This window comes from Microchirus variegatus (assembly GCF_963457635.1).
Source record: "Microchirus variegatus genome assembly, chromosome: 19".
NCBI classification, from domain to species: domain Eukaryota; kingdom Metazoa; phylum Chordata; class Actinopteri; order Pleuronectiformes; family Soleidae; genus Microchirus; species Microchirus variegatus.
The window spans coordinates 8,475,528-8,547,213 of NC_139820.1; the positions used below are offsets into that span (position 1 = coordinate 8,475,528).

Sequence of the window (71,686 nt, forward strand, 5' to 3'; positions counted from 1 at the left end):
GGCAAGAAATTGGCCATTTAGAGTCTAAACGTGCTGTGTGTGTTAAGATATGACGTATTTATAGTTTGGCAGCGACGTTGTCGGCGGTGATCAGCTCCGCCTCTGTGGACGCTCGGTGCGCACTGTGAGCCGGCACAGAGCAGCTTCGCTCGGCCTGTCCTGAGGACCAATCGCAGCCCTTGCCGTCTCCGTTGTCCCTTGACAGAGTGACGGACACTATATATATATTAATATATATAGTGTACAATATTTTGTGCAGTCGGAGACGACGCAGAGGCTCTCCGACAGCCTCTGCGTCGTCTCCCTGCAGCTATACGACGCAGAGGACTCTGCGTAACCTACGCAGAGCACTTAACGCAGGAGTATAAATTGGGCTTTAGGGTTAACCTATAGTCCAGGGGTTCTCAAAGTTTTGATACCTGAGGGCCAATTTAGGAACCCAACATTTGACTGAGGGCCACCAAAGGAAAAAAAAACAGAAAAAACCCCAGAAAAAAAACCCATTTGTAATCATATTAATGACCAGATTGCAGTTCTGTTTACACTAATTGGTCTGTATCCAGTAGGGGTGGGGGAAAAATCGATTCACATAGGCATCGCGATTCTAATCATCCACGATTCTGAATGGATTCATAAACTTAGTTAAGGCCCATATTATGAATTGCTTACGTCATTGTTGCTTAACATTTATTTTTATTTTACGATCTTTTGTCAATAGCCAATAGTTTACTTTTCAATAAGCCGTGGTGTGTGGTAACTGTCAGCTGAATATGTCCATGGTTGTGGTATTTGTATAAGTATCATCTTATAACTAACTGACAACCTAATAACTTGACTGACAAACGGATCGTAATAAATAATCCTGACGTAAATGTGTTCTTCTTCTTCTTCTTCTTTTTTGGAGTTGACAGACTGGACGCAGCTTTCGCGTTATTCTTCCCCCTACAGTCTGAAGCCGTATCTGCATTTAAGGGGTGTCCCATTTCTAAGTGACAAAACAACCTTCAACACTTGGTTTTGAGGGCCAGTTAAGATTGAGGAACTGGCCCTTACTGTAATTAGTTACAGTACTTGAATCTCACCACCGTGTCAGATGAAAAGTATTGTGGGCGTTAACCTGAACAGCTCTGCATCACGCCGCAAAACATCTCAGTCGAGTAGATGATGGAACCTTTGTCGTAAAATAGCCAATAACACGTGTTTCAAATTGGCCATTGGTTATAGATTGGTTTACAAGGCCCGGCTGGTTATTGGCTCAACGGCATTTCCTCGCGTTGATAAAGCACCAGGGAGTTGTGGGTCAATTACTTTGCCACAGCAGAAATTCCTGCACGGGGCCAATTGCGAGCTCTTGGCCTGTAGTCGTGGAGCAGCCTCTTCCTGTTGATGGCTCATGCAGTTATTCTGAGCCCTGGGCAGCTCCGCACTCTGCTGGTGTAAAACCTTACTCTGTGTCATGTGCTATTACGAGAGCGCTTTAGGATGTTTCCATAGTTGGCTGAAATTTTTAAAAAAAAGTATTTTTTGGGTGGCTTGCCGGGGCATTTTGCTGCGATGCAGTGATCAAACTCCTAATTAGGAGCTTTTAAGTCGCTGTAAAGCATAAGCAGAAAGATAAACATAGCGTAATAAAGAAAATAAACACAATCAAAAAGGGTTAAAATGAGTTCAAAAGAGCTGGATGATTGGAGTGCGCCAAGGTGGTGCCGAGTGTAGACAAAAGACGACAGGAGATGATTGCAGGGAGTTGGTTTTCCATTCTGCTCGGGCTGCCTCGTCACAATGGCCTCCTCTGCGATGAGGAGGATCAACTTTTATCTTTTTCCTTCTCCTTTTTGCTTCTGAATCAAAAAGCTAAAAAAAAAAAATGCCTGCTGTCACAAGCCTTTATTATGAAGTCTTTTGTTCTGACGCGACACAAACGGAGCATAACAGTAAACACTGGCTCGTTATTGGATGTCGAGATCATCTCTTTCAGTGCAGGGCGGTAGGATCGGCAGCCGGGTCGTGCGCTAACGTGTGTTTGTGTTTATTTGCGATGGGCCGAGCTGCACGAGACGGCACCACCAAACCCTTAAATCCGCCGTGGCTTTTGCTTTAATCATTGTATCGTGATTGGAACTGTGATGCACAACTTCTAAATACGCCCCAAATGTCTGTTACAACAACGCAATGCCGATGACGCCCGTCAGCTCCGTACGAACCTCTCTGTCGATTTCTCAGTGTCGCCAAAGTTTAAGATTTCATTTTTGCGCCGCACACAGGAAGTGATTCGTTTTGCGTTAAAGCAGGTGGAGGCTGGAGATGCACAGAATTATAGGAACAATATTGTTATCAGCCAATATTAGCTTTTGAAATGAAATTATATGAGATTCTCAATATGACTAATGACTAAACCATAGGCTGCCGCCTTCTTGACTTCTATGCTTTTGCCCTCTCCAACTATTATTTATTTATGTTTATTTATTTTGCACAATGATGAACGTTAATTTGCAGTTGGGCGCAGGGAAAAATGGATATAAAATGTCAATATAAGACTGCTAACGACACTAGCAACACAAAAATGGACCACAAAATCTAAATACACAAATAAAATTCAACAAATATTACATTTTATTTGTATAAAAAAACACTTTTTGTTTGCAATGATGGGCCTTTTGTTTGCTCCGACTCTTTCGCGTTTTTTGTTTTTTGTCAGTCGTCATGGAAACGTGTCATGCGTTAACCTTTTGCACAGCACCAGTTTGGAAATAGCTTAACAAGATCTTAAGAAAGACCAAAAAAAAACACGAAAACAATCTTGTCCCCGCCCACCCCTGCACTGCTGTTTTTATGCACACAACCGCTCCCTCAGTCAGAGCTGATAGTTTTGCTTGGAAGAGCCTGTTTTCAGATGAGAGACACTTTAAAATATTTCAAAAATAATTCTCACTGCAGCTTTAACGTTCACAAAAACTCTCGCGCTAAATAATGCAATAAAAAATACACACACCACCACTTCAGACATCCACGCCACAGAGTTAAGAGCAGATGAACCTGCACTTAGTCACAACCATATAATTTGATCAGCTTCAGTCGCACACCTACGAGGGGCCCGTCCGCGTCCGTCTGTGCGCCAGAGGTCTCGAATAAAAGAGAGCTGGTTCCTGGGGATCGCTATCATCCCTGCAGCTATACGACTACATGCACAACCACTTATGATCACTTATAACAAATCTATAGACACTAACGGCGTCAGCTGATCCACACACACCGACGGGCACGAGAATCCCCCCCCCTTTAAAAAACACAATTATCTATGGAGCCGGTGTCGTTTCAAAGGCCAACAGTAGAAGATGCTCTTCCCCCCCCCCCCACCCTCCACCCCGCCTCCAAGCGTCCACAATAGGCGACACATGTGTTCCATCACACTTAATTGAAGCAGGGTTTCTTGAAAAAGAAAACAGCCCCTGCAGCAATATGACAAAACAAACAGATTTAAGGACATAACAACTGTATTTGTAATAGGAATGTTTTTTTTTCATGGCGCATGGAAATTGCTTTGTGTGGCATCTTTTTTTCTAAACATATTCATCCAAGCACAGAGTATAGCATATGAAACAATGTCTTTTCTTTTTTACTGGACATCATTGTGTCTTGGAGAGCACAGCGCGACGGTACTGTCGGTTTCCAAACCTTACCGAATTTGATTGCAGGTCTGCAAAAACCTCAGACAATGCCGTGGCAAGCATGTCACTTATAGTCACACGCCAAAGTCCATCTCTCTCTCTCTCTCTCGTCTCTGTGATTCTTCTTTTTCCCTTCTCTTCTCTTCAGTTTCTTTTCATCCTTATCCTCCTTAACTGTTAAGTGTTTTAAGAGACAGGACAGACATACATATAGAACCTGATACGTGCTCACATTTTCACTTTCAAACCGTTTGACAGATAAAAACATGATGGAAGACAGACTGAAGAATTAAGGAGACATGCTGTTGTTACACTTATTCTTTTAGTTGGTTTATACTGTATATAAAAAAAAAACACAGAAGCCCTCTGGATCTGGATTCATGCCCCTCGCCTGTTCCCATGATCTGTTGGATGTATTTAGCATTTACATTTTCTCATTTATGGGGATAATATTACCTCTCTGGCACCAGGCCCTGTTTTTTTTCCCGAAATCCCTTTCTTTTAATGTTAAATCATGTGGACATTAAAGTCTTTCCTTGACTTACGAGACATGACATCTCTGGAAACATACAACGCAGGTCAAAGATGGAGCTTGTTAAAGGATTGCACAAAACCACAAATTCACAGAGAGAAAAGGGGATAAAGAGAGCGAGGGAGAAAAAAAATGTTTAGTTAACTCAGACTTCAGCCGTCGGGGGGGAAGCTTGGCTTTGTAACTGGCTGCTGATGAGAGACAAAGACAGTTCTGTGCAGACTGCTCTCCATCTTATTTAGTTTATCAAAGGGGAATTATGTTTGTTATCGACAACGTCTTTTAATGAGCGCCACAAGCGATGAGGGTATATGACTGTAAGGAGATAAAAAAAAAAAAACAACCTCAAAATAAGGCCTTTCTCCCTGTGATGCTAAATTAAGACCATGTTTATTTTAAAAAAAGGTCAGATATGATTAAAAGCTGGTGGAGCTATTTGATCGCAAATGGGTTCCCCCTGTTTTTAGCTTCGCTGGCGCAACATTGGCTCGTCTCTGCATCGAGCAAATCGTCTCGTTCGCCCTCATCGCTTCGGTATTTACAATCCACCTTGAGCTTTTCGGTAAATAGAGCGATATTAAAGGGCCATCACTCAGCCGCTGTTTCTCACCATCAGAGTACAAAGAAATCCCAAATTGATTTTGAGTAGTCTTCACAGCGTCGACTTGCCAACAGCCAGCCGGGGCTTAACTGCGGCTAACTATTTGTCTCATTAACTGCAGTTTGTATCCCATTAAAGCAGGCTAAGGAGACACTTAATGACCCCATAGACGAGCAAATTACAGAGTTAATATCGAGATCTTTAATTAGATTTTACTAGCTGCCTTTTTTTCCGAAAGAAACAGGCTGTAGCCCGTGTTTACACATTCCATAATGGTCAATAATCCAAACTTCATTTCAAACTCCCTCTCTCTCTCCCCCGCCTCTCTCTCTGCTAAATTGCCCAACATCATGATGCAATTTTGGGGTTTTTTTAATCACCGTTTTAGCAGTTACAGTGTGGCTCTTCGATTTCCTGCAACAAAAAGTGTGTAGCACCATTAGCGCGAGTAATTCCCCCCACAGCAGGCCTCCAGTTGTGCATGCGATCGGACGAGAGGAAAACAACAGCCTTCACAATGGAAAACCTGAGCTAATGTAACTTGATTGTCCCACCTTGTTGTGGTTGTTTTCTGTGGCAGTTGCATTCTTGAGTCATTATGGGAGACAAATGCCCACAGATGGGACGGAATCCCTGGACTCTGTTGCTCTGCGAAGCGCGTTTGTGGTGAATTTCAGGTGTGTTTAACCGTTATAACCGCTCGTATGGAATACTGGAGACGTTTCACGGTCCCTTAAGATTTCCTTAAATGAGACTGTGTGAGTGCTGGAAACTAATTTCAAGGTTAAGCGTTGAGTCATGGAGCTGATGGCAAACCCGCGGGGGGAGTGCGGTGCAGGGCTGGGATAGCTTGCTACTGTGTCACTGTTACATTAAAGGATGTCAAGGTTGGGGTTTTTTAAGTGCTTCTACGAAGAATCCCGTATTCTCTCTGTGCTGGTCTGCACAAGTCATTTTGTGGACAACCACGCACCTATAGTAAAGTGTATTTTTACATGTGCCTCACAGAACGGGGGGGGGGGGGGGGGGCTAACCTCACAGTTTTGGCCCCGTCGAAGTCAAACAAGCACAGCCACGCAGCAGGTCAGATATTGAAAGAGGTGCGCTCTGAAAAGCAAAACAGAGAGAGAATTCTTGTCCTGTTTTAAACTTTGTCTTATATAAGCGCACCATGGCCCGGCCTGATATCTGATAAAATAGATCAAAATTACATTATTGGCTTTTATAGCCCACTGAAAACATAGCCCAAAGGTATTGCTATTTGGCAGCGAGCAGCCTCGTAATATGTCGAAGAATTGTTACCATCTGGCTCGACTGCAGGGAATGCTGCTCTCTTAAAAAAAACCTCAAAGTCCAAATGATACAAGTGAAACGCGGCGTTCATGCGCAGGTTGTGCTTTTTATGGACGCCTGTCCACGTCGATTTGGCTCCGCGGTGTCTTGAAGACAACTCGGGCTATTTTTCGAAGTGATCCTTTCACCATCTCCAGCTCTGAAACACAGTGGATTTTAGCCACAAATATACACAACGATAAGCGCTATTATCGGTTTGAAATTTGTTCCAAAAACACAATATGTAATATCCTCCTGTCTGACAAGAAAATGTCCTCCACTGGCATTTCAACCCCCCACCCCCCCAGCTACATCCGCCTAATCGCACCACTGTACACAGTTTCAGCCTCCATTACCTCATTATGAGATTACAATGTCAGTGTGCTCAGAATTGTGACAATTACCGTAAAGTGGTGGAGTGATTTTCGCCCGTTAAATGGGGCCTCTTTGTGGACCATGTTGTCGTAAAGGTGAGAGAGGGCACCGTGGCAGCGAGTCAAAGGCGGTCTGGTATAAGTAGGGGATACACAGCCACATGTATATCTCTTATTAAAGGTCACATAGAGTGGTCCTGTTGCACATAATGTTAGTTATGGAGGATTACTTACATACATTAACTTGTTTTTATGGTCAAAAACCTCCTAGTTGCTGTAAACGAGCCGATAAAAATCCTCTTTTCTGACGCTGTTCCCCAGCCGCGAGATTTGAGACTCAATTCTCTCAACCCGGAAGGGACATAATCAGCACACCCGCTCTCAGAAGCGCAGCGCCCCCCTCTGGAACGGTGGATGCACTGCTACTCATTAACAAAACATTGTTTTAACAATGTTTAAAAATAGCTTCTTCACGACTCCCCGCCGCAGTCCCTTTTATGACTTTGACCCGGAGTCAGACCCAGTGTCGGAAGACACTGTCGCTTGTGAAACACCTCCACAATGGACGTTATTCTTCTTCTGCGGTTCAATGTACGCAACCGGATGTGCCCGGACTAGTGCCCGGAGCAGGACGATCGGCTGTTCCGGAGAACCGCTGTTTTACGTAACTATAACGGGATTTTCGGAGATCTCGCTGAGCGCCGAGATTACAATAAAACACAGCGTTCTCAGCAGTGGCTGAACTGTTTGTTTCGAAACTTCGGGGCTTCATAAACAAGGTAATGACGCAGATACACGCTAAAAAACGGCGTTAATTGGAACTTCCGGTCTAGGTCCGCTTTAATATTTTAGCTGATAAACAAAGTCCATAGAGGAGGAGGAGGGTGTGTGTGTGTGTGTGATGGGGGGGGGGGGGGGGGGGGGGCTCATCTCTGTGGGTGCCCGGTGGCATATGAAACATGAGCGCCTGTTTAGCAGTGTGAACTGTGGGGGAGAGGCGAGGGGGAGGCTGTTTTCTCAAAGCCTCCTTGACCTGTCACTATTGATGATGTGTGTATGTGCAAGAGTGTGTGTGTGTGTGTGTGTGTGTGTGTGTGTGTGTGTGTGTGTGTGTGTGTGTGTGTGTGTGTGTGTGTGTGTGTGTGTGTGTGTGTGTGTGTGTGTGTGTGTGTGTGTGTGTGTGCGTGTGTGTGTGTGTAAGAATCCAGGAGACATACAGGGGGACAACCACACCCCCCCCACCACCACCACCCTCCTCTCCTCCCCTGCTGCCGATATCCTCTCATGCCACCATCACCCCCAAAACTCCCTCCCTCCACACCCCTCTGCCTCCTCTCCTCTCCTCCCCTCTCCTGGCGCCCCGGTATGAGAGAGAAAGCTGTTGTTAATAAAAAGTTTTCAAAGAATGGGATGAAAAGGGAGGTGAAATTGAGCGGCCCTGGCCATATTATTTCTTCTCCGTATGGGAGCTGGCCTCTCGCGGTCTCTCCGACGCTCTCGGACCGGGAGGGGGTCGCTGGCTCGGTGACCATTACTGCCCCAGGGCCAAAGCAAATGATTTGCCTCTCTGAGGCTTCAAAGGGGAGCAATTACACTTAAGTAACCAAATGAATAGATAGCCCAGCTTGGCAGCAGTTTGGGGGGAAACAGTGGATGCCTTTGAGGGAAGAGGCACCACACCTCAGGAGTAATATGTAACAGCTCACATCACAGGGATAAAAAAGAGAAGAAGGAAAATAAACAAGAGAGTATTCCGCCACTGATTTCAGAGGGGAAAAGGTGCTGAAACATGCCCAAACCAAAACAACAACATCATTTCGAGCGGTTGACCAATCCAGCCCCATAGTTTTTAAAGTAATTGTGGCCTTATAGAAATACACACGCAACCACTGCCCACTTTGGCTGGAGCATCATATAAACACATACAATATTCCAATGTGGAAAAATGTTGAATTTAGACATTAACATTGTGCATTTAATTCTCACAACAGCTTATTTCGCTGTTTGTTTATCAAAAAATAAAGGCTCGCCGAAGATTTATCTCTTTGCCACAGTTGTTTGTGATGCTTTTGCATTTGTCTGTCTGACGCTGCGATTACTGTATCCACACAAAAAGAGCAGTTTCACGTAACAGCTTGCAAGTGAGCTTGAGAAAAAAAACGCGATATAAATCATGCCGCCGCTGAATTGATCTGCATGCGCGACACAATGACGAACATTATTTGCAATCTTGAGCGCCATGAATCGCCCGTCCTGTGAGTGGCACACACATAAAGTCGGCCTCTCCGCGCTGATAAAAGACTTGAAAAAGGCCCTATTGAGTGAAGTGGAGACTGGGAGTTTGGTAGGGGAGCTCACCTGTGGAGAGGAGTCTATAGCGGCATAGAAGGCCCAACAGCTGCCAGGGTTGTAAGTCTAGGCACCTAGCGGAGCTGCAGAATGGGAAATGCAAGGCGCTCTTTCAGTGCACTGCCACTTAGTAACAGAAGGCATGTGCCAAACTTGCAGAATGAGAATGAAAACTCCCCCATCGGAGTTCACTAAATATCAGCAGTGACTCTTTTTTTTTTATCCCCTCCCCTCTTGTGCCCCCTCCCCTCTGTCTCTATTCTCCCTCTCCTTTAGTCTATTATAATTCCTCCATAAAAGAACAATGGTTGACTGAAAGACCCCAGAACCACAGAGATATACCAACAATCGGCAGGGAGAAGGGGAAAAAGGGGGGACTCGGCTGAAGTGTGGAAGCCATCAATTACTGAAGGCCTAAAGTTAACATCCCAGCAGGGTACGTGCATTAGAATGCAGATATGGGCAGGCTATGGGCAGCAGATGCCTAGCGGAGCGGTCAAAAGAGCACCTCCAAGCTCATGAGAGGACATATGCAATGTGGGAGACTCTCGCCTTCTCGCTGCCTTGCCTTGGAAAGCTACCGAAGAATAGAAAATTAACTTGAGTGATGATTGCAGTAGCGGCTCAAAAAAGGGGCCATTGTGTGGAACTCACTGGAATTATGGCTTGGAAATGTGACAAACAACTGACAACGTCACATAATGGATGCCAACACTCGTGGCTGCGGTGTGCGAGGCTCGATAAATCTCGCAAGATCCGCGGCGCGAGATCGCCTCCGATGTGGGGTTTTGCCACTGCAACAAGTGGCTCGGTCGACTCCGTTTCGGTGTGAAAAATGCGCCGCGATTCCTCCACATTGCGCTGCCCCTAACAGGATTTTCCCCTCTCACCGCATCTCCCTATTCTGGCCGCTCAGCAAGACTCAGCCCTCTGGGCCTTCCTTGCGCTGCTAATTTACACTATAGCCTGCAGGCTACCTTCACAGTCAGAACACTGCAATTGTATTTTCAGGCTCATTAAGCAATGGCACACACACACAAAAAAAAGGGGGGAGCTCTTACCCCCCCCCCCCCCCCCCCATCTACTTTCCCGTCCAGAGAAAGGCGAGCAACACAAGAGATAAAAGGTAGGATAATGAAACGGAGCAAAGTGCTAAATTACAGTTGTGAGGCTCTATCAGGTTTGTCTGTGTTTACTACATCAGTTTGTTTGGGAGCCGGTGTAGGAGGAGGTGGAGAAGCCAGCGCCGTCCATGCACTCAATCTTCTGAGAACCAATCCGGCTGCTCAGTAGCAGCCCTATTCAGAATCAACCCATGCTTGTTTATCTGAAAGAGACCCCGCTTTTTTAACTTCCCACCCTCTCCATTGTTCCGCCTCACATGGGGAGGACTTTGAAATTGTAATCTCGGGGACATTCAAACACTCACATTTGTTCTGACCTTTGGTGCATGCAATAACATTATTACTATGAGACAAGCATCGCCAGCTTGGATCTACGGTGCTTTTTTTCTCCACTCGAAGCAGATGCATATACGATGAGTTGGAAACGTTTAGTACTTGTTGTCGTAAAAATAATTACAGGAAGTCGTGCATCTGGCGAACTTAAACGACACATGTAAAAGAAATCCAAGAGTCCTGTGACAAATAATAATAACTTTATTGAATCTTTTTAGTGTGAAATTTTATGAAAGGCTTTGGAAGAAGAAGCGGTTTGTAGCTGGAACTGATTCTTGAACCAAAACAAAACTTAATACGAAACATAATAAGATGCAGATTTTGCCTTTTTTGTAATTAATGTGCATCATGTGGATATTTTTTCGCATTATTATGATGACGGTTATTGTTTTCCACAACAGAATGTTGAATTTCCAAATTATTAAAGAAACTACGAGTCACTTATAGTTTCAGATCTGACGAGTTTGATGACTCTAAAGGTGCATTATGTAATAAATCTAAAGCAACTGTCCATAAAATCCTCCTAATATGTCACAGAGACTCAGGAATAATGTTCATATAACAAACTGAACTCACCAACAACAACAGTACAGACAAAATATTTGCATTAAAAAATATATATTTTGCAGACTGCAAATCATGTTTATGTTTTGAAATCATGTTTTGGCACGTGGCGCCACCTACCACCGTCTAACCACGGGTTGCCAGTTAAGTAAAGACCTCGGTTTTTTTAATTTGAATGTAGTAACCGTTTTTTGGCCACGTTCTTACATATGGCACCTTTAAATTTGACGAATAAGAGGGACATTGATTACAACCAATTTTGTCATTTTTTTCGCTCTTGTACTTTAAAAACCAGCAGCTGATATATTTTTATGATGTGAAAAAGAAAAGATTTCATATAATGTGTACCAAATTGCTGTAATTTATCCGGTGGGGATTTGAAGCCAGCAGTAAAATGGAAAATTTATACTGCTGCTTTTTTTTCATTTTTTTTTTCTCAAATACACTGTATCACTACTTTGGCTGCTAAGAGTGCATGAGATTGTGGTGACATTCTTTGGCTTGTGATTGAGACCACAGAGCAGCCACACAAAGTTCCTCATCTCCAGCCCTCAACCTAACTCGCCCACTCGCATTGTCCCGAGACTTTCCTCAAGAATGTGGATTTCTATGGCTGACGGTGAGCCAGACAGAATTGCCGATTGCATTGTCACCTCTTGCGGTTCCTCCTCCGAACAATTGCTATTGGCAGCTGAGATGAGTCAAGGAACCCTCTCAACGAAAACATCTGTGTTTTTGAAGATGCTGGAGAGGGTAACGGTGTCAAAGAAAGTGAGCGAAAAACCGTGTAGAGCTTATTGATTTCAGCTTGGGTTTGAAATGCAAATTTCCCCGCACCACAGACAAATGAAATAAAACCCTCGTTGTGTTTGGGTTTTCAGTCAAAAACAGCAGCTATAATGCCGCGGGACACTTCATCCTGTGATTGCCTTTTTACAGCTCCAAAAAGAAGCCATGATGAAGGCAAATTGCCTCATTCGCTTCAGCGTGGCAGAAATATTTCCCTCATTACCCAGTATTCAAACACGGAGCACTCTGATGCCACAAGAGGAAGTGGTTTTGGCAGAAAATGTCAAACCAGTATTTAAGTCAGTCTGATGTGGACTGGATCAACTTGTTAAGTCAAATGAAAGGTCAAAAGCATTTTTCCACAGTGCTTAGTAACCCAAACTACTGCTATTTAAACTGCTGTTAATTGAAGAGGGCAGCGCTGGATACCTCATGTGATGAGGGAGAACAAATCAAGGTTTTCATTTAAAAAAAAAAAAAGGAAATTATAGTTAGTTAGTTAAAATATGAACAAATGTCAAGTTATTTTACACAGCTCCTTAAAGGGGCCATATTATCCCCTATTTCTAAGGGTTATTTCTAAGTTAACCTAGTTCCCTGGTGTCCTAATGAACATGTCTGTGACATGCTTTGGTCAAAATACCAATAGAATGAAGCACCACATCAGTTCAATCACCCTGCAAAAACAGCCCTGTTCAGAACGTTCTGTTTAGTAGTATCTCGTAGTCCACCTTAAAGGTCCACCTTAAAAAAAAGTACAATGAAACTTAAGGAACAGGAAATGGCATCAGCCACAGAGGCTACTGGGAGCTAACAGCAGTTAGCATTCAGAAAAGTGATAATATGCAGGCTCTAGCAGGCACGTTGCCGTCATATATATAATGTATCCACCGGACAGATAAATCCTCTGAGGCTGGACGTTTGTGTAGAACTCTGTGCTGCACTGTGGAGCCAAGAATAGAAGTTTTCACGGACTTCGCAGACTTCCGGTTTTCGGATACCGTTGCCCTCGCCAAGCTCTTTTACGGACAAAGCGGAGCTCCGCGAGACAGCAATTCCAGGAATTTAGCGCATTGGGACGTCCCAGTGAGCGCGGAAGTCAACGTCGCGTGTTTCCTCTCCTGTACTTAGACTGAGGAGGACCACAAAAACATGAGTGAGAAACATCTTTTTTCACACTTTGCCGGCTGATTTTGAGAGATTTTGCATGAAATGTCCCCTTTTTGATCTAGTTTGGATCTCGGGTCATTCCTGTGCTGCTACTAAAACAAGACGGCAATCGACCAGTTGATGCGTGACTGAAACACAAGTTTCAGAAGCGAATTCTACTGTGGAGTGACAGGGAAATGTGAGTATAGTATGCTCGCTTGGCCCTATCTTCCCCGCACTCATGTCATGTCAGCATCGACGTGTCCATCTCGCCGAGGCCTGCAGCTGCAGGTCTTTGTGCCACTGTCGACACATCTCACAGGGATTGGGTTCCACACTTCTCTCACTCTCCTAAATGACGTGTTTGTTTGTCAAGAGGTCCTCGGTACAATTCACACATTGTTGACGGGAGGTTGGACGTCAGCTCGTCCCAAAATACCCACTGAGTCTGCTTTCAGCGAGTGAAAAGAGGGAGCCTTAAATCTTTAAAACTGGAACTATACTCTTTCACGCTAAAATTAGCAGGTTTACCCAGGCAGGCATATTTAAAGCCGGTGCAACAAAAGTTGGATTCCCTGGATTTCTGCCTTGTGGTGTTTTGCTTTTCACCCTTTTGTCACCCTTGCATGAATTGTGACATCAACAACAACTCCTCTTCCTCACATATACTTGGCATAGTGAACTTACATTAAGATGGAGCAAGAGATAAGGTGACTCTTATTATTATTAGTTTGTTATTTCTTTCATTTTCTATGCACTCTGCTCCAAATTCCTCAGCTCCACTCCCATCACATACCCTTGGATTATACAGTAGAACAGTATTTAACTGATTTACCTGAAGTACCACAAGAGAAAGCTCATGTAACGATAGTGGTTCACGCGCCACAGTTCGAAAACCATGGATTTAGATCACGTGTGTCAAACTCAAGGCCTGGGGGCCGGATGTGGCACGCCACGTCATTTTATGTGGCCCGCGAGTGATCAATTGGTCTTAAAAATGTGTGTTAAAATAGGTCTATGCTGCTTTAAGGCGTGTGTTGACCATAAACTACATTTCCCACAATGCATGGTGATTGCATTACCATGCATTACACACTGATGCATGAGTAAAAAAGCCATGTTTTATACCCATTTCCCACTGCACATCTTTGGATCTGGATGTAACAAATGTGTGACATGAGAAACGTCACTTACCGAAACAGTTGTTCCCAGTGACGCGCGTACATTACCACTGGGCACGCTAACGTTAGCGCATGACGTGTTTCCGTGACGGCCGATGTTAAAATGAGTATTTAAAGTAACGCTAAACTACGCTAAAGTACGCTGGTTATTTGTAGCTTTTAATAGACCGCTTTTTTTAAGAGACCGCTCCAGTTCGACTGTAGGCGCGCTAACTGCGCTAACGGAGCTAACTGGTAAACGGTGTCTGGACTCCGGTGCCACGGCACGTGAACATGACGTCACACGCGCCTTTTTTCCGGTCAGTCGTCATGGAAGCGTGTCGCGCGTTTACGTTAACGCCGCTAACATGCTAAGCGTGTGTGGTTATTGTTGAACTGCAGCCCCATCATGCCCTCGCGGGGGCTCGCGGCGGGCCACAGAGTAGCATCCTCCAGCCAAAAGCAGTGACGGAGGAGACTGCAGTGTTATAGTCACGGACGTACACTGATGAGCTAACTGAAGCCATACTCTATACTCTTCCCCATGCGGTTGTGTTTGATCACACTGGGATCTGTTCATTCACGGGCGTTAAAAAAACAACAACAATAACGTACGAGGAACTGAACGTACAGCACAGAAGACGTTTTTTCTCACATGGCTTGTCGTGCCGCCACTCAGCCCGTGCTCTCCGTGAACTATCTGAGTGGTTTCACCGACGCATGAGCACACTGGCTCCGCACATGCATGTGAAAAAAAAGTTTTCATTTCTGCTGCCGGGCTGAGGGGAATGTTCTTCCCAGCATGCTCACTCCGACCTTGAAGGACAGATCTGCTTTCAAACTCAGTAACACCTTCTGACATAGTTCACTCGCCTGCATGCTGTTACAGAAATGTCTTTTGGGGTAGGGGAGAGAGGGGGGCCTGGGGCTAAGTAGGTTGCGCTAAACACCAGAGGAGGAGAGGTAACTGTACTTGTGTAGATTTATCCGTGGGTGAACCTGTATCAGATGAACGACTGTGCACTCCTACAGCAGCGACTCAGGACTGTCACACCCCCTCCCTCCCCCGTTTTTTTTGCACAACACCATGGAGATGAGATGGGGAGAAGGGGGTACACGATCGCTGAGATTTAAACCCAAACCAGCTGGGTGACGAGAGGCCCCTGCTGCGTGAGGGCCAGCTTCGCAGGATAGGAAATGAAGGAGTGGGCCTCGACATCAGGATTTGCTCAAGCTGAATCATCAAGCAAACATTGTGCCTCTTGATGAGATATAAATTGGCCTTTACACCTGAGGCTTTTCAAGAAACCAACCATCAGTGTTCTCCGTAAACAAAACAATCAGGCGAACAATCGCTCGTTTCTGTCGTTCGACGGAGGAAAATAACAGCTGCTTTAAGTGTTTCAGTTCTGTGATTTGTTGTCATCTGCCGCGAGATAAGCCGGTAAACAAAAGTGCGGTTACTGTACCAGGCGACGCTAATACGTGAATTATTCATCGTTACATCCAGTTAAGCAATGGAAGCATTAAGGGAGGCTGCACTGTGTTAATGGTGAGGGGGGGGGGGCTTGTGTTGGGTTGTTGTGGTGAAGTGCGTGAGGCCACACTGCTGTCATTACACCTCAGACATTTTTATTATTATTATTGACAGCTTTAGGTAGAGACGAGAGAACATTCTAACCCTTTAATGTACAACTCAACCATTTGGTCGACCACACTTTAAGTCACTATATCTCATTGGAAAATGCATCTTAGCTGAACTCACTAACACTTTGTTGTACTTTATGAATTATGCAAACCAGGTGTATTATGAACAGACGTCTCAACCGTTTGGTAGAGGCCTGTATCTGAAATACTGTAGGGTCTAATTCAAAAATATATATTGATTGTCCTTATTGTTATCATAAGTAAAAATAAATAATAAAAAAAATGCTTTTTTTTCGTGCTGCGTAACCTTAAAGGGTTAATATTAATCTCCAATTGCCTCTTGGACATAAATAATATGAAAAACAAATATAACTGCTACGTGGAACACAGTTATTTCATGTTATTTATATTATTTTGTTTTATTTCAACTCCATTCTTACCTTTATGCACTATTTATAAACTTATTATAGACACTTTTAGCCTGACATCTGTGTTCATGAAACATTCATGTCCTAAAATAAGGTAATAATGACCTTTAATGAAAAGTATAACTGAACTAATGGTCTTGGTAGTTGATTGAATATGTTGTTAAATATTGATTATTGTTCATAATAATACCAATCACATGTATTCTTTTATTTCTCCTGATCCATATCATGGTGTTGAAATGATCCCACTGTAGAAGTTCCCCCCTTTTTTAATTTATTTTTTTTATTTCTAACAAAAACATGTCATGCAGTGCAGTGCAGACTGACTGTCGTGCGTGTCAGACTAGAGACGTGAAACAGTTAACTGTCAGCAGCCTCCGCGCACTGGACTATGAAATATCTGCAGGACAATTGGTTAAGTGGAGTTAACCGTTGTGCCTTTTTCTCCCTGAGGTATCTTCCCTTCTTTCTTTCTTTTTTTTTTTTTTGATCCCGCCGAGCCTGGCGCCTTGCAAAACACAACTTGTCTGGCGTATTAAATGGTATGACCTGGAGAAAGAAAAAACGCCTGTTGCTTCTCAACTGAGGCCATTGTGGCGCGAGAGGAGCTCATGACAGGCCTTAAATTGCCATAATGCTGTGTGACCAACAGTCATACCTAATCAGTTTCTATCCTTCAACCCCCGCACCTTTTTTTTTCACTCCCTTCTATAATTTAATTTTCACATTTAATTTCACTCTGTAAAACATGTTTAAAAATAATCCATAGTGTTGTTTTATTACCTCTTTTCTCCCTCTTTGATGATCACTTTGATACTCTCTTTAGTTCCTGCTCAGCTTTACAGTTTGTGAATAATTCAGCGAACAGAAGCTCAGGGATGCAGTGGCCGGCTAATGGATGTAAATGGTCAAGAGATTCCTCCCCACTGCTTAATTGCGCTACAATTGGTCTAAGCTACTTTGTGAGAGCCATCAATAGACCCGCGCCGCATGGGGTCTGTATGATTAACTTCTCCTTCCTTTCAAAGGCCTCTTGATGTTCCTCTGTGAGGCAGAGGGGCCAATCAAAACCGCACTCGTAGACGTCACGGGGCCAAACTCTTGAGCTGATTGGTGCGCGCAAAGAGGGGGGAATATCCTCTGTCCTTTTATAGACGACCCCCGTCCGGCGCGTCAAAGGCTACCGGGCACCGCTGACAGCTCGCAGTTGCGCACACACCTAACTTGGACAACTGTACACCTCCAAGCAACACCGACATTCTCCTGACCGGGCCGCACATACGTGCATGGCCCCATCCCCTTGTGTCGCGATGAATCCTGTGCAGGGGTCGCCGTCCCAAGACGCCAAACAGCTTCATCCGAAAGAGGAGACGGACACGGAGGGAGAGGAGCTCCAGCCCAAAGACATGACCACCGAGAAAGGATATAAAGTGCAGCGGAGCAGCCTCGCGTTCAGCGTCGAGTCGCTGATTTCCAAGAAGACCACCTGTCGGACTTCTAATTACCCCTCATCAGATTTAGCCCTGGTGCTGCCCAAGCCCGTCACCGTGGCGGCGCAGGGCGCACCGTTCTCTCCAAGGACTTTTTACGCGGAGAGCAAGGTCGCCGCGGAGAGCTCGCAGGGTGTTTCCAGTTCTTCCAGCGAAGACAGTCCGCAGTTTTGTGAGAAAGATCAGAGCACTTGGTTCCAGACGTCCTCCTTTTCTACTCCTCCTCGTAAGTCCGTCCTTCATTCCGCTGTTCCTGGAGTTTTGCGAGCTCTCAAAACCACCGGGATATTTACAACTTAATTTAAAGTAATGTTGGCTGCAAGAATAGAATAAAAACATATTTAAGGCAGAGTATATAAAAAATTATTGCAGTGATGCGCTGTTTTTCTTATTTTGTTTTTATTTTGATGTGTGTTGTGCCACTGTGTGCGTAACGTCATTTGTGGTGCACATTTGTCCGTTGAGCTTATTTTCTGTGCATTTTAGTTATTATTAAATAACAGTATACAGTATAAGGCAGATGATATGGGGAAGCAAATAATCAAGACATATCTGATGATGTTTTTATTTAAACAGTGAAATTAAAATAATGATATGAATGAAAGCGATCAGTGCACAAACCATAAGTCTGATTTTTGTTGTTGTTCTTTCTATGTTTTTCTTCATAACAGGCAGCTCAAGTCCAACACAGTGTACTTTAAGGAAACACAAAAACAACAGGAAACCTCGCACGCCCTTCACTACCTCGCAGCTGCTGGCGCTGGAGCGCAAGTTTCGCCAGAAGCAGTACCTCTCCATCGCCGAGAGAGCCGAGTTCTCCAACTCTCTCAGCCTGACGGAGACTCAGGTGAAGATCTGGTTCCAGAACAGGAGAGCCAAAGCGAAGAGACTGCAGGAGGCCGAGCTGGAGAAGTTTAAGCTGGCCTCCAAGCCTGTTCTGCCCGCGTTCGCGCTGCCGTTTCCCATCGGAGCGCACATGGCTTCTCCAACGTGGGCGCCGTCAAACGCCTTCCCGAGGCCCAGTCTACCGGTCCCAGGACTCTTCAGTGGACCCGTCACTTATGGGATGTACTATTTGTCTTAGTATCCCATCGTATGCGTGTGTGTGTGTGTGTATGTGTGTGGGAAAAATGGTGTCTTCCAGTTACGCGCATCAAGATGTTGCGTCTTTAAATATCTTGGAGATCTTTTATATATATTTTTTTCAAAATTTGGATTTTAAATACATTTTTATTTTATAAAATCCCGAATTTATGAGCCTTGCAATTTGGCGGCACATATATACTGTGACACAGGAGTGCGCTCACTTACTCTTGCTCAGTTAATGATGGTGTCAAGTGCTGCGGCTTTGTGGATTCAGGAGATAATCCAAAATGCAAAATGTCAGGCTTTCAAACGACGACATGCCTTCATGCAACATCTCACTGCAGTTCATCCACCGCGATAGTTTGCGAAAGTGGACATTTTAAAGTGGACGCAACAGAAAAGTACTTAATCTGTGTCAGTGCCTTATCTCTCCAACCTCTCCCTCCTCATCCAGCAGTCTTTGACTGTTTTCTCCCATCATTGCTGTTTGAATGTCACATTTTCTACAGGCTATTTTTAATAATAATAAAACAAACATGGAGCTGAATTATATTTTTAGAAGACACTTGTATTAGATCTTTAATAAAACTCCCAATGATGCCTTTTTTTCCTGGGAGAAATTCTAGATTTTTCCTTTGGGGGGAATTAATGTAAATATACAAATGTGTAGTGTTCATACAGCCTTGCAGTGAAGAGCAGCAGGAAAAGTGGTATTTATTGAATATCTTTGTATCTGTACTGTGTACATACATCACTCTATATTAAATAAAACAAAATGTTCAGTTACTTGTAAAGACTGATTTTAGAAAAATAAACATTATACAATGTCTGAAAGTGTCACTGTTTTTTCATGTATAAATAATACACTGGCCTTATTTATTGCTTTTTATTGTTTATTCCTCACGAAGCATGGCTTCTACTTAACATGATATAAATATAAACTTGTTCTTTTTTTAAATTAAAAAGTGGTTGTTAACCCTCCAGCATGATCTGTTTTGGAAATTATATGGGCCTAATTTTTACAATGCTTTTTCCTCGTAATTTCAAAGTAAAGCCTATTATAATTAAAAGCGGATTTGACTGTATTTGGAAATCAAATAGTTGTCCGTTAAACACAGTAAGTGGATGTTAAATCCAACATATATATTGATTTTGTTTAAACCAATCATAATAATATGACATATACTTTAATATTTCTGAAAGGAACAAATGCAAACCTGAAAAACAGTTGAGCGCGCGCACCGCACACATTATAATCAGTTAGTCGAGTTAAAAAAAAGTAAAATAAACATTTTCAAAAACACTTTGACCACGCCAAATTAAATTGTAGGGACGCGCGACCAAATCTGGCACAGGTCTAAATAACATTTCAGAAATATCGAGCACAAATAAACAATCCATCATTATAAATATATATATATATATATTTTTTTATTGTTTCTGATTAATTAACTGATATATGTTTCACACATTTTTCACCTTGCACGTTGGTGCAACAATTCTAGACGACTTAATAAATATTAAATAATGTATTTTTCCATTCGTATTGCGTTGTTTAACTTTACTCCTACTTAAAGTAAAAACAATGTGTCTCCTTTCCAAACGAAATTATTTACACTTTATTTATTTTAATTAAAGTAGTCAGTTACAGATATAGAGGCCCTCTGGTCTCGGGAGACAAACGGTGAGGATACGGAGTCAGAAACAGATCCAGGGTCTGTGATGTCACACAGCTCTCTGCTCCATGCAATGCTCCGTCCGTCCTGCAGAGGGCGGTGAAGGTGACGGACTCGCTTTTCGTCCTTGGTCCCAGATGAAGAAAAAGCACTTCCGCTCTTCCGTCCTGTCATAGACAACTACTTGGAACAGCGAGGTGAGTACGCCGACGGAGGGACTTATTAAATGAAAGAACGTTGAATAAAAAGCTTTATGCTCACCTTGTACATCTGTTGTCGCGAAGAAAGAAGACATTTGAACCTTAAGTTTTGTCGGTGTTGTAAAACCGTCTCTTTACAGAGATATTTCTCTGACCTTGGCTAGCAAGCTAACGACGCTAGCTACCGTTAGCTGGTTTTGCAGAGGTCTTGGAACAAAATGACAAACATTTGGTGTCACTGGTTACATTTACACACATTAGGTATTACTGTCTTGTATTTTGGCTTAGATTACTCAGAAACATGCAGTTAAACCCTGCCTGTGCGGGTTTAATGTTCGTAGTAACGTTTTTAATAGTGTCATAGCACGAGTAAGCCTTTACAAGTGAATGATATCTTACATTAATACATATATGCGAGGTAAGTGTGTGTTTGGGCTTGCATAAGAGACAAACTCGTCTTTGTCTATGCTAGATTAGCTAATCCGTAGGCTCGTTTTCTTGTCTCAGGTGTCAAACTGATAACATTTTCATGTTATGAATATACAAACATTGATTTGCTGTTGAACGTATGCTGTTTCATTTACTACAACTGACCGCATAAAGTTCACCACCAATTTTACGCCTGCGTTTCCCTCATGCATTTATAATAATTTAGATTTTAAAGTGCTAAAAGTAAGCCTGCAACTAACTGTTAGTTGATGAATCTGTAGATTATTTTCTTGAGTAATCCAGTTATCGTTTGGTCCATAAAATATCAAAATGTTGTCAGTGTGTTGTCTTAGATGTCTTCAGTGTGCTTCAGTTTTAATGAATTATTTGTATTATGAAGCAAATGGCATATCATTTTCGGGCTGAATTTCACTTATTTTTTTTGTATACTGCATTTCTGCCTTTGCTGTTTAATTGCAGCACATGATTCAAACAGGTACAGGTTTTCTAACACTTAGACAAAGTTTAATGACAACATTTAGGCAAGGCAAGTGAGCTCAAAAAGCTAGTAAGTGGACCTTGAGTTTCAGTCTTTATATTCTTATACAGTGTCTGTATAATGTGAATGCATGTGCTGTCTTTGTTGCCAAATGTATCCAGGACGATTTGGATATAATCTACATTTTTTTTTACCCCTTTCAGACAGTCAAGATGGCAGCCCGCCGTGTGTCCCTGAAGGCCGTTGACTGGTTGGCGTTTGCTGAGCGGGTTCCGCCCAACCAGAGGGGCATGTTCAATGCACTGAAGACTCGCAGTGATGCCATCTCTGCTAAGTAAGTTTAACACCATCTGTTTTTCTTGTTGACAAAAAGAAGTGAAATATAAAAGGACTTCCTCACCTGGCGGAGAAACTTTACAAGTTGCTGGACAAAAAATCCCTCACATGCTACATTTGTTTATTTGCAGTATGAATATTATTTTTAAGATTACTTTTTTTTTACCTCAGGATTAATTACCGGTACTTTGCCTGAGCATTTTTCAGATGTGCACTGTTGGTAAACTACTTGGGGTTATCAAGCATTCTTGGTAATATTTGTTTACACTGTTAGCCTCTCTCACTTTATATAGCTACACGTTCCTTACTTTTTGTGTTTTTTTTTTTAATCAATTAAGTTAAATAAAAGTTTTATATGAATCATCCCTCAAACATCATCTTCTTTCCTTACACCAGACTAGCCTCTCTGCCAGAGACTCCTGCAGCCATTGACTGGAATTTATACAGGACTACAGTGGCCAAAGCTGGAATGGTCGATGATTTTGAGAAGAAGGTGAGCTCAAAATTGTGTGAACATTGTGTACTTGACCAAGGACTAGAGGACCACTTCCTTCACTACAAGACTACTTTTGCTTTTGACATATTGTGGAGGCTAATCTAACAGCTTTTATTGGCAAATCTTAGTTGGTCTTGGCTTATAAATCACAAATTAAGTGAAATCCGAAAGATCAGGATGCCCTGTATATGTGGTCTGTATTCTCACTGAAAATGAGACAAGCAAACTGTTCATACATTTGCTTCTATTTCTACGTTTGAAGCCTGTCATGTGTACGCTTGACAGATATGTAATGATTATGAACAGACAAAAGAACAGAATATCAGTAACTCTTTTAGCAATACAGCTGTTGAGTTTCTACCAATATGTCTTCCATTTCTAATCGTGGCACTGCACACAGTTGTGCACTTTGAAGTCAAGCGGCCTGTTGGAACTGGTTCATTTCATTTATAGATACAGTAGATATGCAATAATTATAATTAATTCAGCAACAATGATCCTCTTCTTCGATGGATATTTCTTTCTAAGAGTTTCAATACTTGCTGTTGATTTGTCTGTCAGTGATTACTCATGTTTCTTCTACACACACAGTTTAAAGCCCTGCAGATCCCCCAGCCTGTTGACACACAGACGAGCGCCATCGATGCACAGGAGACTGAGGCTGTAAGTGATTACCTCAAATAAATCCATTCATTGGGTCAATTTCATATTAAACTAAAGAAGACTTGGAATTCTGTCTTTTACACGAAACAAAACCTGGTAGTCATGAATATTTTGTAAACTACTGCAGGGATTGTGAATCGCAACAGATGCAAACAAAATGCATGAAAATAGACACATCTGCTACTTAAACAGATTAATGTTGTGACCGGCTGCTGCTGCTTCTGCTGTTGTGGTTTTCTTTTAAGACATAATGTGACATTGGTTTTTTTCTTATTAACAGAACAAAAGTGCAACAGTCTATGTGGCGGAATCAAAGGCCCGTGTCGTTCAGTTTGAAAAAGAGGTGAGATTGTGTTGTCACTTTACCCCACAAAGTGGGAGCGAAGTATTGTTTTTAGTGGGTCCATCTGTTTGTTTTCTGCTTCCACACTTGCCAAACACTTGACCAACAGAGGCTGCCAGAAGCTTGTTCTGTGAATGGGGTGCAGTCTGCCATCTCTGATTGCTTTGTTTACTAAAGTAACATGTAAAAATAAGAAGGGAATAAACACTAAAAAACGTTAATCTTTAATTCCCCTCTGATTTTGTGTTTCTAGTTGGATAAGTTTAAGAACATGATCCCCTTCGATCAGATGACCATCGACGACCTCAATGACACCTTCCCTGAGACAAAGTTGGACAAGGTCAAATATCCTTACTGGCCCTACAAGCCGATTGCCGATCTGTAATCCTATTACCATACTCTCACCTCACAATAAAGCTTGTATATTGTAAAGAGGAATGTGTGATGACTTAATTATTTGATAAATATTCAAAGAGAATGTCTTTCCTGGGTTTTGATGTGTACGTAGTGTCCAGGAGGGGGCAGTGTTGCTGTAGTTTTACTATGAAGGGTACCGTTATAAGTAGTAAGGTGTGTGTGTCTATACAGTAATACTATGATGAAATCAATAATCTACGTTTCCTCCTGTGTTGCCTCTAACCACCGAGGAGTGAAACAAAGGTGTAATCTGAGGATAATGTGCTATTGCGTATATTCAATCAGTCCTTGGGATATGCTGCTGATTAAATAAGAGGAACTTCAGACAAAGATTTGCGTACAGAGGTGTGGTAAATAATGGAGTTGACAAAATTATCTCACTAACTGCTATTCATGATGAATCCCCTGTTAACATTCCTTTGCATGTCGAGATCATGTAATGGACCTATTTTAATCTTTTTATTTTTTAACTTCTGTCAGCATTAAGAATATACCGTGTATATGATAATATAAACTGAAATTCGGAAGAAAAAAAGCGGTGTAATTAATCAGATATACAGGATGTAGAGATTGTGTTATCTGCATTTACAGGTTCACATACGTGTCAATCATTCGTGTAAGCCACTCATGGCCGCCCATCGCTTTATTTACATAAAGTGGGCGGGACATCTGGGCCTCTCCTCTGATGTTGCGTTCTCATTGGCTCCGTTCTGTAGAATCTCGGGTGTTGATTGGTCAGAGTTGAGGAAGTTCAAAGAAGGCGGGGCTTAATGAAAGCAGGGTACCGTTGCTTGTTGTTTGACAGTCGGTGACGTTTGACGGGAGACCATCAGCTCAGGTAAGCGTCTCTAAACATCTGACCCTTCATTTTTTACATAATATTTCCACTGTAATATGTTGTAGCTGTGTTGTGTGTTGTTGGTTAAGAGTATGCCCCGTGGCGCTTGTGATTAAACCAGTGTTGAAAACTGGAGCTCCAATTGCTCCGGTTCGTGGACCCCAGTCAGATTTTCCCGGCGGAGGTCAAACAGAAACACTCGAAATGCTTAGACACCATTTCCTTGTCGGCGTTTGGTTTACCCTTGAGTAGTTTTTCTTTTCGTATACGTGATGTGACAACAGTGAATCGTCATCGGCCGCCTCGACAGCTAGCTAACATTATCAGTGACAACGTTAGCCAGCAGCAGAGACTGCGTTATGGATGTGATAGTCAGTCAGGAACCTTCTACCCTGGATGTGGAAAGTCCTTTCATGTTAAACCATCCAACGTTTCATTGTAACATCACCGGAAACGTTTAATGTTACCCCTGGGTGTAAGCTAATCTTCTCATGGCTCGAACTCTATATACAAGGCAGTCATGTGTCCGTTAGTTTACCTCTGCATCAGAAACGATCACCACTGACGTGGTTTCGCTCAAATTTGTACGTATTTTAGATTTACGTTCTCCGTGTGTTTACAACACAGCCAAACAATCTTCCCAAGGGAGTCACGAGAGGCCAGTAAGGTAACACGTCTGGCTGCAAAACATGCAGAACTATTTTGGCCTGAGGGAAACATGAGCTAATGTTAACTCGGTCTACGTTGTAGTGTCCTAGACCGGTCTTCTGCGCATGCGTGAGAGGAAATGACTTCTCTCACAGGCAGGTGGCAGTAGTCTGTACTCGTCATTGACAAAGCCAAAATGGAATGGCCTTTTTTTTATATATATAAACATAATTGCAGTGCTTGTTTATCTTTTTGGTCAGTCATTACTCACATTTTTGCTTCAGACAACCATGTCATAGCTGTGTTTGCAGCCAAATTAAAGTGTTTCTTGCAAAATATTGAAATTAAATTTCTACTCAGTTGACCACGCCCCCCTGCACTGTCCCACACTCTCCCCTACTTCACTCACAGCTCTCATGCTGCGTTCCAGAGCCCATCCAAACCAGTTGGACGTGGGACTTAAGCCCAATTTATACTATAGGGACAATGGAGACAGCAAGGGCTGCAATTGGTCCTCAGGACAGGCCGAGGTAATGCTACTAGCTGATCACCGCCGACAACGTCGCTGCCGAACTATAAATACGGCATATCTTAATACACGAACCACATGTTTACACTCTAAATGGCTAATTTCTCGCCTCAAATTATCTTACAACTGCGTTCCGTGCCACAGAAAAGTGAGAAACGGCCAACAGTCTCCCTCTCGGACACCATTGCTCATTGTAGCCAAAAGCACAACAACCTTGCGTAGCGACCCCTACTGATCGGCCAGGAAATTGCAGTGCGTATCCTTCACCACGAGGGAGAACTATGAAGGCTCGAGGGGTCTCCATGGTTACGCATTCGGATAACGCGTTACACAGTCGGAGAAATATATTGTGGCCTTTATCCCACCTCCAACTAGAAAAATGCACTGGAATGCCTGTCGAAGTGGGACCTACTACTCGCGAAGCTGATCGGCCTACCCCCACTTCACCAAAATGAAGTCGGAAAATAATGGCGGCGCCCATGGAGTCACGTGAATATTGTTTTAGACACAGCAATTTTATCACTACTTGTTTTTCATGTTATGGCGTGAAATGATGTCGTCGTCATCTGTTAGCATGAAGATATGTAGGGCTACGGTAAAAGTATACTCATGACGTTACATATCGATATGTATCACTTTCACATAAACGGCTCGCTTGTGTATGTAAGTAGACTGAATTGCTAACAGTCAAAATGCCCTTTTAAGCATAAAGCGAAAGTGCCGCGATCGTCCATGTTTTCTAACATTCGACTTCAATTGCTGGAATGCTTTGAAGTAGGAGCTAGTACATTTCAGGTAGGATAACTCCTGCATCCCATTTGTTTGGATGAGCTCTGGAACTCAGCATCAGCCCTCTTAACATTTTTCAAAATCAGACAAGGAAGGTGTGGAAACATTGGTGAGAAAGAGAAAGGAAATAACAGTCTTAAAAAGAACAAAGGGCCAAATAAAGATAAAAGGATAAAGTTTAAAAACACGAAAGGATGACATTGGCAGCTAGCTGTGGGTTAACGTCACTACTAATTAAATAACTAACCTGGACGTGAGGGCGATCTGGCTCTGACAAGTGCCACCCCACTTGGTGGCAGTGATGATGAGATACTTAAGGCAAAGGAAAGACAACCGAAACATAAAAAAAGGAGGGTTTTAAGAAGCATTTTAAAGGATTCCACTGAATCTGTGAGTGCCTTCGTAGGTAGGTTGTTTACTGTCATCTGTATAACCGAGCCCCTCTAATATTGTATGTAGTTTATTCAGCCAATGGGTCACGCACATTTTATGGCCTGGTAAAACCATAGACTTGTTATAGTGACTGTCATGATCTAGAATGGGCATATTGTCAGGTGAACAGTGGTTGTGTTAGTTATTAGTCAGACCAGGTCTGCACTTGGACAGTGGAGTCAACACTGGCTCCATTGTTCTTAGCGAACAATGGCACTAGGCCTGCACCGAGGGAGGCACTGCTAGGAGGCTGGAGGCTGACTACTGTTATGTCGAGGGAATAACAGGCCTGTGCTTTCTTAAAAGGGGAGCCAATCCCAGCTGACATAGGGTGAGAGGTGGATATTCTCATTTGCCGTATTACAGTTGAAACTGTGTGTTCCCTAGGTCATGTAACATGACACTCCATTCTCAGCCAGTCACTGATTGAATTTCCTCTGTACAGCAGTTCAGCCAACCCTTTCCCAGTCACTATCACTGATATTATACGCTGAGTAGGAAACACATCAGACCGAAGATGCAGCTGATGCCAGTCTGTGCTGTTAATGGGATAAAATCAGGACATTAGTGGTATCATTGGCAACGACCAAAATAATTAGATGACTGACAACAGCAAAATATGCATGGCCACTTTCCAGAAGAAAGGGTTTTTCAAGGGTTCTTGGTAGCACTCATGATTTTGATTCGGTTTTAAAAGAGTTCTTGGTGGAACCCTCCAAATAGCCACAGGACCCCCCGCGACCCTCCAGTGGAGGATAAAGAGGTAGATCATGGATGGATGGATGAAAATAATCTTTGTCCAGCATTTGATAGTAACTGATTTGCTGCTTTTCTCTGCTTCTTATCAGTGTAGACTGAACATTTCTAGATTTTGGAATTAAGGTAAAATCAGACTTTGGTATCACTTTAGATTAGGGAACACATATTCACAGTGAACTAGGTGCTGACTATGTTTTTTTTCGGTCACTATTGATATACTGTATATTCACAAAGCCTTTTTGTTGTCTACCTGATGTTTCTTTCAATGTCAGTTCTCTAATGGCTGTCAAGTATTTTTTTCTATTCGGTTAGAAAATGTCTTGTGGTTATTAGTACAATTCTTCATGCCCTGTGTTGTTGCCTACTTTGCATGCCCCCAGCAAACATAGAATGAGTTGTTAGCCAGCTTGTTTTCCCTCCAGCCTCACTCTGCTGGAGTTGTCAATGTAGGAGGGGAGGGTAATGCAAATGGAGGACCTCAGTCAGCATACTGGACTTTATTTGACCGTTGGTGGTGAATGAAGCCTGTTATTGCAGCTACAGCTCTGGATGAACATTTGGAATAACTGATTCAATGAAAAATTTATTGCCTAGTATAATCAGAATCACTGGTTATACTGGGCTTCTCCCCACGAATGTACATTGTTACATGACTATAACTAAAGGGTACCATTACTACTAGGTAGGATGTTGCACTATGTAGTGGTTTTGTTGCAGGGACAGTGTCTACAGAAGTGGTTGAAGAGAAAATGTTCTAAAGCTGCCAAGTTCCCTGCAGTGTCAGCGCACACCCCTATCTTGAAACCCAACAATTCACACAATGAGCATGCATTCGGCATCAGTGGAGAGAGAAAATTCCCTTTTATCAGGAAGAAATCTCTGACAGAACCAGACTCAAAGATGTGCAGCCATCTGCCTCGATCGGTTGGGGTGAAAGGAAAAAACGGGGGAGAGAAAGGACAAGAGGTAGACGACGTAGAGACAGAAGAAAGAGACCAGGAACAGATAAACAACAACTGTGTCAAGTTATAAATGTATACAGGACATATAACCACTGTTGTTATTTTCACTTGGCATTGGCAAGTGGCATCAAATGATTGACACAGTAAGAGGATCACCCCACTGGATCGTCTTACCATCTGTATGGATTGGGTTTTTATCTGTTATACAGAGAGCATGTTGTGCTTTGTGTGTGTATGTGTGTGAGGCAGGGGCAAAGGTCTGGACCAGTTCGTTCAACTTTTAAAACCAAAACTCAAGCAAACATTTGGCCAGGTGTTGGGCAGTGGCCCCCACAGACTGTACTGATTCCTGAGATGTGGGTGAATTCAGGAATGTCAATCGTGTATGTACACGAGGGAGGGGAGGCATGTTTTCACCTGTTAGAGGCACTTTTCACATTATGCCATAGTAGGGAATATACATGTTGTAATGAGACAATCAAAATTAACAATCGTTTGTCATGATAACAGTGCAATGGAGCTAGCAGGATAACACAATGGCCCTGAAAGTGAAGGAGCTCATTCTTGACAGCTATCCATTTTTTTTACGATTGTGTGTTTTCCTGCTGTGGAAGGTCAATATATCTTTGTACAGTGTTTTCACATTGGTCTTTGTTTTCAGTGGCCGTTGATGGACCATCCTTATGAAGAAACAGGGTTACAATGGGACAGAACACCTCGAGACAAGAGGTCCAAGAAGACACGGTCGAGGTTGGTTTGTTCACTGTATACATTTTTTTTGTGATAAAACCTTGGTGTAAATGTAGATATACAAGTTTACCATTATGTGTTGGTAAGTGGATCAATGGTTTAGGTAACGCAACATAACCAGAAGTTTCATAGTGCCAATGCAGATGATGCAGACCTGCTCAGGCTTTGACGGGGGAGACGTTCACCCTGTTGTAAGTTGATGTACCATCACCATAATTTGAATTGAGCTATTATTGTGATTTATATTAGCACATGAAACTGCTGTCCAAAGGCCTGTCCTGCCAAACTTTGAGATGTACTTTTCACACTTTGTTGTGCCCCTCTTGAAGCCTAGCGTGTCAGTCTAACGTGTGTCTCTGTTTGCACAAGCTGCCTGCACTCACCATCTGTCAGCCCTATTGTCAATCTCCCCAGTGTCCTTCTTGGCTTTTTTTTTTTACTGCTTAACAACCCCCAGCTCCTCACCTACTAATCAATAACCTCCGATAACAAACATGCAATCCCATTGGCTATTCTGCCATATGACTAAAACCTTTTACTCCCACAACAATATGTAAGCTTATCTTGACCACAGAATTTTTACACTCCCTTCACTCACTCATGCTGTTTTGCAGATTAAAGAAGTGCTCCACTCAGCTCTTTATCATTAGGTTGTGTTTTGGAAGTCAATGTCAGTCAAAAGTCCATTTCCTTCCAGATCTTGAATATAGATATACTATTTTCTTTCTCCTTTGTCTTTCTTGCATCCTTTAATGCATATTTCTGACAGACTCTACCAGTGTCATCAAGAATCTCAATCCCTTGGATAAATTCGAAGTTACAAGAGCTCTCTTTAAATTCACCCAAGGATCAAACACTTTTATTCAATTTCAGTCAACGGTGCTCTCATCAGGGCATGCAGAATCCTGAGACTTAGTAACGGTCAAAGCTGGGAAGCCCTTCATGCTGTACTCTTTCTAACAGGCTTTTTTCCACAGCAGACATGTTGACATGTCACAGCAGGAAACGTACATGTGTTACTGATAAAATGAGCAGTGGCTCTGTTCTGTTCAGATAAATCCATACAGTTTGACAAAGATCCTTTATGCACCCTGAAACAGAGGCAGCTAAATTGAACTTGATTATCATTCATTTGATTATTTACGCCTATGCTTATCTGATGGTGACCTGTCAAAATGTCTGCCACAACAAATGTCTGTCAAGTGCAAAGTGGAAAGTAGAGGCAGGGAAGTTTCGAGAAGGCCAGATAAGATCTTTATACCCTTCTCTCCTGCCCTTACGTAATGCCATAATTCCCACATTTCTTTACATTTCAGTGGAATTAAAGTCCTTGGCTTACATGTAATTTCAGTTTTACTGTACAAGGTAGCAGTCAGTGGGTAAAACATTTGTGCTAATACCTTTTGGTTGCAGATATTGCGAAATGTTTTTATCCCCATAGATAAGTATCATGTACCTGTGTTTTTCTTTCACATTAGGAAGGGCTTGATAACATCAAGACGTTTGTGGAGGAGGAACTACAGACGAGCATGGTGAGTGTGCAGTGTGAGCTTTCGTTGAGAAAACTATCGCAGTGCCCGTAGGAAGTGTGTATTCCTATCATGGGAAGCTGAAGAAGATTTTTCGGAACGTAAAGGCTAACATAATACAAACACTGTTGTGGCTGACAGTCACAACAGCTAGCTACGCTAATGTTAATCGAAAATGAAAACATTTGCGTTGTGCCTAATGAGGTTGCACAGTGTTTGTATTATGTTAGCCGTACGCTAATGCTAATCATATCCTCGCTAGCTAACCTTTGGAAACGGGTTCGCCAAGTTAGCCGCAGAGTAGTAGCATGCTAATGGACGCCTCGTCGTATCAGTATAACACCATGTTCTGCGGTGAACCGTGTGAAAATGTCTCACCCACCGTGAGGACAGACTCTTCACTCCCACCTCCCTGCTCCAGACAGCACAGCTGCTGCTGATGAGCTGCTGCCTGCCTGGTGTAGCGTGATAAATCAGCGAAAGTGCAGCATGATAAATCAGCAAAATTAAAATTCCTCCAAAAAATTTGAAAATTAAGGATGCACACCATCGGGCCATGCTCAACCCATATCCAAAGTCTTCAATATGCCCGTCACAGCCAGACAGACACAGACGCAACTTGCTTTATAGATAAATGTGTAATTGCATGTTTGGTTATGCTAGCACCAGCAGAGCATGTTATTACCGTCATACATGTTTAAGTAAGAATGTAAGAAAATGTTATTTTGTTCACTAACCCTAACCCGCAAGTCAAAAAGCATTTTTTTTAAAACTTATAATTGACAACTTGACCCTCCTTTTTTGTTCTTATATCTTCAGATGTTGGGGATATTGATTGGCGCAGGCATTGTCATAGTTGTCATTGCCATCCTCATATTCTTCATCTGGAGGAGGATCAAGCTACGGAGTCAGTTAACATTGAGATGCATTTCTCACTTCTCAAAAAAAAACACATAATGATTGTCGTGAAAAATGAGATCTCACTAATTTGTCGTCGTGTTTTATATCCCGCAGATCTAGAGGCTCAGGAGGCGCCCAAATACCGCTTCCGCAAGAGGGACAAAGTCATGTTCTACGGGCGAAAGATTATGCGCCAAGTGAGTGTGTTAACACCTTATTGTTTTATGTGCTGGCTCTGACTCAGAGTGAGTCATATGTCATATCTTCCTTTCTATGGTAAATATTACAACACTGGAATAATGTTTAATCCAATGTGTTTCGCAACAGGTCTCCCAGTCTACCTCTTCCCTGGTGGGTACTTCCTCGTCCTCGCGACCACGCCTCAAGAAGAAGCAGAAGATGCTCAACATTGCCAAAAAGTACATGAAAACTCCTTCACTGGCACGACTAGCTTGTGGTCAGCACATTATTCTGCGTGTTTATCTAATCTCACTATCTCTCATGTGTGTAGTATCCTGCGCTTCAAGAAGGAGGTGCCCACTCTTCAGGCTAAGGAGCCCCCACCCTCAGTGCTGGAAGCAGACCTCACAGAATTCGATGTGGCCAACTCACACCTCCCCTCTGAGGTGCTCTACATGCTCAAAAATGTCCGGTAGGTTTATTCTCTATCTGATGTTTGAATAAACGGACGAGGATGCCAGATCAGTGCTTTTTGTGACAAACCACGCATGTGCACATGAGCAGGTGTTGGTTTACCTCCAAACAACCTCACCTCTCTTTTGTCCTTTACTGCAGTGTGCTGGGTCACTTTGAGAAGCCCCTCTTCCTGGAGCTGTGTAAGCACATGGTGTTTGTGCGGTTCCAACAAGGGGAGTATGTGTTCAGGCCGGGCCAGCCTGACAGCAGCATCTATGTGGTGCAGGACGGGAAACTTGAATTGTGCCTTACTCAAACGGTACGCAAGCATGTGTGTGTTAGGCTTGACCTGTACCACTAAGTCTAAAAGTTGTAGCTCAAGTTCGAATAGAAACAATATCAGTTACCTGATGTGTTTTCTGTTTTCTAGGATGGCAAAGAAAGTGTGGTGAAGGAGGTTTTCCCAGGAGACAGCGTCCACAGCCTCCTCAGCATCCTGGATGTCATCACAGTAGGTCACACTCTCTTCACGATACTCACACAGAGGATGCTGCATCACATCTGTCCATAAAAATAAATAATGAACATTTCTGGTTCTGTCCATGAAGAAAGAAATGCAAATGTAGGTCCCATAAAAGTAACGTTGCTATATGAACACTATTCAACACTTTGCCCCTGTACACCTGATTTATTTCTCAAAATATTACATTTCGATTTATTGCTAAGGTAGAGTAGAGGCTCCCTGGCTCCCCTTGATTTTTTTTCTCTGTCTCGCTGTCACTCAAGCTGAAACACATACAAATTGACAATGGACACATATGCACGATGTCAAACATGCTTGGTAATCAAAAACTTAAGAAACAAGCATGACAACGTTTAATATATATACAGTATAAGATAAATATTTTCTGCCAAAAGACACCAGGATATGATTTTTCTACTAGGACTACTAAAGGACTACAATTCTCACTGTGACAGTGGTACAGCAGACAAGGTCGCCTTATCCATATATCTCTTGTTTTCTTTTGTCAAAACAAAGTTTTGGCTGTTGTATTTTTACAGTATGAAACATAATAAATATGTAAGTCTGAAAAAAACATCGGTCGGCAACATTGGTCCCTAATTGTACTGAGGAAATGTTTTAAAATGAGTATAATTCAGTGTAAAACAAATCTGTGACATGTTTGTGTTCAGGGTCATCAGAGGCCTTACAAAACAGTGTCAGCGCGGGCAGCAGAGGTTTCCACTGTTCTCCGATTACCTGTCGAGGCCTTCCTTTCTATATTTGAGAAGTACCCTGAGAGCCTTGTGCGAGTAGTACAGGTGAGGTTTATATTTAATTGTGTTTTTTTGTTGTTTTGTTCTGTAGCTTTACAGATGAAAGATCATGCCATCACACATGGGCATATAAACCTAAGATGGTTTATTATATGTTGTGTGTCTGTTTGAATGTGATACGCAAAATGACTCTCCCTCTGCTGTATCTTTTCTTTTTTTCAGATTATCATGGTTCGTCTCCAAAGAGTAACTGTTCTAGCCCTGCACAACTATCTGGGACTCACCAATGAGCTCTTCAGCCATGTGAGTTTAACACACACACACACACACACACACACACTTGTGGGTTTGGCATTTTTTTGGAATCATTAGTAGCTCACCCACACTCACACAAACAAAACTTTTTGCCCCACACAAATCTCATTGCCCACCTTGTACTATGGGAAAAATTCTAATTGTGATTTGTCTGACAAATATTGAGATTGTATTGCCGTTTGACAGAATATTTAAAAGTTTTGACCTTCAGTTCAGTATTCTGTGTAGTGCTGGGCGATATGGACTAAAAATAAAATGTCTATTTATTTTTATTTTTTTACTACTAAACTACTAAAAACAAAAAAAATATTCATATGATGTTCTATATGTAAATTCATGACATTTTACACACATACGCAGTGTTTCAGTGTCAGTTAATTAAAATATTTTGAATAGGTCCTCCATGACTGTAGCACAGTCAGTTCGGCACTGTTCGACTTGATCCTTGTGTCGGAGGTCTCCGGAGCAAAGACTCAGTAAACATACAGCGGTAGCTCGCCGCTTGCGATCAACGGTGCTGTCCCGCTACTGCCTTTTGTTGAAATGGGCTTTAAAGAAACTTTGCAGCGTGCAGTCACTTTTTCCATGTCTGTCGCCACAAACCTAAACGAGTTCCAAATCACTCGCACTCGTTTACTGTAGCCATGTTATGTGTGCATCGGTGTGCATGTCCGGAGGGGAAACAAGTAGGAGGGGTTTCGCACGGAAGCTCCCGAGGGCAAAAGGTGCGCTGTAGTAATAGGAGGAAATAATCAATGTTTTTATTTTTTTAAATCGTCCGATTTAAAAAAAAATCGAATTAATCGATAAAATCGATATATCGCGCAGGACTAATTCCGTGTATTAACGGTTAGACATTTATCAATACAATAACACATAAAACGTTTGCATTGAGATGGAACAATTGTTGGTTTGACAACTTTACTAATTGCGTTGTTTCACATTGTGATTTCGATGTGAAAACAATTCATTGTTCAGCCCTCACCACTTACACTTGTTTCATAGGAAATGCAGCCCTCGCGGTTGCCGCCTCAGGCACCTCATCCATCTCGCACCAGTCCCATCCGCCATGGCAAGCGATTTGGCAGCCTGACAGTCCCCGAGGAACATCGAGACGCTGCTGTTAAGGGTGAAACTGCAGGTCAGGCGCAAAATAACGAGATTCTAAAGAAATTATAGGTTATTGTTTCTCAAATGATGAAATGCTACCTCAAAGCTCGGCGTGATCTTGACTGTACGGTTCTGTGCTTGGCTGCTTGCTGAAAGCTCTGCGTTTGGTGTTTTTACAGGAGGAGAACAAGGGAAGGATGGAGCAGCAGTGCCGACTCTGAGCAGGACTATCTCTATGCCAGTGGACATTGCTGGTAAAGGAACTTCTGTTTTCATTAACATTGTCTCACTGCTCTACACTTTTACCAATTATCTGTTATTTTAAGAAAGTGGGAAACCCAGCACTAATGTCATACCTACAGCTCAGTACAAAACATTGCATTTACTTACTCTTTGGACATATTCACATCAGTCACGATAGAAGTCTATTTTAAAAAGTAATGAAGCTTCTTATATTGATTTGGCTTAAATCTATCCCCTTGTGTTCCCTCATAAAAAAGAGTCAAATTTAAGATGTTTCTTCTAAACACAGCTGAATGTTGTCTGTAATGTAATGTCTGTGCAGGTATGCAGAAAGGTGTGAGGTCAGACTTTGACATGGCATACGAACGAGGACGGATCTCTCTTTCTGCAGAGGATGGCAACACTCCACCCACCTTCACTCGGGTCAGTACACCGCAAATTAGATTAGACTGATGTTATTGATTTTTTGACATAGATTTAAAGGCGCCATATGTAAGGATGTGGCCAAAAACGGTTACTACACTCAAATTCAAACGACAGAGGTCTTTTAGGTTTCATTTTCTCAGCCTTTGTAGCTCAGCAGGGATTAAAACTAACTTTTTTCACCACCGTCCCGGAAACGTCCCGAAAAACATTTTGAACGGTCCCGAATCGTCCTGAATCGTCCCGAAAATCTTTTTTTTACATTTTGAGTTGTTACTTACTAGTAATAAAAACACAATACATTATGTTGATAATAAATAATATATTTATTTCCAGACTAGATTTGTTGTGTTGTAGATGACAACAAACACACTCAGTCACAGAACTGTGGTCTACCGGACCCTCTGCCACTACGCCACCATTTAGTGACTGCATTTAGTGGGTTGTAGTCGTCATGAGAAGGGCCATGCATTGAGATTGCATGAGGCTGTCAAAATTACTCAAAAATGACTTTTGAAAAAACACAAATATTAGAATATCTGTATTTGCGCATGATATCAATGACGCGCGCATCTGGTGTGCGCTGCATCCGCTGCATCTGGGGGCTTTAAATCAGCCAGACTGTCAGGTGATGACAGCATGACATCAATAACAGGACGAACTAATACAACCAGACATAACTACTTGTAGATGTTCTCTCTCTCTCTCTCTCTCTCTCTCTCTCTCTCTCTCTCTCTCTCTCTCTCTCTCTCTTTCTCTCTCTCTCTCTCTCTCTCTCTCTCTCTCTCTCTCCCTCCCTCTCTCTCTCTCTCTCTCTCTCTCTCTCTCTCTCTCTCTCTCTCTCTCTCTCTCTCTCTCTCTCTCTCTCTCTCTCTCTGCGCATACTGGTTTAGAGACTTTCCAGTGTTTAACCGGTGTTGTTCCACAGTGAACTCGCTCTGTTTCGACCGCCGAATTATCGGCGCATCCCTAAATATAACATCTTTATTGACAAGAAAGATGTAACCGTAATAATGACGCACTTGATAGTGTGACTTGAGTTTCAATCGGCACCTGGACATTCACTGCGCTGATTACATGGGGGCGCATGCGCTCTTGTTCTCCGGTATAGAAAAAGCCGTGGTGTATAAAAAAATCTATTTTAAATAAATAAACAAGCAACGCTAAGCCTGGCGGGGCTTCATTCAGCGATTGAAACAAACATGTCAACATTAATGAAATGTTTACATGCAGTACGGGCACGCAAAGCAGACAGCAGCGCAGCGGCTCGAGCAGCGCAGAGCAGCAGTCTCTGCGTCTCACTAAACACAAACATGAGCGCGCAGACATTTACCTTTTCACATAAGTGTTTCCCACCGACCGTGAACCCGTTCTGGTTCACAGAAAGTGTTGAAAACTTAAACAGAAAAATTTAGTCAGTCAAAATTCTCTTTCGTCCCGTGGTCGTCCCGAGAGAGAATATTGATCGTCCCGATGACAATTAATGACGTCCCCGGGACGACGGGACGGTGTTAATTTTAATCCCTGCAGCTCAGACATAACTGGCAACCCGACTGACTGCAATGATTGGTATATGGCGGTAGGTGGCGCCACATGCCAAAACATGATTGACAAAACATAAACATGTTTTTTTTTTAATGCAAATATGTTGGCTGTACTGTTGTTGTTGGTGAGTTCAGTTTGTTATATGAATATTATTCCTGAGTCTCTGTGAATTATTAGGAGGATTTTACGGTCAGTTGCTTTAGATTTACGTAATGCACCATTAATGATAATTGCACCGACTAAAGTGTCAATTGAGAAGTTTCCCAGTGGTGGGTGAGTAAAAACAATCTTGCGTCCATTTATTTGCTTCTCACTGTGTGATATTAAAGTTTCTCAAAAAACACATAATTTAGATATTTGCAATCGAAAGCAAAGGTTTTGTACTAAAACTGCAATTTCTTTATGTACATTATTTCAGTCTGTGTCCCAGGAACAGAAGGAGAGGAAGGTGACGGTAGATGAAGTCCCCTCAGGGATCTACTTGTATCCAGAAGAAGAGCCAGGAGCGGACAACATTTTTACACCGTTATCCAGCCGATCCAATTCCACCGCTGCTCTGTTTGAGGAAGCGCAGAAAGAAGTCCTCAAACTCATGAAGATTGAGGTTTGTCCTGAAAAATACTGGGACTATTAAAGCTCAATCAGTGAACTGATGTAATTTAACCTAAGCTTTTTGTTTGTATGAGCCAATGGAGAGTTAAATGCAGAGAAATTATTGTGTCAAATGTGTGAAATTATTGTGTTTAAATGTTTTCCCTGATCATAACATTTTTTCAGCTGCTTCAACTGGCAAATCAACAAAGTAAAGCGGGGTCATACATGCAGTTAGTCCTCCAACTACATACTATACTCTATTTACTGTAGAGCTCATGGATGAAGAAATCATTAGCTCATTACTCTTTTGTTGTTGTTGCATCAATGAGCCCATTGTCACAAATCTCTCTGCGGCGTCTTTTGACACATTATGATGTGAAAGCAGGTCAGACACTGCCCTGGAGAAGCTGCACTGTCTGTAAATGATGAGGGGAGTGAAGGCGGCAGCATTAAAACATGGTCTCTTAAAAGCTGAGACATGGTTTGAAAAGAAAAAAAAAAAAAAAAAAATTAATTGCATCTGCAGGCTTTTTAGAGTCGTAAATCCACTGGATAACACTGTGGTGACAAAACATTCTGTCTTTGCCCCTGTGCTGTGAAATTGCACTCGTGTATTAGATGGATCATGTGGTAAACCCTGTTTCTGCTGCCTGAATTGCAACATGTAATCTTTCAACACATGAAGTTTGAGTAACTAGCTCACATTACTGTTTTTGAAATGTATGTCACATCTAGCGGAGGAACAACAGTGAATGAGGACATTTCATTTATTTTGTTCATACACTTCCCTTTGTAACCTCTCTCTCTCTCTCTCTCTCTCTCTCTCTCTCTCTCTCTCTCTCTCTCTCTCTCTCTTCTTCAACCCAGGATCCATCTTTATTAAATGGAAGAGTGACACTGCACCAGGCGAAAGCTGGAACTGTCTTGGCGAGACAGGGAGACCAGGTAGTTCACACACTAGAACCCGAGAATATGGAGTCCCTTCAGCTGCAGAAATGACAGAAGCAGTGAAATTGAGGGGGAAAAAAAGTTTTTAAGATTCCAAACTACTCAGAAAAAGGATTTAAAAAAAGAAACAATACAGAGTTATGCCACTTTCAGCCACTTTATTAGTTACACAGCACACTTACTTACAACTTAAAAAGTTGTTGATCATTCAGATGGCCTTCTGCATGACTTGGTTGAAAAAAAAAAAGGGTTACCAACAACAACAGAAATAGGAATTGGTTTTAGAGAATGAAAGAGTTCTGCATCCCAGATATGACTAGTTTATTTTTTTGTGTAGATGTTTTTCTTTGTTAAATGCACTATTTAAAAGTTCATTTCATGTCAAATTTTATACATTTTGCAAAAGAAAAAAGAGAGAAATCTGAAAATCAGATGCACTTCATTGGGCAGTCGTGTACAGCAGTAATCTAGTGTTCTGGTAAATTCAGTTGTGGTTTACCTCCTCCCCTTTTCTGTCCATAAGGATGTGAGTCTGCACTTTGTCCTGTCTGGTTGTCTTCACGTCTACCAGCGGATGATCAACAAACAGGAGGATGTCTGCTTGTTCGTGACCCACACAGGGGAGATGGTGGGTCAACTCGCTGTGCTCACTGGAGAACCCCTCATCTTCACCATCAAGGCCCTTCGAGACTGTACTTACCTCAAAATCTCCAAGTCGGATTTCTATGAGTAAGACCATCATCTTGTTTTTATGCAGACGTACAACCACATGTATTTATCAATTACAGACATTCATCCACTGTTTGAAGTATAAATCTCACCCAAGTCCTGTGTCTGTGCTGTGTGTTGCCACCTGCAGGATTATGAGGGAGCAGCCCAGTGTGGTGCTGAGTGCAGCTCACACGATGGCTGTTCGCATGTCTCCTTTTGTCAGGCAAATGGACTTTGCTATTGACTGGATGGCTGTGGAGGCAGGCAGAGCCCTCTATAGGTAGGCTGAACACTGTAGTTGAGCTTCCACTTAATTGCAACAATACTGTGATGCAGCAGAGTGAAGTATTTATAAAGAAACTTTCCCCCCAAAAAATCATTCTGAAATACAACCGACTTTTAATTTGAAAAGTGCTGGTTGAGTTTATGCATGGATGAACAGTAAACAAGACTTTTATTGTGAAAACTATTAAAGAAAACTATTATCTTGTAAGTCGCTCCGATTTCTGCGCATGTGACGCATGTGACGACTCCTGAATTGTCACAGTTTACAAGCACTGTGGGGAATTGTTTGAAGTATTACATTTTATAATTTAATACATTTTTTGGTTTCGCATGCAGCTACAGCTGAATGTATGCACGCAGTAGTAGCTCGACTCCTAATAAGATTATATGGATGTGTTAGTCCAGGTTTGAGACATTTGATTTAGTACCATTTCAATCAAAGTAAAGTATGTATGAAGAAGCTAATTATTGTGTGTTTTCCCCCCCAAAAACATTCTGAAATAATGTAAGCAACAGACTCTTAATTTGAAAAGTGCAGGTTGAGTTTATGCATGGATGAACAGTAAATGAGACTTTTATTGTGAAAACTATTAAAGAAAACTATTATCTTGGAAGTCGCTCCGACATCTCAGCGTGACGAGCTAAGCTTAGCTTAGCTTAGTGCTTTAATATTAGACATTTTTTGGTATAGCATTCAGCTACGGCTGAATGTATACACGCATTTGTAGCTCAACTCCTAATCGGATTGTATGGGTTAGGCCAGCTTAGTACAAATTCAATCACATTAACATGTTTACGTGCATTTTAAAGGTCTGGTTTTAGTCGTGTTGTTTTTCAGTATCAGGTAAACATAATGTGTGATGTTTTTCTCTCCTTACATCTCCAGACAAGATGACAAGTCAGACTGCACCTATATTGTTCTGAATGGACGTCTGCGTTCGGTCATCCGCAAAGCAAATGGCAAGAAAGAGCTAGTTGGGGAATATGGCAGAGGAGACCTCATTGGAGTGGTGAGAACAAGGCTCTTTCCCTTCTGAATGCTCTTGTCTTTCTAATGTCCCACACATAAAAAAGAACCAGCTTAAAATTGGCTTTATTTTCACACCTTCAGCAGAAACCACTGCATGTGGTGCAGTTTTTGATGAATGGTTAATACACTTAGTAAAATCATGCATAGTTTATTACTTATTTTAGTGACTAAAATAAGAAATGCAATAATTGTTCCTTTTTTATTCTCAAGGTGGAGGCCTTGACCAAGCAGCCAAGAGCCACCACTGTCCATGCAGTGAGAGACACAGAGCTGGTCAAACTGCCCGAGGGAACACTGAACAATATCAAAAGACGATATCCTCAAGTAAGTGACTTAATTGGTGAAATCTTCTTTGTCTAAATGGCGGGTTGTTTACAGAATAGATTACATTTTTTTTCTTGTTGTCTTTGTGTAGGTTGTGACACGACTGATCCACTTATTAGGGCAAGAGATTCTGAGGAACCTGCAGCAGGGTCGTGGGCCATTTTCAGGTGAGCTGGGATTACTATTATGGATTTTCATCAGTTGCAGTATTGTACTGTGTAGCTCACACTGCGTCTCTGTGTTTTAGGCTCGGCCTTGAGTCTGCCCAGCATGACAGCAGGAACAGATGTAACCAATCCAGCCAGCAACCTCTCTACTGTGGCCGTGCTGCCTGTCGGCGAAGTGCCCATCAGTGCGTTCAACCTGGAGCTCAGCCATGCCCTCCGTGCCATTGGTAGGCCAGCATTTATTCAATATTGTCAAAAACAGCCCTTTTTTATGTCATATACCATTTTTTATTTTTTGTCATTGCTAACCTTTTTTAATATTCATATGTTCATGCACTGCTTCTTATGGACATTTCCAGGCCCCACTCTGCTTTTAACCAGTGACATCATAAGAGAACGTTTGGGGGCTTCTGCTTTGGACAGGTCAGTGTAACAATAAGAGAGTCCTGATCAAGACACATTGTGAAAGTCTCCTCATTTTAATGAAAGTTAATTCATTCTCAGTTATTGTATGTGCATGTTTTGTTGAATTGCTCCTCAACGTCTTGTGTCCTTGCAGTATCCACGAGTATCGTCTGTCCGGCTGGCTGGCCCAGCAGGAGGACATCAATCGAATTGTCCTCTACCAGACTGACAACAGCATGACCCCGTGGACTCAGCGCTGCATACGGCAGGCTGACTGCATCCTCATCGTTGGCCTGGGAGACCAGGAACCTACCCTGGGAGAGGTGTGTGTTTGTGTTGTGTGCACCAAAGTAACAATTTACCTTTTTACGATACCAGCAAGACACAATGACGGTCTTCTTCTTGCCTCCGATTCCATATTGTCCACCAGTTGGAGCAGATGCTGGAGAACACAGCTGTGCGTGCTCTGAAGCAGTTAATCCTTCTGCACAGAGAGGATGGACCCAGCCCGTCGAGGACGGTCGAGTGGCTTAACATGCGTAGCTGGTGCTCTGGCCATCTTCACCTCAAGTGTCCTCGCAGGGTTTTCTCCAGACGTAGCCCCAGCAAACTGGTACAAATCAAGCACTTTAGCTTTTTTTAAGTACCGCATACAATGTACAGTATTGATACATTTTAAGGAAAAAGTGATGCCATCTCTGTATTTTTATGTGCATTTCCTGTCTTTGATCAGAGGGATGTATATGAAAAAGTGTTTGAGAAAACGGCAGACAGGCACAGCGATTTCTCTCGGCTGGCCCGGGTCCTGACTGGAAACAGCATTGCCCTGGTGCTGGGAGGAGGTGGAGCGAGGTGAGAACAGTTTACCCTAACTTGCTTCTCTGACATGTCTAGAAACACTATGTAATCAGAGCCTATATCTATTGACCAGCGCTGCAACTAACGATTATTTTTCGTAATAGATTAATCTGTCGATTTTTTTCTTGATGAATCGTTTGGCCCATAAAATGTCAGAAAATATTGATCAGTGTTTGTCAAACCTGGTCATGTTTAAGTGCCGCGACACCGGAGTCCAGGCACCATTTACCAGTTACCTCCATTAGCTGCATTAGCTCCTTTAGCGCTGTTAGTGTTAGTGTCTGTTTATTAAACGAAAAGAGCAGCACTACAAATAACCAGCATACCTGTGTACTGTGTATGTGTGCCTCTGTTTTTCAAGTTTAGCGTTACTTTAGAGGCTCATTTTAACAATCCGGAGTCACGTAAACATGATGTCACACGCGTCTTTTTCCGGTCAGTCGTCATGGAAAGTGGTGTCATGCGTTAACGGCGTTAACCGCCGCTATCGTGTTAACGTGCCCAGCACTACCACAAACCAAAATTATTCAGCTTTAATGATTTCTTTGTTATGTGGAGCTTTTTTGCATTTACTCAGATATTAGTAGCTTAAAGGTTACTCTTCTGTACACCATCTGAATTAAATGGCTTGTGTTCCTGTGTGGGTGTTTAATTTGTTTGTTTGTCCTTGTGCAGAGGCTGCTCTCATGTGGGTGTGATCAAAGCAATGGAGGAAGCAGGGATTCCTATCGACATAGTGGGTGGGACCTCAATTGGCTCCTTCATTGGTGCACTGTACGCTGAGGAGAGGAGCGCTGTCAGAACCAAACAGAGAGCTAGAGAGTGGGCCAAGGTAAGATATACATCTGCGGCCAGTGTTCAGTGGTTTTAAGATTACTGTTTTAACTCCTAAAATGAAAATATGACAACAATCAATGGCAAAAAAGTAAAAAAAAGCAAATTCCTCTTGTTTTTAGGCAATGAACTCCGTTTTTAAAACAGTCCTGGACCTGACATATCCCATCACTTCCATGTTCTCTGGCTCTGCTTTCAACACCAGCATCTACAAGGTGTTTCAGGACAAGCAAGCTGAGGTAAGAGACTGACTTTATTCACCACTACCGTTCAAAAGTTTGGGGTCACTTAGAAAGGTCCTTATTTTTGAAGGAAAAGCACTTTTTTTCAATGACTATAACATTAAATGAATCAGAAATACACTATATGCATTGTTAATGTGATAAACGACTATTTTAGCTGCAAACGTCTGGTTTTTAATGGAATATGTACATAGGTGTATAGAGGCCCATTTCCAGCAACCATCTCTCCAGTGTTACTTTTCAAATTAAAAGTCGGTTGTATTTCAGAATTATTTTTTTGGGGGAAAGTTTCTTTATAAATACTTCACTTTGCTGCATCACAATGGTACATTGTGTTTGCTAATCACGTTAGAAGGCTATTGGATGATTAGAAAACCCTCAAAACAGTTTTATTTCTAATCTTGTCAATGTCTTGACTATATTTTCTTATCATTTTGCAACTCTTGATGAATAAAAGTGTGACTTTTAATGGAAAACCCCAACAAATTATATAGGTGACCCCAAACCTTTGAACGGTAGTGTACATCTGTCCGAATGAATCAAGTAAATGACACCGAAACAAAAATATCTGTGTCCGTCAGGATCTGTGGCTGCCATATTTTAACGTCACTACAGACATCACAGCCTCAGCCATGCGTGTTCATCAGGATGGTGAGTGACAGCTGCGCCGTCTGCTCTCCTACAATACTATATAGTACTTTGATTACCTTAAAATGCTATATTGTCTTAGGATGGTACATTTGCATGCTACATTCATTTTATAATAGTTTTCAGTATAGTAAGATAATTTGATGTTTATCACGCATACAGTACAACACAGAGGGCATGAGTGTTTGTGCAAGTCTTTCTCAATATTTAATACAACTCAATCTAATAACATTGCACTGACTGACATGTACTAACTTACATGTGGAATTGGCATTATCATCAGAACGCGTCAGTCAAAAGTCATAAAATGGTAGTGAGTTAATCATGAATTTGAGGTGTTATTTCGTATTCTATATATAAGAAGTATATAAATATTGTATTAGCAGGCACTTGGCAGTACACAACAAATTGATCTGCCAATACATCATCTAGAATAACAAGACTTGATGGCTAAGATTCATGGTTTAAGGTTAAACTGAACCTATGCTTTAATAGGTATAAGTCTAGAGCACTAGGCTCCAGACATTACAGGAGACGGTGATGTTACAAGCACTAGAAAAGGTTAATTTTGCCTTCACAAACTTGTCAGTTGATGCTACAGATGCTGCAGCCTAGAGCTTAGAGGGAAATGTCATGAGGAGGGGGAGAACAAAAAAAACAATACTGCTTAAAATATTAAGACTATTATAGGGGAAAAAGCCTTTTAAATCCAACACATAATAAAAAAAATGTTGTAATGGTACAAAGGATGGGATTAATGTAGATTTAACAATAGCTTTAGTGCAAGACTATAGTATACATACAAACCAATGCACGGGAGCATGTGTCTGTAATTGCTGTAAAAATGCACCATCACTAACATTGGCTGATCCGAGTATCATGCTACCATGGTATTTATATTTATTTATATTAAGACATGTAGTTAGTTTCAATATTTTTTGAATATTTGTAATGTAGGTCGTTAACTGGATTTGAAAGGTTTATAGATTATTGACGTAAAAAAACTGTATGACTGTTCTTGCATCTTGGCATGTGTGTGAACTAACAGCTGAAGCAACGCATTTCTGTGTCTCATTGGTGCAACCAACCACTTTTTACTTTGAGTTTCTTTCTTTCTTTCTCTCTCTCTAATACCTACAGTATTCTTCCTTTTGCTGCTTTTCCCTTTCAGCCATTAAACTGACGAAGCTGTAGTTTCTTTCAGTAGCCTAAAAAAGTCCTCGTACTGCCTCATAGATATTAGGCTTTCTTGTTCACAGAGGACACATCGAGAACATTATAATCATCATTTTAATAATAGTCTGTCAACGTGTAGGATCCAGAACACTCTGCCCTGTCCTCTCTTGCTGTCCTTCTTTAATCACATCCCATGTTGCTTCCCTCACGCCTTCACCTCCATTCTGTGCTTTAGAATGTTTGTTTTTTTTTCTGGTGCGCTTTTATCAGACATCACGCTACTGCTATGTTGATGGATTTATGGGTAAAAAAGGGTAGTTTTAGCCACTTGCAATGCCAATTTTGTTATTGTTTTCCTGTTTTCTTCTCATTGTACAGTATGGCTGTATCGCTCTGTCTTTCTTCCCCGTCTCTCTCTCGACTTGTCCTCCAGCTTGCTTGTTGAACCAATCATCTAACTAGTGTGCTAATATATTTTTTAATATCCTAAATTGACATATGAAATGAATCTTGCATCACTTTATTTATAATTTTTTTTGTAATTTCAACACACACTTATCAAAGTACAAATTGGCTTCATACTAGAATTTACTGCATTTTGGTTCATAAGCTTGACACAATTAAGGAATCTAGTGAGTGATTTTGTTGATTTCACATTCTTCGTCTCTGTCATGCTCAGCTACATGCACTCGTCACTCTCCTCCCTTTATTTGCGGGGTCTTTCTCCCTCTCTCTATGTTCTATGTCTCTTTCTCGTGTTTCTCTCTCCATCTGTGATGTGGACTCCAGCCTGCATTTGATTTGTTCCTCCCTCTCCATCTCCATTTCCTGACAGGTTGCGTCTGGCGCTATGTTAGAGCCAGCGCCTCCTACACCCCCTATTTACCTCCCCTGTGCGACCCCAAGGATGGCCACTTGCTTGTGGATGGTTGTTATGTTAACAATGTCCCAGGTCAGAATTTTTAAAAACCCACCCACCGGAAACCCGTCTCATCCCTAAGTTGGCAGTCAACGTCTTGGCTGCCGTCCCCGTCTTTCTTGTCATCTCTCCCCCATGTTCTCACTTATAACTAACCCCACCCCGATCAGGTGGACAATGGGAGCCCATGGTTTGGAAGGCAATACTAATTCCAGTATATACAGTGTCTGGACTGATCCATTATAGACACTCTATATATTTGAAAATTACCAATATGATCATTCTCTCTGCCACTGGCTTCGTTACTCACACAAAACACATTTTTGGCTGAGTTACTGCCACATTGGGATTTGACTGCTGACTTTCACTCCTCATTTGTTCACATATGTCTTGACACCTCACGGAGAAGGTGGTTTAACTTTTAAATGCCCTTTTTTTAATGCCCATCTTTTAGCTTTGGATGTGGCTCATAAAAATGCTGATGTTTAAAGGGGACATATTATGCCAAACCAACTTTTTAATAACTGTAATACTTATATTTGGGACACTGGAGGCCCTATGAGTAGGCAAAGTGTGAAAAAAGATGACTCACTCATGTTTTTGTGGTCCGCCTCAGTCTAAGTACAGGTGATAAAACACGCGACGATAAAACACATGTTGACTTACTCACACATTCCCAGAATTGTTGTCTCACAGAGCTCCGCTTTGTAAATTTGAAAGTACAGGCGAGGGCAATAGTATCCAGAAGAGCTAAAGTCCAGAAAGTGTTCTATTCTTGGCTGCACAGTGCAGCACAGAGTTCTACACAAACTTCCAGCCTCAGAGGATTTACGTGTCCAGTGGATACGTTTTATATATGAAGACAATGTGCCGGCTAGAGTCGGCAAAAGATGGCTTTTCCAAATGCTAACTGCTCTTAGCTGCCGGAGCCTCAGTGACGCTGACGTAGGTTCCCAAGTGTAATTTGAATTTAAAGAGCAATAGTATCCGGAAGAGCGGAAGTCCGCAAAGTGTTCTATTCTTGGCTGCACAGTGCAGCACAGAGTTCTACACACACTTCCAGCCTCAGAGGATTTACGTGTCCAGTGGATATGTTTTATATATGACGGCAATGTGCCGGCTCGAGACGGCAAATGATGGCTTTTCCAAAAAGCTAACTGCTGTTAGCTGCCGGAGCCTCAGTGACGCTGACGTAGTTTCCCATGTGTAATTTGAATTTAAAGAGCAATAGTATCCGGAAGAGCGGAAGTCCGCAAAGTGTTCTATTCTTGGCTGCACAGTGCAGCACAGAGTTCTACACACACTTCCAGCCTCAGAGGATTTACATGTCCAGTGGATATGTTTTATATATGACGCTCGAGACGGCAAATGATGGCTTTTCCCAAATGCTAACTGCTGTTAGCTGCTGGAGCCTCAGTGACGCATGTTTCCTGTGTCTCATTTGCATTTAAAGAGACAGGCACTCAAAACCGAGCTTTCTGAACAGGGCTGTTTTGGCAGAGTGATTGAACTGCTGTGGTGCTTCATTCTTAAGGTATTTTGACCAAAGGATTCATTATGACTCCAGGGAATTAGGTTAACTTGTAGAAATATGGTATATGTCTCCTTTAAATGCCCCACTTTACTTGTTTACGTGTGGTATATTTTTTGAGGAAGAGGCAGTTACTATGGCGATAGGGCTGCACCATGTCCACATTACGTCTGTCAGTTGTTGCTGTTATAATTGTCACGTAATCATCGTGCGCTCTGGCGGACGCCTCCCTCCTCTGGACTGTGCAACAGCTTGTTTCCCATGAGGATGTCTCGTGAGGTTGTGTCATTTCAGTCATCTGTGTTTTACCTTCATGGACATGTTCAGTCTCTGCTACGCAGCTCCTGTCCCTCCTCCTGGCTTTGCTTGCTTTTATGTGCAAACCAGATGCATTTATCATCAATATACTGCGTGTATTGATGGTGTATATACCACATTATATTTTTTCTTTATTTGGGAAGATGTGTTCTGGATTCTACTGTTGCCATTTTAGCCCCCCCCCCCCAAAAGAAATAAAAAATTAAAAAGGCCTGACGTTACACAAATGTAGAAGCTGTAGGGTGGCATAAATTATCATTTACATACACTCCAAGCACAGTTGCACCTCATGCTTTTCTCTGGTGCCCCTTATCCTTCCAACCCATGCAGCAGCAGCCAGCCTGCTCCTGCCCCCCGCTGGTGCTTAGCTTCACTGCAGGACTGAGCAGGCTGGACGCTTCCCTGCCATGTTCATGGTAACTTATCTCCAAACTTTTGTCACAACACCTGCTGCTTCCCCCACCACCGACGCTCTCTATTTATAATGATTATTTTCAACTTCAACAACACATGTAGTGTCTGTGAAACCGCAGAGACTTCAGAGAATCAATATTATTTGGTACTTTTTTAAAAGCGCTGTTGTTGGGACGTAGTTTGGAGGTTCAAAACAGCCTTGATGCTCTGTGATGGTGGCCATTTTACTTATTTACCTTCTGCACAAATCCACACAGGGGGGGTCTCTGTGCGAGGTAATGAGGTTTGTGGTGATGTACAACAGAGTGTGAAGGGTGAGCAGAGCCACAGTCCTAGACTTTGCAGGGATTTGGTTTGGCCAGCTTCTCCCTGCTGCTGGGACTGTGGTCTGTCAACACTAACTTGAAACATTATTGAGCTGTTATCCCCCCTTCCTCCTTCCTCCTTCCCTCCGTGGTGAACCAGGCACTCTGTGGCGCTATGTGCGGGCGAGCATGACCCTCTCTGGGTACCTGCCGCCGCTCTGTGACCCCAAAGATGGCAACTTGCTAATGGACGGTGGCTACATCAACAACCTGCCAGGCAAGTAGAGGTGGTACTTCACCCCTCCCCCATCAGTATAGTGTACAAATTCTTAATATCCACTCAGCTCCTGTCCCCCAGAGGAGAGGGGAAGGTGGAGTGGATGATTGTAAGGAAGGGTTTTAATCGATGGAGATAGCAGTGTGGTTAGACTGGGTGAGTATGCGATCCAAATGTTGGTAGGGGGGGGAGACCTGGGTTTCTGAGTTTTTCCCATCTGAATATTGAGCTAAATCAACCCATTAATTAATCTGGTGAGACAAATCAACCAAAATGGGAAGAAAAGAATGGTCAAAACGAAATGGCTTCCGTAAAATTGATGATGCTATTTTTGCAGGATGGGGAAAAGTCTGCTTTCTGAGAAAAGACTATGTATTAATAGGATTTAGGGAAAATAGTATTTGTCTGTCAAACAGCCTAGTGACGGATATTTGCACAATCAAAACTTGAGGCACCAGTTTCCTCCACTTTCCTCCAATTAGGACTTTGACCCAATTTAATATTCAAATCAAATCAAAACTGGATTTATTCAACAAGTCTGTTTTTGAGACAAAATATTAGTTCCCCTTGTTCTGAATTGAAGACTTATGTAGTCCTGGGTGATGATAGTATACTTAAACTACAAAATCTTGCAAAACTATAATACCCATAATAATGTGGTCATTTGTTGATTGTTTATACGCAAGTTGAATTTTTTTAAACTAAGAAATGTAAAGGAATATTTTACATATTTTGATATACAGTATATTTGTTCGTAGTATATATCCATATTAATATTATGATTGTGTTTTCAGCCATATCACCCAGACCTACATTTCTCTTTATTATGCTGAATTTAAAGTGTGAAATCTGTACTTGCCTCCATTTTAACCATAGGACAATAAAGTGGAGTCTGTAGAAAGAGGAGAGGGTAACTCTTTTTGTCTGAAGACCATTAAGTATATCTTAATTACCTGAACATCCGGAATTCGGTTCGTTTTGCTCAGACCAAATATACACATCTGTCCTGTTTTGGCAACGTGACGAAACATACATCGTTTTTTTGGGTTTTCATGATGGTGTTCAGACAAAACTCCCCTGAATCTGACTGTTTGTGGTAGTTTTGATGAAGATTGAACTTTGGACTGACGAAACAAAGCCATACTTCACAAATCTGTTGGCCGAGGCCATTGTAATTTAGAGTGTTTGTTCTTGGAAGACTTGTGATTTCTGGTGCTTCCTGAGCTCAAAGATTGCTCCAGCTTGAAGAGACTTGATAATTCATCATCAGTCAGATCAGTTCTTTGGCCCTTTCTGAATAGACGGCACCACAAAAATTCTTAATGCCCCTAAGTCTCTTATCAAGTCTGGAAGAATATTCTGACTCCAGGTCCTTGTCACTAGTTTGCCATCAATGCCCCAGAGTTGATGTTTTTGTGGTGCAGGTCTGTTTGAACATTGTGATTCCTTTAAAGAAGGTTTAAAGAAACTGAGCTTCACCAAGAGATCAAAGATCAAGTTTCTCACCATCTCTTCTGCTGAATCTTTTTGGTGGTGTTCGTACGTCTGTGTGTGTCTGTGTCTCTGTGTGTGTGTGTGTGTGTGTGTGCGCCAAAATTCCGGTGGATACGTTACACGTCCAACAGCGGACATTGCGAGGAACATGGGTGCCAGAACAGTCATTGCCATCGACGTCGGAAGCCAAGATGAGACTGACCTCTGCAATTATGGCGACTGCCTGTCGGGCTGGTGGTTGCTGTGGAAACGGATCAATCCCTGGGCAGAGAAAGTAAAGGTACAGTATAAGCTCTCAGCACAAAGCACATGAGTAACTAGTGATGACTCGGCAGGGCAAAAATAATAACTGCTCCTTTCGAAGCGTACGTGTCCGTGATGATCCTTCTCCTGCAGAGTCTGCAGATTGTGACGATTTCTCGTGTGGTGTCCCCGGGCATCCCCCCCAAAAAACGATTCCTGACATATCCACCTCTGCAGGTTCCAGACATGGCGGAGATCCAGTCTCGGCTGGCATACGTGTCCTGCGTGCGGCAGCTGGAGGTGGTGAAGAAGAGCGCCTACTGCGAGTACATCAGACCGCCCATAGACCGCTTCAAGACCATGGACTTTGGCAAGTTTGATGAGATCTACGTGAGTTGCTTCTTACTTACACTGAGTCTGTGCCAGTCGTTAATGAATCTGCAAGCCTTATTTCCTCAGATAAGTGGTTCCAATGTGTTAAGCCATGTTTTAAAATGAATTTACTCCTTGTATTATGTCAGGATGTGGGCTACCAGCACGGCAAGTTGGTGTTCACTGGCTGGGCCCGAGGAGACATCATCATGAACATGCTGAAGGACCACCGTTCGGCCGATTACAATGACAGCAAGAGAACGGATGTGAGAAGAATACACACGCTCATATCATCAAGTTGTGTTTGATGCATGTAATTACGTCAATGTCCGCATTTCTTCCACAAACAAAAGTCTTCTGATTTGCTGCCTCGCAGACCTGCACCTGCTCAGGAGCCGACTTCACTGACCTCGCAGAGATTGTATCCAGGATAGATCCGGTCCAAAGCTATGTCGCTGCAGAAGGTGAGGGTTCACTTCCTTTGATTATCATTGAGGGTCACTGGTTCGAAACCTGGTTTTGATCAAGGGCCTCTTCTGTGATGGGGTGTGCGTGTTGTTCTCCCTGGGGTCGACAGATTTCTCCCACAATCCAAAACCTGCAGAGGTTAATTCAACATTCTAAATTCACCATAGGTGTTTATTATGAGAGTGAGTGGTTGTTCGTTTCTATATGAACTTAAACCCTTAAAATATTACATTCTTAAGCATTAACTCATTGGTCTATGTGACTATGTAAACACCGAAACTACCAAAAGAAAGAGGAGACTCTTCTTCTTTCATCATTGGCAGTGAACGATTAATGGGTTTGAAGCTTTTTGTCATGATTAAAACAAGATTACTGATTGTTTCAGCTTCTTAAATGTGAATATTTTTAAGGTTTCTTCCACATAACAAAGAAATCATTAAAACTGTATCATTTTGGTTTGTGGACAAAACTTTTTTTCAACATTTTTTACCATTTTCTGACATTTTATAGACCAATCGATTAATCGTGAAAAGAATCGACAGATTCGATTATGAAAATAATCGTTAGTTGCAGCTCTACTATAGACGTCATTGGCAGCCAACGAGTTCAGATCTCCTCGTTAGTCCAAAAATGTACCAGCCTGAATTTCACCATGTTTTTGTTGCAGTCTTCTATTATTCCCAGGTTTAAGCTCACTAAACGTATACATGGTAACACATGGTTAGTACGACTCAGCAAATTTTGGTTTTTTATTATCATCATTATCATTATTATTATGTAAGTCTATTTTTTGTCTGACTAATACACTAATTAATGTTTTCTAGTGTCTTACAATCAGCCATAGCTACAGAAATCATGTTAAAAGATCTCACAGCTCCTCGTCAAGATCACGTTGGATCTAATATAGTGATGGAAAATGGAGCCATCGCTTTTCAGCTGAAGTGTTTTATTGAAGTACAACTTTTTTTTTTTCTCTCCGTGATCTTTTTCCTCTAAATCTTTCCGTTCAGCAGAGGAGTCGGACTGTCTGACGGAGTACGAAGAAGACGGGATGGACACGGTGAGGGAGGAGGAAGAGGAGGAGGAGGCAGAGGACACAGAGGACCACTCTCCTGGAGAGTGGGGCCAGAATGGAATCTTCCAGACTGTAAGCACTCACAACTTACTTTAATTTATAGAATACTGAACACAATCCCACAGGATGTACTGTATATGTCTGTTGACCCTGTAGTTTTTGACTTCATAGAAATCCCACGAGTATCGCGTTATATTCGTGCCAACTTCGTGAAGGAACAATGTGAGATTTTGAGCACAGAAAAATATATCTTAAAGAGAAATTATATGCGAGCAAAACACAATTTAATTTGAGCAAACAAAAATATATTCTGTGCTCAATACATGTCATCAATCACTCTGCGAAAACATCCCTGTTCAGAACACTCTGCTTAGTAGTATCTCTTTAGGTCCACCTTAAAACAAGTAAAACGAAAGGTAAGGGACAGGGAATGACATCAGTCACAGAGGCTACTGGGAGCTAACAGCAGTTAGCATTTGGAAAAGTGATCATTTGCAGGCTCTAGCAGGCACATTGCCGTCATATATAACATGTATCCACTGGACAGATAAATCCTCTGAGGCTGGAAGTTTGTGTAGAACTCTGTGCTGCACTGTGGAGCCAAAAATAAAACACTTCGCGGACTTTCATGGTTTCGGATACTGTTGCCCTCACCAGCACTCTTAGGTGATTTACGGACAATGCAGAGCTCTGCGAGACAACAATTCCAGGAATTTAGCACATTGTGACGTCCCACATTGTGACGCACATTAGCGTATGGTGTGTTTCCATGACGACTGACTGGAAAAAGACAGTCAAATGTTTATGTGACTCCGGATTGGTAAAATGAGTCTCTAAAGTAACGCTAAACTTTAAAAACAGAAGCACACATACACAGTACTCAGGTACGCTGGTTATTTGTAGCGCTGCTCTTTTCGACTGTAGGCGTGCTAACGGCGCTAAAGGAGCTAACGGAACTAACAGAGCTAACTGGTAAACAGTGCCTGGACTCCAGTGCCGTGTCATGTAAACATGACGTCACACCCGTCCATTTAATGGCAATCATCATTGAAACAGCGTTAATATGCGTTAACATCGACGCTGTTAACGTGCCCAGCATTAATTCATATGTATATTTAAATGTAAATCTGCTGGAAATTCAATTTTTTTAATAACTGTGGCTGAAAATGGCGTAACTCTATGAAATTAAAACATCAATATTCATGACACTTGTTTCCCCCCTCCCTGCAGGACGAAGAGAAACCTTTGAGGCAACGCCGGAAACTCACCAGTGACACCTCTGAGGTCTCCGACTGCTGACAGAGGGCCACTGTCAATAGATGGGAGTTTCAGCAAGAACACGGGACAAATCACTGTTCCATAAATAGTACAGGCTTAAGACGTTGCTCCTGCGGCGCCTGATACTCTGAAATACTACTATTACGCTCTCCTTGAGGGATTCCGTCACGACGAGGCACCACATCGGTGTCATTCTGACCACAGCGTCATGTCGATTCTCTGTGTGTCTCCGTACTAACGGCTTTGTTGCGCTCCGTCTTACCGCTTGAAGACGTCAAACCTAGTCCGTTCATTTTTTTTTTGTGTGTGTGTTGCTTGTTTGAATGAGTGCGTGTCGGACTGAAATGTGAGCAAATCTGCGATGGGATGAGCAGGACGCTGTTTAGTTTCGCATGGAGTTTAGTTGGAAGTCAAGTAGGAGGAGGGACGGATGATCGAAGGAAGAGTTTATCGTGAATCAGGACCAGAGAATCAAAGTCTATTAACAAAAGAAAAGACAACTCTTTTTTTCCGCATGTGGCCAAGAGCGGACCTCTCTGACCCCAGGATGGATTCAGGAGACGGATGTGATTTGAAATGTTGTGACCAGTGAGCCAGCAAATGCTTTTATACCTTGATTCAATTTCACGCACAGCATAGTCGGGTGAGCTTGGTTTCAACTGCACGGTGGATGAGACGCGTGCGCTTGTGTTGTAGCTCTTTGTTTGAAACGATAAAGTTTTTTTTTTTTAACCGACGATCATTCGGCTGACGTTACACACTGGAAAACAGTGTGTGACCCCTTTCTGCTTGCACAGTTCTCACTTACAGTACTTCTGCATATAACTCAACAACAAAAAAACAACAAATCATAGACTGTCCAAGCATTTGTCATTTTAAAGCGGATGCACAGAAAAATTCTACTGGACTGAAACCACACCTCATGTAATTATAAATAATTAAAAGGGACCTAATGTAAAAAGTGTAACAAGCCCCTGTTATAATATAATATAATATAATATAATATGAACAGTGTTGATATTCTTGTATGTATATGAGGTGGATTTACTTCTTTTTTTGTTTTTATTTAATTTATTTAATGTTAACTACTGGCTTTTAATAGATAGTTTTTTTTGTTTGTTTTTAAATCTGGAGATGGGAGCTGTTTTTGTTTAAATTAACTTGACTAGCAGTTTTTTGCACTGAGAAATTTCAAGTATTCCTTTTGCTGAGAACACGTCTGGTTTCATGATTTCCATCCACCTCGACGTTCCAAGGGAATCTAAATACGAAGAGATGCTAATGTGACGTGCATATTAGAAAATAAACGTGATATGCATCATACATGTTCTGTAGTATTTTGATTATTTTTTTTTTTGACGTTTTTTCAAAACTTCACAGCTTGGTCAGAGGATCCTGCAGTTTAGTTTGAACGTGTTTGTTTCTCACCTGCAGAGTCATTATTTACTCACTGATGTTTGCTTTTTCATGCAGTTGTGATAAGGTTCAAGGCACACGCAGAGACTCCATGTTTGCTCTATTTCATTTTGACAACAGAAGTAGCGCTGAAACAGTTACTCAATTGATCTGTTAGATGCAAGTATTTATTACCACTACTATTCAACTATTTTGATAGTCGATTAATCGGTTTGAAGCAAGATTTCTGATTGTTTTAGCTTCTTAAATGTGAATATTTTCCTTCATAAAAGTGAATCATTTTGGTTTGTGGACATCATTTCCAGTTTTGACAAACATAGATCAACATTTTTCAACGTTTGTGGCCACATTTTATGGACCAACCCGTTAGCGTGAGCATTTAAGATAGCGGGGTTTCTTAGTTGGCAGACGTCATAGTCGCAAACTTTCTCCAGAGCTGTACAACAAACGAATGGATTATTTAGCGACATGAGAATAACTGGACACCTTGATATTATTCCTTATCAAAATAAGCAATTTTACATTAGAATTCTGTGAAACATCATCATGAATATTCTGATTTGCGTTATCATGGTGAAATATTGTCTTGCAATTTGAGAGAACATCAGCCTCCGCCCTCACCACCTGTCGTTATTTAAAGAAGGGAGGCAAAATGGGAAATAAAAACCCTGAAGACAATGTTGTGCAAGGTCAAGCAAGTGAAAATAGTGAGAGTAATAATAATTTAAAAAAAAAACATAGGTGATTAAAAGTGGATAACGAGGGATAAAAAAGATGACTAGTTTTGAAGAAGTGATTTAAAAGAACCAGAAAAAAGCAACATTTGTGAAGTATCGTGCACCTTAAACAAGGCGGCGTGCAGTGTGGCAGCTGCTGAAGTATGACGCAGCTGTGAAGGCTGGGAAAAAAAGCAGGTGCATTATGGGATTATTTACACATTGGATGCAGCTCATTCACTCCTTGACTCTCATTGTACTCCTCAAATCCTGAGCTACAAGTATTATATTATATTGTATTATAGTATATTATAATTCAATTAATGTTAACTGTTCTTTAAAGTGGGAAACCCACGTGACGGCGTCTAAAAGAAAAAACTGCACTCAAGACTAAAAATCTGACGAACGGCAAACAAAGATATCGTGTGTTGCATCATCGCAGCAGCTGTGGGCCAGTGTGTGTGTGTGTATATATATGGAGGTGTGTGTCGTTCCCTGTCACCAGAGCACTCTCAGGTTCTTCTCATCATGAACCCCATCGGTGTGTTGTGCTGCCTCAGCCTGCTGCTGGCACTAGCTGCCACGCAGGCACCGAAACACTGTGGTGAGTAGTTAATGTTGTTGTTTTGTATGTGGGATTTTGAAAGCGTTCACTTTGCTACCCCCCCACCCCCCACTATGAAACTATTGTTTTCCTTCTTTATTTGTTTATGATGATGTGTTTTGCATGTGGAATTTGCAGTCACCTTTATTCTAGGTCAAACTGTTGTGCCAACACAAATTGAGAAGATACATTTGTGTTCTTGTGTTGTATTTAAAGGGGACACATTAGGCAAAATCAACTTTTTAATCATTTAAATCCTTATATTTGGGACTCTGGAGGCCCTACCAGTCGGCCAAGTGTGAAAAAAGATGTCTTATGTCTTAAGTACATGAGATAAATCACGCTTTGTCCGTCAAGAGTGCAGGCGAGGGCAACAAAGTCCGCGAAAAGTTCTATTCTTGGCTCCACAGTGCAGCACAGAGTTCTACACAAACTTCCAGCCTCAGAGGATTTATCTGTCCACTGGATACATGTTATATATGACGGCAAAGTGCCTGCAAATGATCACTTTTAGCCCCCAGTAGCCTCTGTGGCTGATGTAATTTACTGTCCCTTACCTTTCGTTTTAATTGTTTTAAGGTGGACCTTTTAAGGTGGAAATACAACTAAACCGAGCATTCTGAACAGGGCTGTTTTGGCAGGGTGATTGAACTGCTGTGGTGCTTCATCCTTATGGTATTTTGACCAAAGCATGTCACAGACATGTTCATTAAGACACCAGGGAACTAGGTTAACTTGGAGAAATAGGGTATAATATGTCACCTTTAAATTACCAACAAGTTATTTTTCCTCTTCCCCAGTTTCTCCTCCGCTGATGAGTGGAGGCTTCTCCGTGGTGAGTCGCTGACGCGCCTCACAGATTTCTTAATCTCTCCTGGGTGGAGCCGTTCGCCCATTTAATGTCTCACGCTTCACTTTCTTCTCCATCTCTTTCAGATGGCTGGCGAAGGATACTGGATGTCCACTGGAACAATAAGCTATGATTCCTTTGGACAGAGGATGCGTGTCAAAAACTACGCGTTTGCTAACAATCAGACCACTACTGTGGACCAGCTGATGCTTTTCAAACAGGTATTTAACTTTCTGTGAATATATCATGTGTTAAAACTATTTACACACTGAGTGGAATTGTTCACTGCCAGTCATTGCCTAGGTTGTTCGAAGGTTGTTCTAAGGATTAATGTGACATAAATAAATGCATACATGGAAAACAAGGGCATTACTCATTATTCACACACTGAACATATTCAGAGACACAACAATGATGCTCATTTTTCTTCCCCTTTCAGAAAATCTATTATGAGATCAACTGGAGAAAATTCTCTTGCAAGAAGAAACCCCTCGATGCCTCCTTCATGCCCATGCATGTGCCTGAGGATGCTGAACTATTGGGTCAGGTGTTCATGGGCTCCTCCTCCTCCTGGGGAATGGGTGTGTTAATCAACAACTGGCAGGGGAAGCTGCCAAACAACGGTAAGAGAGAGTATTGTACCCGACATCCAGGTTTCAGGCAAAACTTGAATAGAAGTGTTCTTTTCTTTTTTTTTACCCTGATGCTAGTAAAGTAAAGTAGAAAGTACCACTATTTTGATAACATTTGACCTAAGTACTAGTAAATGTACTGGTCTAAAAGTGTAATCAAGTAAACCCATGATGCATCAGTCATAATGGGTCAAAGGTCACAAACAAAGGTAACTTTCTCACTCATGCAGGGACCTTAAATTAACACCAATTCACCTGTCCTTGTCGTTCACCTGTCCTTGTCATTCACCTGTACTCTGCATTCACCTGTCTACATCATTCACCTGTCCTTGTCATTGTCTTGTCCTCATCATTCACCTGTCCACATTATTCACCTGTCCACATCATTCACCTGTCCTCGTCATTGTCTTGTCCTTGTCATTCACCTGTCATCATCATTGTCTTGTCCACATCATTCACCTGTCCACATCATTCACCTGTCCTCGTCATTGTCTTGTCCTTGTCATTCACCTGTCATCATCATTGTCTTGTCCTTGTCATTCACCTGTCCTCATCATTGTCTTGTCCTTGTCATACACCTATCCTCATCATTCACCTATCCACATCATTCACCTGTCCTCATCATTCACCTGTCCTCATCATTCACATGTCCTCATCATTGTCTTGTCCTTGTCATACACCTATCCTCATCATTCACCTATCTACATCATTCACCTGTCCTCATCATTCAGCTGTCCTCATCATTCACCTATCCACATCATTCACCTGTCCACATCATTCACCTGTCCTCATCTTTGTCTTTTCCTTGTCATTCACCTGTCCTCGTCATTGTTTTGTTCTCATCATTCCCCTGTCCTCGTCATTCACCTATCCTCATCATTCACCTGTCGTCATCATTGTCTTGTCCTTGTTATTCACCTGTACTCGTCATTCACCTGTCCTCATCATTGTCTTGTCCTGGTCATACACCTATCCTCATCATTCACCTATCCACATCATTCACCTGTCCTCATCATTCACCTGTCCTCATCATTCACCTGTCCTCGTCATTGTCTTGTCCTTGTCATTCACCTGTCCACATCATTCACCTGTCCTCATCATTCACCTATCCACATCATTCACCTGTCCTCGTCATTCTCCTGTCCTTGTCATTTATCTGTCTCACATGTGACTTGTTTGTTTTATGTCCTAAGGCACATACTCAACTGTCTTCTCTGAGATTGGCTGCATCCCGATGACCTACACCGCCTTCACTCCAGCGTCTGGATGGACCACCATCAGGTGAGGCGCTGGACCCACTTCACCATAGCAACACAGACAGAAACACTTAACCCTTAGTGCTCACGTGGCACGGATCTGTGCCACAGGTGCAGCTATGGTAGATTGCAGTGGGAATAATACACAACTCCTTGTGTGGACTTCCTCCAAAATAGACCTATTTTCTTTTTTTTTGTTCATTAAACTGTTGCGTATTTCCAAATTTCACAAATTCATTCCAATTTTAAACATTTTGGCTACATTTAGGCTATGCTCTGTGTTCTATGGGACAGTAGGAAATTGACGACAACTCACAGGAATCTTGACTAAATGTTGTATCACAAGTCATTATTATATATATATATATATCTCTATATACTTTATATTTCAGCACCTTCAACTGGGTCCTGGGCCAAGTAGACCCAATGGAATACATCCCACCTTTCTTATGTAACCAGGCTCAACTGGAGGAGACCGAGACACCACACACCTTTTTCACTGCCCTGCAGTCTCTGGCCATGCAGAGCAAGAACGACGAGTAAAAAAATAAAAATGGAACATCTCAGCAAAAAATTATCACTGTCTGTGCTCTGTTTAACCAAAATCATCCAGTGGATGTTTTTCTGTTTTTGACCCTAATCACAGAGAAGTGAGAGATGGAGACATTTCACGAAGAGCTTAAATAAAATTGTTTTAAAGCATTTACCTCGTACTGCACTTATTGTGGGTTGTATGTCTAAGTGTAGTGCACCCAAATTGTGTCACTACATTTATTTGAATTTATTTTACTGAATGGGCAAAATAATCTTTTATTTTTTTATTTTTTCATTTTTGAAGGGTCGGGTTTATTTCCCTGTTGAACACTAATGTGTCACTCACAGTTAAATGTATGTACATATGTATATATCTGACGAGATAGATGGAAAAGGATGCAAGCGGAACCTTTGTGGCTGGAGATGTTTCGGTCCGGGTGGTCTCAGGTGGGGGCGTCCGCCCACACCTCAGTTGCAACCTGTACACAATAACGAACGCTCCGTGTCTTCATTGTCGCTGCATTATATCTGTTTTAACAGGTCAGTGCTTGAGAAAGAAATGGTGTTTCTGAACCATAAGATGTATATGTGTCTGCGGGATGTGTATTCCGGTCATGTGGATGTGTTTCATGAAGTTTATATGATGAGAAAAAGTCAAAAAGGATGCGCTGCTTCGCGGGTACATTAATGACGCTATGCCCCGTGTCTTTTCTAGCAGGCAGGTCGGCGCAGGTGTTTTACACCGTCATTGATGCTATGCCCTGTGTTTTGTTTGGCAGGCGAGTCTGCGGAGGTATTTTTGCACTTTTGGTGTACGTGCATATGCCCAAATGTTTGATTACTTACCCTGCAACATTATTTATGAACTGTTTACCTGAAGTAGGTTTTGAATTTGTGAAAATTAATACAAATGCAACCTGTGCACAATAACGAACACTCCTAGTCTTCATTGTCGCTGCATTATATCTGTTTTAACAGAATTATATTTGATACGTGGTCAAACACTGTGGGACCCGTAACATAAGGAAAACAAATAAATAAAATAAGAATTCTAACCATTAAAGGGACACTGTGTAGTATTTATGGGTTTATATAACCCAAAATCCACTTTTTAATACATATTATGTGCTCCTGCAGTTGCTGTATAAAATTTTTTGTTTCATTTTCGTAGTGTTCCAAAAAGTCATGTAAAATAACATGGACGCGGGCCGCGGTTGCATTGCAATCATGAATTATTCTTCTAAATGAACATTCATTTTAAAATAACACAACCTCTATGTCATGTGACACACTAACCCCAAACAAATGTCAAATTGTAGTACCAGCCTAAACCATATTCACATATCCTTTATGATTTGATTGCCTTTATATTGATGAATATTAACATGATTTTTCTTCTCCCTACTATTTACATATTGAGTGTGATTTTTTTTTTTTTACAGGTTTAAATAAATTAACAGCATTACAAATAATCGCAACCTGCTGCTCTGCATCACATAGTTTTGTAGAAATGATATTTAAGCTTTAAATTTTCTTCATTGTTCTCTGGCACATCCAACCATTTACAGCCTTGGCCTCATCCAGCCAGCCACCACCAGCCACGCCCACTCAGCAACCAGAGAAGGTGAACACATTGGCCAAAATATATGTTATATACAGTACAGTATCTATTAACAAGGATCTGTTTCCATATTTTTCAGCCTACCACGCAACAAGCTTTCAGGTGCTCTTAACACCATCATCCTCTCCTGTAGAGAATTGACTCACCGCTGCCACTGCTGAGGGATTTAAAGTCACGACAAAGCTGAGTTGACTTTTTACAACTTGCGGTCTCATTTAGGGACCATCAACAAATTGCAATTTAAAGCTAATATTTATATTTAAAAAAGTAATAATAATAAAAAAAAGAGTAATAAAATGGAATACATGGAAGTGTGTCCTTATAAGGCAGTTTGTACTATGGTCCTGCACTGATTTGGAGTCATTAGATCACATGACCTGCAAGCTATTTAGCTTAAATTATGACTTTTTCAACATGAAATTTCAAATATATACTGCGGCCGTCTGAAACTGCAGCCGCCTAAAACTGCAGCCACCTTCTGTATTTTAACAAAAACATATGATTCAGTTTAAAAAATTAAATTTCATATATATTTTTTTAATGTAAATATTAGCATTTAAACTGCAATTGTTGATGGTCCCTAAATGAGACCTCTCAACACAACACCTATTTATTTTGTTCATTCATTATTTCTTTGGAAAATGTAATTGCAATTTGTTGATGGTGCCCTAATTGAGACCTCTCAACACAACATCTGTTTATTTGTCTATTCATTATTTCTTTTGAAAATGTGTTTAGGAGATTTAAATTCCCAAAACCTGCAGTGCTCGTTATTCTCCAGCAGATGGAGGCAGCACTACAGCAATTTCTACTTTGAGTTATGTTTTGGTCAAACGTGTTGAATCTAAGTGATTGTATTTGTCTTGTTTTTTTTTTTTTTTAATTCAACAGTTATTTTGACAGACCAGTTACTTCAGGAAAGACAAAGCCCCATCTCATACGCATTCACAAGCAATATGTGAAGAATGAATGGTTTATAGCGATTATAAGTGTTATAATTATAATAGATTTCAAGCTATGCGATAAGACAAGAGTTAATGAGTGAAACTTTGATTATACAATATTTGTGTAAAATATAAAAAAAACTCATATCATACAAGTATTGGTAGTCTAGTATTTGTGGAAAAGTAAATATAGTAAGACATAAAACGGCCGTGATGCATCATTAATGATTGCGGAAACATCTCAATTTGTGCTTATTTTTTCAGCTTTGTATTTTTAGGATGTTGCAGCCCCCGGAAATTGCTATTCTGGGTGGGTGCTTGTGAGTGGAGTACCAAAGAGCAGCGAGCTGCTGAAAGATTAAAAAATGTCTTGAACTGCATTAAAAAATATTATAGGCGTCTGAAAGTGGAGATGAAGTTGACAGCAGACTGTGACACACAGGCCAGTGGGGATACTTTTCCTGCAGACAGGGAAGCAACTGGCTCAACATGCTCTATATCGCTCCAGTCAAATTTGATATAGTCCAATAAGTGACGCCCTCTATCCTTTGACCCTCACATCGAGGAAAAAACGCCCCCAAAAACCCTAGTGCAGAGGGAGAAATGGAGTTTACAAAGAGAGGAAACACATAAAGTAAGAGAATATATAACAGAAGCTAATTGAGAGAGACAGATGGTTACAATAACACACCTGATATTAGTATTAGTATTAATGAGGATGTGTGGACACAAGGCTGTGGGTGGTTCTCAGTTGCAGGGAAGGGGAAAACAATGGTGCAAGTTTTGGTCACATCTAACTTCTTTCTTTTTTTCTTCTTTTTTTTTCAAATGGGCCATAATTCTCCAGTGTTGCTCTCAAGCAGCCTCCATCGCCACCTGTTGCTGACACGTGATAAGTGGGACAATTATGTGAGTGCAGCATCTTACTACTTTTTTGGAGAGTCTGGCAACCGTGGCAGTGTAAAGTAAGTAAGTAAAACATAAGTAATAAGTTATGTAATAAGTCTAAAGCAACTGGCCATAAAATCCTCCTAATATGTCACAGAGACTCAGGAATAATGTTCATATAACAAACTGAACTCACCAACAACAACAGTACAGCCAAAATATTCGCATTAAAAAACATTTTTTTTGCAGACTGCAAATCATGTTTATGTTTTGAAATCATGTTTGGGCATGTGGCGCCACCTACCGCCGGCTACCAATCATTACAGTCAGTAGAGTCTCAGATGCTGAGCAACCATGGGTTACCAGTTACATCTGAGCTACAATGGTGGAGAAAACGAAACCTAAAAGACCTTGGTATTTTGAATTTGAGTGTAGTAACCGTTTTTGGCCACATTCTTACATATGGCGCCTTTACGTTGACCATATTTAAACGTACAGTATGCGCAGAGGGTATAAGAATGTGCAATATAGCGTATCTTCTATCCTTTTTTTCCCGGCACAACCCAAAGGCAATCTAATAAAAAAATTTATAAAGTCACCAGCTATACAAACACACCGGAGAAAAAAGTACTCACTCTTTAAAATTACCCTTTGGGAAATACGTCACAGTTTTAAAGTTCACTTGGCTCATTTTTATGAACAAAAAGGAAAGACGGTCTATTTTCTGACTTGTGCACAATTATTGCTATTTTATATCCCAAAAAAAAAAAATTAAAGCCTGAATATGTGACCTATAAACACCCCCCAGGATGTCCATATAAGGAGTTGTGTATTATTGCCACGGCAATTTACCATGGGCTACAGATCTGTGCTGTTTGAGCACAGATCTTAAAAAAATTCCCTCAATTTCATAATTCCTGTCCTGATGAATATCTTAGTATGACACTGAAAGGTCATGAAGACCTCTGATGTCATCCTTTCCCCCCAAATGTTTGTATCTTGAATCTTCAAAAGTCAACAAATGTGTGTACATGTCATATATCACGACATGTGATAACACTGTGTTCTTTGCCATTCCGCTGTTTATTTGCGGCGCGTGTTTCATGGGAGCAGTTATATTTAGGATGCGCTGAAGATAAAAATAAACTGACATCAGCACGACAGCACTTGAGTGACTGAACTCATTCTTTTGTATTCTTACAATAGCAGCTGTAACCCACTATATAACCGAGAACCTTTACCCGTGCTTCTCACCAGGCAATCGCGTCGTCTCAAGTTAACTGGAGTACCTAACCCCACTGTCAAAAATGACCCATCTGTCCTGTGTGATTAAAGAGATGCGAGACCATTCTAAGAACATTATCTGCAATAATAGCTTTGCCAGTTCATCCAATTATCATCCTAATGATTGTGTGAGCATGCTGGGCCTGTGGTGTAAAGTCCTGGGCAGGCAGAGACACGGTTAACTGCACTCTTAGAAATTAGAAGTGCTAAGTAGAACCATATAAGGTTCTTCGGCTTGTCCTCATAGGAGAACCCTTTTTGGTTACCCTTAGTGTTATCAAGAACCCTTTTAAAACCCTTCTTTCAGGAAAGTGGTTTTAAAGGGTTCTCTGGATCAAAATGGTTCTTACTGGAACCATTAGTCTTACCAAGAACCCTCAAAAGCAGGGGTCACCAACGTGGTGCCCGCGGGCACCTGGTAGCCCGCAGGCAGCCAATACGGTGCCCGCGGGCTCACTTCACCTCACCTCACTTGCATGTATCCGTATGATCTCTCAGTAAAATATCTTTGATATTGTTTATAAAAACTGGTAATCGTTAGGAGTAAGCACTGGAATGAATGTGTATGCAGTTTAATGCATAATATTAATCATTTAAATGGTAAACAAACAAAAAAATATTATATGGTAGCCCTCCATATTATTTTTTACCCATAAGGTAGCTCTCTGTCTCAAAAGGGTTGGTGACCCCTGCTCAAAAGCAAATGGTTCCAGGTAGAACATCACCCCTTGTAGAAGAACCCTTTTGGAACCCCCTCTAAGAGTGTGTAAAGTCCCTGTTGTGAAGAGAAAATTGCATTGTTAGTCAATGATAGAGTTCTTGCTACCAATTCCACCGGATCTAAGTGAGTGTAAATGTTGAAACAGAGGACGGTGAATGGAGAGCTGTTCATTTTGTGCCTGACTGCCAGGCATTGACAAAGTCAGCAGAAAGTTGAGACAATTTCAAACCCTGCTGCTTTAAAATTCTCAGTGTCTCATTGTGAACAGGCCTTGAGTACAACTAATTTAACAACTCAAATGGCAAAAGAAGCCCTGTGATGGACTGCCGAACTGCCCAGGGTGTACCCCGCCTATCGCCCTATGTTAGCTAAGATGGGCACAGCACCCTCCGTGACCCTCCGGTGGAGGATAAAGCGGTAGAGGATGGATGGATGGAAATGGCAAAAGACCGTACAAGTAAATTAAGCATCTCAAACACAGCATAAGAGATTTCATGGACAGTGAATCAGTCCCTTGCCGAGTGTAGCGTAACAAGATGTTGACAACCGCAGATAGCCCTCCTTTCGCACACACCTCACTCGCAAGAGAAGCACAAGAAGCGTAAGAAAGAAACTTGGCCTAATACAACAAAGACGCCAAAGAAGGTCATGAAGAGCTGCTCGAAATGCAGCATCCACATCCGTAACAATGTCCTCTAGGAGGTGGAGGCATTCGCATAATGAAGCAGTGTAGTGGACGGCACAGAAGGGACGTAGGCGGATGAGAAAAGTAGTAGATATGGATCAGAAAAAAAAACATTCATTAACACCTGCCTTAGGAGAATCACGCACATCTGGTGGAGAAAATCGACAAGCCCACTTCCACATTCTGAAAAGAAGATGGAGTTGGATTAGGCACACTCTGCGAAAGCCAAAAGCAAACCTCACCCGGCAAGCCCTGAAATGGAACCCAGAAGCGACACAGAAAAGAGATCGACCTAGGAACAGCTGGAGAAGAGACGTCCAGGCAGAAATGACCAGGAGTGGACTCAACTGGGAGATCTAGAAGGAACTGCTAACTTTGTCAATGGCCTGTGGCCTGAGCAAAGGGCTTAAGAAGAATACTCTGTTGGCCGGGGTACACCCTGGACTCTGTCTGTCACCATATGATTGCAAGGCCGACACAGAGATGAACAACCATTCACTCTCACACTCACTTCAGAGTGTACAAAGTCAGCACTGTGAGGGGTCAGCTGAGGTTTGGATTGGCTTTGGAGTCGGACTGATATCATACGTTATTCCAGTTCAGAATATTTGGTCACACAACGCTGTCATCTTTTGGCTACGTTGCATGATGGATGACGCTCACATGCTGCTGTGAAATACTGCACGTTAATGAATCTTTTGCAGTTTCATGCAAAAGACCAAGACTGTACTCTACATAGATATTTTGCTATGGTTTAATTTCATCTTCTCCAGGCATTAAGGAGGAAATGGCCCACAGTTGCTTTTATTTTAAACCTGCATGTGCACAGCAGCTTATAGCTGTAGTTTAGGTTGCTGTAGGTGCTTTTACACTAGTGCGACTCGCGTTTGCTTTTCTTATTTAGTATCTGCTCAGGCGAGGTTCCGAGCGAGCTGAGCAGACACTATACGTGACGTCATCAGACTGCCGACCACTGATTGGTCAGAGAAGTCCAACACAGGAATCAAACCGAACAATGCCGAACTGTAGATCATTTAAAAAGATTCAATAATCCTGAAAACGTGGGTTGATCCTCAACATTTAGCAAGGAAATGTTTAAATTCTCATAATTTAAAGCTCCCATAGCCTATCGCACATATATGTGAGTTATGGAGGTCTACTTACATACATTAACTTGTTTTTATGGTCAAAAACCTCCGAGTTGCTGTAAATGAGCCGATAGAAATCTCTCCTGACTGAAGCTCTCGTCAGCCACGCCGCTTTAGACTGAAATCTCACCCCAAGAAGACAGACTGTCTTGTGATTGGCCAGGTACCTGGATGTGACGTAATTACCACGTCAGCTCTCAGAAGCGCAGCGCCCCCTCTGGAATGGTGGATGTACTGCTACTCATTATCAAACATTGTTTTAACAATGTTTAAAAATGGCTTTGTCACGACCCCCCACCCAGAGTTGGACCCAGAGACAGAAGACACTGTTGCAAGTGAAACACCTCCACAATGGACGTTTTTCTTCTTCTGTGGTTCAGTGTACGCAACCGTATGGTGCTATAGTGGAAAAACACCTATAGTTTCTCTAGTACAAATGCAGAGTGATAATAAAAGATTGTGAGAGATGTTCATGTATGAAGATATTAACCATTCCAAGTAATTTCATTCGGGAAGTGTGTTTTTATCCTGCGCTGCATGTAACGTGGACAAAAAAAGCACACATGTAAATACATGAAATCAGCCATTCACTCGCCACGCAGAACAAACGGCTTGAAAACCTCTTTTATTATTACTCACTGTACTTGTTGAGCACTCATTCATTCTGATCAAAGAGCCGTAATCACGCACATTTGTGAGTAATGACTCCAGTTAGTGGGTACTACAGATAAGATACATGCATGCAAGGTTACAGATGGTGTGTTTGTGAGGGTGTGTGTGCCTGGGGTTGTATTTGTTCCCTCTTTAGGACCTTTTTCTGGCATAAACACTAACCTTGTCAGGACCAGAAGTCCTCATGGAGACCAAAAACCTGGTGCTATTGAGGATATAACCTCTTTTTTTTTGAGGAACAGGTTAGGTTTAGGGCTAAGATTTGAGTTAGGGTTAAACCTGTGTGTGTGCGGTCATGTGATGCAGCTGCAGCCTCTGCACCAGAACAGTATTAGTCACTGTTATTCAGCAGAGGATGATGGACGTCGGAGGGTCAGCCACCAATTATCTATTTTTCACTGATGAGAGAACCTGTTCCTTCCATCCGTGGCTCTCAGTTCCCTCCTCTCTCTTTTTTTCCTCCTACATCTACTCTCAGGGAGAAACGGAGCACAATATTTATACTTCTTAAACACCTATTTGTTTTGTTCTCTTCTATCTTCTTCTTCAAACACTGTGCAACCTCATTAATGAGGTCGCACAGTGTTTGCTAATCGAAAATGAAAACATTTGCATTGTGCCTAATGACACTGTTGCACAGTGTTTGTGTTATGTTAGCCCTACGCTAATGCTAATCGTAGCCTCGCTAGCTCACCTTTGGAAACAGGTTCGCCAAGTTAGCCGCAAAGTAGCAGCATGCTAAGGCAAAATAAATATGCGCTCGCGTACCCTCCGTGAGGACAGTCTCTTCACTCCCGCCTCCCTGCTCCAGACAGCGCACCTGTGCTGATGAGCCGCCGATTGCCTGGTGTAGCGTGATAAATCAGCAACAATTAAAATTCCTTCAAATAATTTGAAAATCAAGGATGCACACCATCAGCCCATGCTCAACCCATATCCAAAATCTTAGGGCGATCTGACTAACGGTCAGACAGACAGACAGATACACAGACGCAAATTGCTTTATAGATAGAAGATAGATGAAATCTACCTACAAGCTCACAAAATAACATATATACAGTATTTTTCCCCTGTAGTATAATTAGAGCATCCTGTAGTGCAAATGAATATTTCTTGCCTCTAAATAATAATAATCAACAATTATGAGCCTTCGTGTTGTTGGTGGGTGGTACACGATCCGCCCACATGTGCAGCATAATTTGACTACAGTTGAAAGTTGTGTGTCTGTCTATCTGCCAGAGTGTAAGAACATCACATAAAAAATTTAAGTGCCAGAAAGGTATCAGTGATTTGCCAGTTTTATTGGCTCGACCTCTAAAAGCAAAGCAATGGCTACTATTAAACTGCATCACTGGGTGAAATACATTTTTACTGTTCAAGTTCAAACAAACCCCTCTTGTTAACGCCGGACATTACAGTTGAGTAACAACGTTGCAATACTTCTGTAAAGGGGAAGTCATTTAAAGGTGCCATATGTAAGATTGTGGCCAAATACGGTTACTACATTCAAATTCAAAATACCAAGGTCTTTTAAGTTTCGTATTTTGACTTAACTGGCAACCCGTGGTTGCTCGGCAGCTGAGACTACTGTTTGCAATGATTGGTAGACGGCGGTAGGTGGCGCCACATGCCAAAACATGTTTTCAAAACATAAACATGATTTGCAGTATGCAAAATATTTGTTTTAATGCAAATATTTTGGCTGTACTGTTGTTGTTGGTGAGTTTGTTATATGAATATTTTTCCTGAGTGTCTGTGACATATTAGGAGGATTTTATGGCCAGTTGCTTTAGATGTATGCACCTTTAATGGTAATATATAGAATATATATAAGAGTCTACAAATAACAGCGTTTAAAAAGTGTTTGCTTGGCGTCAGTCACTTTCAGGTTTGATAAAACTTTGTTTTGTCTTGTTCTGCTTTTGTAGGTTTCCTGTGTTGTGGGGAGTCTTGGTGTTTTGGGAGCCCGGTCCTTTGTCCATATTAGCAGACGCCGTTCTGTTTCTGTATCCAGGTTCATGTTGAGTGTCAGTGCAATTATAAACGTTCATGCTGGGGCTGACGTGTGCCCGTCTTCACTATTGAGAAACATTTATTGCTTTCTGTGCGGCAGTGCCTCTCTCTCACATAAGAGAGGGAGAAGAGGGAGGACGATGATGATCCGACAGGCTTATGTTTTTGTGGGGTTTCTATTGGGAGTCCATGTCGGCCGGTTGTTTTCGATATTAGCAGACTCCATTCCTCCACAACACAACAACTCGCTCACTGCTCACTGCTTCAGTGACAGTGTGTGTTTATGAGTCACTGTAATCAATGGTGGAGGCTGTGAAAGGTCTCATTGTGTAAGCCGCTCCGCGACCTGTTCATTCACTGGGATTAAAAGACAATTAACGCATGAATAATCTTACATAAATAACATGCAGTGGGTGAGCTGTTTTACGGGCCACCGCAGTGCACTCAAAGTCTAGTATTTATGTAGTATTCCTCTAGTTTTGTACCTGGCTGTAAAGTCTACACAGTTTTTCAAGGCGACATAAAGAAAAGCAGAAGTTCATGGGCAGCGACCCACTTTATGACTTAGTAGTGACACACATGCTTGTTTAAACCGGGTCAAATAAGAACCATGTTGATCCAGAGAACACATTAAAACCCCTTTCCTTAATAAAGGATTTTAAAAGGGTTCTTGGTGGAACCCTCAACCTGGAGCCAAAAAGGTTTCTTCTATGAGGACAAGCCGAAGAACCTTCAATGGTTCTACTTATCACTTTTATTTCTAAGAGTGTACTGTAGTGTCTGCCAGCTATAGTAAGTGGTCACATAAAGAGCTGCGAAATGAGTATATTGTAACACAGTTACCACATACATGGACGATGAATGGACTGCACACACTGGGGAAGCCATGTCTTTAGATGATTAGTAAAGTTTCTGGTCTTACAAAGGTTAAAAAATAATAATCTGGACAGCCCCTTTGAGGAAATGTATTGAATACGAGCTAAAACTAGTGTTTTCATGCAATTCATGCAGTTGGAGTCATCCCAAGCTGGTGGCTATGGGTGGATGAGGATCAGTACAAGGGAGGCAACCTGCAGATTGTTGAAGGAGCAGAAAGGGAAAGTCAGTGACCTTACATCTTCAAGGGTGAATCTGTAGTTTATTTTTAGAAGCATTATTTAAACACAAATGTTACATTTTGAAACTTTACTTTAAGTAATGCTTGATTTTTTTTTAAAGACAGCAAATTCTTTGGATGTGTCAGGACATTCAGCAAAGATGGGAAGAACCCCACCAACAAGAAGTTGATTGCTGAATGAAAATTTAGACCTGGATGGAGGTGAGCATGTGTTTTTTGAAGGCATGGTATTTTGCAACCTCCCGTCAAGATTGTAGATAACCATGACTTGCTTGAGTTTATTTACCACAAAAACAAG

At 41.8% G+C, this 71,686-nt stretch overlaps 4 protein-coding genes across 5 annotated transcripts; all 4 read left to right on the forward strand.

The window, feature by feature from the left end:
* Window positions 1–17,336: 17,336 nt before the first annotated feature.
* Window positions 17,337–18,624, forward strand: LOC310941182 (homeobox protein MSH-C-like; the record flags this gene model as incomplete). Its single annotated transcript, XM_083906307.1, has 2 exons — window positions 17,337–17,766; window positions 18,212–18,624. 2 exons carry the CDS (start codon window positions 17,337–17,339, stop codon window positions 18,622–18,624), a joined length of 843 nt encoding a protein of 280 aa, XP_083762433.1.
* Window positions 18,625–20,434: 1,810 nt separating this feature from the next.
* On the forward strand, window positions 20,435–23,702 carry atp5pd (ATP synthase peripheral stalk subunit d). The gene is made up of 6 exons (XM_083906308.1): window positions 20,435–20,499; window positions 21,634–21,764; window positions 22,163–22,259; window positions 22,854–22,925; window positions 23,206–23,268; window positions 23,522–23,702. The coding sequence occupies exons 2-6, from the start codon at window positions 21,643–21,645 to the stop codon at window positions 23,651–23,653; spliced, it is 486 nt and encodes a 161-aa protein (XP_083762434.1). The 5' UTR covers window positions 20,435–20,499; window positions 21,634–21,642; the 3' UTR covers window positions 23,654–23,702.
* Window positions 23,703–24,484: 782 nt separating this feature from the next.
* Window positions 24,485–55,529, forward strand: pnpla6 (patatin-like phospholipase domain containing 6). 2 transcript variants are annotated; one of them, XM_083906303.1, is made up of 36 exons: window positions 24,485–24,523; window positions 29,304–29,392; window positions 30,871–30,924; window positions 31,741–31,828; window positions 31,936–32,018; window positions 32,149–32,240; window positions 32,333–32,473; window positions 32,617–32,776; window positions 32,888–32,968; window positions 33,652–33,780; window positions 33,958–34,038; window positions 35,056–35,191; window positions 35,340–35,414; window positions 35,726–35,826; window positions 37,790–37,975; window positions 38,833–38,910; window positions 39,437–39,642; window positions 39,773–39,904; window positions 40,796–40,919; window positions 41,150–41,263; window positions 41,355–41,430; window positions 41,511–41,657; window positions 41,790–41,853; window positions 41,990–42,158; window positions 42,266–42,448; window positions 42,569–42,687; window positions 43,369–43,525; window positions 43,650–43,766; window positions 44,351–44,420; window positions 49,241–49,357; window positions 50,983–51,131; window positions 51,332–51,484; window positions 51,616–51,732; window positions 51,843–51,930; window positions 52,945–53,081; window positions 54,240–55,529. In XM_083906303.1, exons 2-36 carry the CDS (start codon window positions 29,345–29,347, stop codon window positions 54,306–54,308), a joined length of 4,041 nt encoding a protein of 1,346 aa, XP_083762429.1. In that variant the 5' UTR covers window positions 24,485–24,523; window positions 29,304–29,344; the 3' UTR covers window positions 54,309–55,529. The 2 variants fall into 2 exon arrangements, with proteins under 2 accessions (XP_083762429.1, XP_083762430.1); XM_083906304.1 differs by having other exon boundaries at window positions 52,948–53,081.
* A 1,418-nt stretch (window positions 55,530–56,947) lies between these two features.
* On the forward strand, window positions 56,948–60,304 carry LOC310940697 (ependymin-2-like; the record flags this gene model as incomplete). The annotated part of the gene is made up of 6 exons (XM_083905686.1): window positions 56,948–57,023; window positions 57,824–57,858; window positions 57,960–58,094; window positions 58,313–58,496; window positions 59,699–59,786; window positions 60,154–60,304. The coding sequence occupies 6 exons, from the start codon at window positions 56,948–56,950 to the stop codon at window positions 60,302–60,304; spliced, it is 669 nt and encodes a 222-aa protein (XP_083761812.1).
* Between the last annotated feature and the right edge of the window lie 11,382 nt (window positions 60,305–71,686).

What these genes read in the sequence shown, in the direction of transcription:
- pnpla6 (XM_083906303.1), top strand. Translation starts at nt 29,345, where the DNA reads ATGGGACAGAACACCTCGAGACAAGAGGTCCAAGAAGACACGGTCGAG. An exon ending in TCCAAGAAGACACGGTCGAG is followed by an intron (nt 29,393 to 30,870) that starts GTTGGTTTGTTC and finishes CTTTCACATTAG; the next exon opens with GAAGGGCTTGATAACATCAA. An exon ending in TGGCGAGACAGGGAGACCAG is followed by an intron (nt 38,911 to 39,436) that starts GTAGTTCACACA and finishes TCTGTCCATAAG; the next exon opens with GATGTGAGTCTGCACTTTGT.
- atp5pd (XM_083906308.1), top strand. Translation starts at nt 21,643, where the DNA reads ATGGCAGCCCGCCGTGTGTCCCTGAAGGCCGTTGACTGGTTGGCGTTT. An exon ending in AGTGATGCCATCTCTGCTAA is followed by an intron (nt 21,765 to 22,162) that starts GTAAGTTTAACA and finishes TCCTTACACCAG; the next exon opens with ACTAGCCTCTCTGCCAGAGA. An exon ending in TCGTTCAGTTTGAAAAAGAG is followed by an intron (nt 23,269 to 23,521) that starts GTGAGATTGTGT and finishes TTGTGTTTCTAG; the next exon opens with TTGGATAAGTTTAAGAACAT.